Source organism: the organism of the source record quoted next, unplaced genomic scaffold (assembly GCF_019419815.1).
Source record: "Pyrus x bretschneideri cultivar Hongxiangsu unplaced genomic scaffold, Pyrus_bretschneideri_v1 Contig9, whole genome shotgun sequence".
Lineage (NCBI taxonomy): Eukaryota > Viridiplantae > Streptophyta > Magnoliopsida > Rosales > Rosaceae > Pyrus > Pyrus x bretschneideri.
The window spans coordinates 6,539,786-6,611,874 of record NW_025999831.1 but is presented as its reverse complement, the minus strand read 5'-3'; the positions used below and the strand labels follow the sequence as shown (position 1 = coordinate 6,611,874).

Here is a 72,089-nt window from a genome sequence, read left to right as displayed (position 1 = left end):
AGCAGAAAAATTTCCAGATTACGGCGTCTTCACGTACGCCCGCCTAGCCTCCTCCTAACCACAACCAGCCCAGCCTAGTTTTGCCTAATCCCTCCTAATTCCACCCAGCGTTTGCCTAATCTGTTATTCGATTTCGTGACCGATTAGGAGTAAATCGGGCGGTCGATTATCGTCTAGCACGTAGGGCTTGAGATTGATTCAAGGAGCTCTGAGTGATGAGATCTTCCCAAGGATTGAAAATCAAGAAACTACAAAAGCTACTTGGAATGTATTGCAGCAAGAACACAAAGGTGATCCTCAGGTAATGGCTGTTTAATTTCAAGGCATTTGTCGTGATTTTGAGCATGCTAGAATGAAATATGGTGGAGCATTATCTGATCACTTAACTAAGGTGTTTGGATTGATAAATCAAATGAAAATCAGTATGATATTATTGTTGTTGTGATTGAGGGAACTAATAAGAAGATAAGTGAAATTGAACCAAATGAAGTTGTTGCAACTCTGAAAGAATTTGAACAAAGACTAATGAAGGACTCAGAGGACAATGATGTCATTGAGAGAGCCTTTAGTAGCCTGAGTTTATAGGGAAGAAACAACAATTAATCTGGTGGTTTTAAAGGCAAGAAGTCCTGGAAGAACAAAGATAAGAAACCATTTGTGAGAAATATTGTAGTCAAGGGTAATACTAGCAAAGATAGGTGCAAGATATTTGGAAACCTTCATTTTGGTGAGTGTTGGTTCAAGAGAAAACCTAAGTGTCACAAGTTTGATAAGCTTGGGCACATTGCCAGGTATTGTAGATGTAAAATGGTAAAACAAGTGCACTATACTAAAGATGTAGGTGAAGAGACTTCCATGTTCTTTTCTGCAATTAAGCATCAGTGATCAAGGATGAGCATTTCTCATTTATTGACAGTGGTTGCAACAACCACATGACTTCTCATGAGTTATTACTCAGCAATGTTGACAAAAACATACTAAATCAAAATAGGAAATGGTTAACTTGTTCAAGCAGTTGGAAAGGGTACATTTTGCAGTTGAAACAAAAATGGAACCAAATATATCAAAGAAATGATGTTGGTGCCACGATTGGATGAAAATTTGCCAAGTGTTGGGCAAATGGTGCAGCATGGATATTTCTTCTGTTTGGAGATGATGAGGCTGCAATCTTTGAAGATAGTATGCTTGTTGTTACAGTACAAATGACAAGGAATAGATGTTTTCCCCTAATAATGGAAGATATGAAGCTCAATGTGCTAAAAGCTGTTGTGGAAGACAATGCTTAAGATTGGCATAGAAGGCTCGAACATTTGAATTTCAAAGTCTGCAGTTGCTTGTCGGTAAAGAAATGGTACTAGGATTAATGCCAAAGTTAAAGCAAACATAAGGAATGTGTGAAGGTTGTGCAGTTGGAAAACCAGGAATCAAGCACCTCAAGGTGTTTGGATGCATCTATTACTCTCACATTTCCAGTTCAGTTGAGACAAAGAATAGATGAGAACTCTGTTAAGGGTATTTTTGTGGGATATGGAAAAGCTGAAAAGGGATACAAAATATTCAATCTTGAAGCTCAGAAGATAATTCTTTCCAGAAGCATAATATTTGATGAAAATTAAACTTCGAATTGGCACTCTGTGAAGAATGCTGCATTGAGCTTTCCTATGAATTTGAATGTCTAAGATTAATGGCGATGCAGAAAGGTTACGAGAGATCACTGAGGAAGATCATCAGTTGGAATGACGTTGAACAATACCATGTCAATAGTATACCATGTCGAATGTCAATAGTATACCATGTTGAATGAAGTTGATTAATACCATGAAAAAATAAATGAGCTTTTATCACATCAAAAGTATATATGTAAAGCACAATTCTTTTAAGGAATGTAGAACCTGAAATCCCCAAACCAAATCAAAATATAGAGATGTAGAGCAATCAAATTTCAAAAGCACATATTTATAATATACTCACTCAGATCTATGTATCATCCCATTAAAAGAGATCGGACCGCTTGGTGCATCATCCCTATTTTTTTTTTAGCTAAAATGGAGATCCCTCTCTTTAATGGGGCTTGATACACATGCACACACACACACACACACACACATATGTATAGGAATCCTTTAAGGGAATGGATACCCATTTTTCAAAAAAAAACGGGGACATCCTCTTAACCTTTAGATTTGGCTTTAATGAAATCCTGTGGTTGAGATTCTGTGGCCTATGATTTAATCTCAGCCACAGAATTTCATTAAAGTCAAATCTAATGGTCAATAGGGTGTCTCCTTTTTTTTTTTGAAAAATGGGGATCCCTTCCCTTAAAAGGCTTGGTATAGTTTTCATGTGCATCATCACAACTATTTCTTTAACTTTTTACCAAACTGCAATAAAAGCAGTTTGGCATTGTCCAAGTCATAGACGTGATAAAATGGTAATATGAAAGAATCTTTAATTGTGATGAGCATACGAAATGTTAGATAAAACAATAGAATAATTAAGAATTTCTAAATCCACAAGGATTTCTCTACCCTAGTTAGTCCATGGAGCTCAACTGGGATATCCTTGCATCAGTTGGCAGCCAAACCCCACAAAAAAATCATTGTACGTGATTGTAACATGGAGTGGGGTTTTGACATTGTGACCATCACTACGTAGAATATCAACATTGTGTTAAGAATTTACTTAAATTATAACAAGTTTGACTCACACAGAAGAATTTTGTATGATTCAACTACTAGTAGTAACTTTTCAAATGTTTTTTTGAAGCTCTCAACCTCACGCCATGTATTGTCTGACCATATATATTCAAAAGCATGCCAATCATGACATTCTAGCCGAGCAACCAAATAGACCTTACTATAAGGAACTTCAACCAAATAGTAACATAATTGGGAGTTATCGTGGTGGTGAATCCAACTGCATTCCCTACGCATGCACCTGATCTTATTTGCAAAGACAGAGCAATTCTTCACGTGCCAAGCTTTAAGTGCAACATTAAAGACTCCCAATAAAGTGGTGTTCGATGAGTTTGAATGAAAAGTACAAAAATAAGTTTCATCCATGTAGGCCAACTCTTTTGCCTTCACCTCAAGAACATCATCAGCAAGAAGAATACAGTTAGTTATATAGATAACTCTCCATGTTCTATCCACGAGTTTATATGTTCTCAGGACATAAACATGATTATATCTTTTAAAGATCACAAAAATAGCACAATCACCGTGTTAGAATACCTAATATCTAAGTATGGGTTAACATGGGTTATAGTAGTTAGGGTCATGATGTAAAGTAGCTAGGACTTAAATTGTGCAAAGCATGGATCTAAGCATGGTGTGTGATGTCTTCCATGTGACTCACAACACATGTTCTCTTGTATATATTTCATGTCCTTGTAATTTCTTACACACAATCAATTTACAAATCTTCCAAATTATCACATGGTATCACAGCAAGCTTTCTAAAGAACATGTTCTTTGAAATCTTTTGAAATGGAAGAACAAAATATCTTTGCTGCTTCATCCGAGAACACCCTTGTTCCATCATCAGCCTCCTCAAATGAAGCTAATGGAAATCCCAATCAATGCCTTTTCTCCGTACTTCTAACTGAGTTTAATTATCTTCCTTGATCAAGAATTGTTACTTTAGCTCTTAGAGGAAGATCTAAGCTTAGTTTCATCAATGAAACTGTCGCAGCTTCCAAGGTTTGTGATCCCAATTATGAAAAGTGGTTGTGCAAGGATCAGCTCGTCATGTCCTAGTTGCTCAACTTGTTGGGCTCAATGGTATCAGAAATCTTCAGCTTCTTAGAATCAACCCTTGATTTATGGAAGGCTATCAAAGAGATGTATGGAAATCAAAACAATGCAACCAGGATATTTCAGCTGCAAAAGAGTCTTTTTGTTCTAAATCAAGATGGAAAGTCTTTTATTGAGCACTTAGGAAGACTGAAGTCTATGTCGAATGAGTTGAATCTTTATCGTCTTCAAACCACAGATCTAGCAGTCTTCCTTAAGCGAGCTGAAGAAGACAAGATCTTTCAGCTCCTGTCCAGTCTTGACTCTAACTATAAAGACATGCAAAGCCATATATTGATGAATGTTGAATTCAATCTCTCAATATTGTATACACTATTATCCAGTGAGAAGAAGTAAGAAGAAAAGTTATGAGTACTAAGGTTAGTAACCCTGAGTCCAAAGCCTTCGTTGCAAGTGATAGAAGGTTCAAAGGAAAAAACTTAAAAGGAAAGAAATGAGAGATGCAATGAAACCATTGTGGGCAGAATAATTATCCCAAAAACACTTGGGTTTTGTATCCACATCTTAAACCTAACTTTGCCAAGCAAACCAAGTCTAGTCGCAATGCAAGTCAAGTCTCTCGCTCACAGACTGCCTCAACTACTGAGACCTTCACATCTAATCCCTTGGCTCTCTTGAGTGAGTTCATTTCCTTCATTCAGGAGAAGGATGGAAGCAATCCTTATAAAGGAAACAGTGAAGTTAGCACTGCTGATTTATTTGGATAGTTCACAAAATTTCTTTGGACAAATGCATTATCTTCCGTTGATATGTCAAGTATTCTAAACTCATTTAGTACTGCACTTGCATCCAGAAATCTTGCAAATGTTTGGATAGTAGACTCTAGAGCAACTGACCACATGACAAATATAAAAAGAGATATGCATAAGTTTAAAGATGCAGTTATTCCACAGTTTGTTTTTGTTGCTAATGGAACTAGTGTGTTATGGGTGAAGGGAAAGTTAAGATATTTGATATAAATGTAGAATCAATTACTCTATATGTGCCCTCTTTTCCATTCCAGCTTCTGTCAGTTGGAAAGCTGACCAATTCTTTAAACAGTGTTGTTATATTCTCGCCATTCAATGTGGTTTTCCAGGATCGTATCACGAAGAAGAAGATTGGTGAAGGCATTTATAAAGATAGCCTCTATATGCTCTCATTGCAACCGATTGAAGCTAGAGGTATTCAAGTTGGATTTTTGCAAAATCATCTATTATGGCATAGATGATTAAGGTATCTTTCTAATTTTGTGCAATCATATCACTTCGGAACTTCAGGGAATGTGATGACTTAAGATTGTGAAGTTTGCCATTTTTCAAAACAGACGAAGTTACCTTTTGGTTCCTCATCAACCAAGTCATGTAAACCTTTTAAGATTATGCACTCTGATGTTTAGAGGCCTGCACCCTTGGATTCTTTTGATGGTTTTAAATATTTTGTCACTTTTGTTGATGATTTCTCAAGATGTACTTGGTTGTATTTGTTGAAATCCAAAAAATGAAGTTATTTTTGTGTTCCAAGAATTTCATAGTCTTGTTACAAATTAATTCTCAACCCAACTTAAAGTCTTAAGGTCAGACAATGGACAATGCTACTGAGTATATGCCCAATGCCTTTACTCAATATCTTACTTGCCATGGAATAATTCATCAAACAAGCTGTGTTGGTACTCCATAACAAAATGGAGTGGCAGAAAGGAAGAACTTTGATCTTCTGGAAAAAAAAAAACTCAGTCACTTATGCTTCAAATGGGTGTACCCAAGAAATTCTGGTCCCATGGGATTCTTACTGTTGCATATGTGATTAATAGACTTCCAAGTAAAGTTCTCAAGTTCAAGTCACCTCTTGAAATACTTAAGTGTAGGAAAATCAACTTGTCTCATCTTCAAGTGTTTGGATATGTTTGTTTTGTTCATATTCAAAGCTTGCATCGAGATAAATTGGATCCTAGAGCTGCAAAGTATGTGTTCTTAGGGTATACTCATCTATTCAAAAGGGATACAAGTGCTATGATATAAAACGCAGAAGACTCATTATGTCTACAGATGTGAATTTTGTTTCTTTATAGGTACCAGGGATGAAGATCTTCTGGATGAGGATTATTTTGGCCAAATTTCCATGCCAATTGTGGAAACCAACATGCAACTTCATCACCGTTTAGAGTCAGACCTACCAAGCAACAATGAAACTTCAATTGCTTCACTAGAGTGTGATCAACCATCTGACATACTCGTTGATAAGGAATTAGTTGAAGGCACTGACCAGAATCACATTTCATCCGAAGAGAATCTTGCTATACTCCTAAAGTGAACATTCCAAGGAGAAACCTTAGTAGAAATTGAGGTAAGCCAGCTTGGTTTAAAGATTATGTAAGCTACACTTCAAGATATCATATAGAAAAGTATCTTGAATAATCAAGTGTATCTCCCTCTCATGCTGCTTTCCTAAGCAAAATCTCAGCCTCATCTGAACCAAGCTTATTCCAAGAAGCTAATTCCCAATTGATCTGGCAAACAACGATGAATGAGGAACTTAATGCTCTAAATGAAAGCAAAACTTGGAGCATCACTAAGCTGCCTAAAGGGATAAAGTTGTTGGGTATAAATGGGTGTACAAGACCAATTTCAAGAGTAATGGTTCAGTGGAAAGACACAAAGCTAGATTGGTGAAGAGGTTTTACTCAAACCTATGGTGTAGGGGAAACCTTTGCTCATGTGGCAAAGATGAACTCTGTGAGAGTACTTCTCTCAGTTGCTGTCAACCATAATTGGCCTTTATTCCAAATGGATGTTAAGAATGCCTTCTTGCATGGAGAACTTAAAGAAAATGTGTACATGTATTTACCTCCGCGACATCCACAAGAAGGAAATAGCATGGTTTGCAAATTACACAAGGCTATATATGGCCTCAAGTAATCTCTTCGAGCTTGGTATGCCAATCTAAGTTCTATGTTAGAGGGCATTGGGTTTAAAATGAGCAATGCAGATTCCTCACTATTTGTGAGAGATAGTTCAGCAAGTAAAGTTGTCATTCTCATCTATGTTGATGATCTCATTGTGACTGGTGATAGTTTGACAGAAATTCAGAGGCTTAAGGGTCTTCTCCACAGAAAGTTTGCAATCAAGGATCTAGGAACTCTGAAGTACTTTCTAGGAATTGAAATTGCTTCATCTAGTAAAGGCTTGCTCTTGAATCAACGCAAGTACATACTAGATTTACTCCAAGAATTAAAAATGCTTGAAGCAAAACCAGTGGCAACTCCAATTGCTTGCAAAGAGAAACTAGGATTAGATGGAGATTTGTTAACAAATGTTGGTTTACATCAGAGATTGGTAGGGAATCTTATTTACCTTACCATTACTCGTCCTGATATTATGCATGATGTGAGCCTAGTTAGTTAATTCATGCATTCTCCTCAATCAGTTCATTTACAAGCTGTTTGAAGGATCTTGCGTTACTTGAAGGGTACCATTAGGATTGGGATTGTGATGAAAAAGGTTGGAAATGCTCACATCGTTGCCTATACAAATGCATATTGGGATGGCTCCAAAATTGATCAAAGATCTACTACTGGATATTGTACATTTGCTGGGGGGAAATTTGGTGACATAGAAAAGAAAAAAAATATGGTAGCTTGATCAAGTGCAGAAGTTGAATATGGTGCCATGGCCTCTACTACCTGTGAGTTGATTTGGCTGCAAGGTTTGCTCAACAACTTAGGTTTCAAGACAACACAGTCTGTGCCTCTTTTCTGTGATAATCAAGCTGCTATTGACATTGCATCAAATCCTGTTTTCCATGAAATAACCAAACACATTGAAATGGACTATCATTTTGTTCAAGAAAAAACCAATCCAATGTCATTCAACCTATGTTTGTTCGAAGCAAAGATCAACTAGCAGACATCTTCACCAAAGAATTGTCTCGTGTTCAGTTTAATACTCTTTTTGGTCCAGCTTGGCTTGATGAATATCCTAGCCTTCGTTTGAGGGGGGGGGTGTTAAAATACCTCTAAGTATAGGTTAGCATGAGTTATAACAGTTAGGGTCATGATGTAAAGTAGCTAGGACTTAGACTGTGCAAAGCATGGGTCTAAGCATGGTGTGTGATGTCTTCCGTGTGACTCACAACACCTCTTCTCTTGTATATATTTCATGTCCTTGTAATTTCTTACACACAATAATATATATAAATCTTCCAAATTATCACACACCGAAAAAAGTAGTTAGAGAAGCTGTGAATGTTGCTTTATGTTGGGCGATTTTATTGCTAAAAACTAATGGAGATGATAGTTCAATAACCTTATTCTGAAAAGGATTATAGAAAAAGAAAGCAGTCGAACTACCATCTTCTACTTTTACCTTTATTGAAAGAATCAGCTAGCCAAATCTTGAAGCGCAAGGTTCCGCGTCGACGAATAATTCTCTTACTTTTTGCGTTATGATATGTACGAGGTGGTAACTTAGGTTGGTCCAAAGATCAAAGAGCTCCAGTATGCTGAAGATTTCTCCTCGAATGTTGAAGTAGGCATACTTCATTAGCCATGTACTATTGTTTTCACGACAAACTTAAACCCCATCGAGAAAAGCATGCTGCCAAGTCTTGCATACTGCACTAAAGCAAACATAATCACGGTAAGAAAGACGTTCGCCGATTAGGTTTAAGATTGATAACATTGCTAAGAAATGTAGAAAAAACTTAGATATGAAGAAAGAGAGCATAGAGATTTAGAGAAAGAAAAAGAATCTTTTTCAACTGATTTTCTACTTCTGTTAAACTAATCAATACAATGCAGTATTGCTATTTATACTCATACAAATCATAACAAAACTCAACAGCCACTAATACAAGGACAAGTGGCATTCTCTACATAACTCAAATGACTTATATTCTAACATTCCCCCTCAATCTTATGTTGGGAAGCCCCAAGCATAAGATTGGAACAATGATGGCCAAACAAAGGCGAACATAACCCTTTGGTAAGTATATCTACAGATTGATCAGTAAAGGATACAAATTGCAGAGAAATAACTCCTTGTTAAACCCGTTCTCTAACAAAGTGACAGTCTACTTCGATATGTTTAGCTTTGGAATGAAGAACTGGATTGGTTGCCAATGCCATAGTTGATATATTATCACAATGCAGCATAAGAGGCACTGAATTTGGAATATGCAAGTCTTTGAGAAGTTCTTGTAGCCAAACAATCTCAGTTGTAGTAGTGGCCATGGCTCAAAATTCTACTTCAGTTGAAGAATGGCTCATTGTATGTTGCTTCTTGGAACTCCAAGAAATCAGATTTGAACCAAGAAATACCATAAAACTAGTGATAGATCTTCGATCATTAGGATCACCAGCCCAATCCACATATGTGTAGGCTCAAATATCTAATAATCCAGGTCTAAAACAAACCCCCCCCCCAGTCCATAATCCCTTTGATATATCTCAATATCCGTTTGACAGCAACAAAATAAGATTCCAATGGGGGTGTGCATGAACTGACAAACCTGATTAACTGAATAAGCAATGTCAGGTCTTGTAAATGTTAAGTATTGAAAAGCCCCAACAATACTTCTTTAATTTGTAGGATTAGAATATAGGGGACTGTCTTGATTGAGTAATTTATGATTCGGGTGCATGGAGTAGTGCAAGGTTTGCAATGAACCATATATATTTCTGCTTTAAATCCCAGAGAAAGCATAAAAGAGGTAAACTTGTCATTCCAAGCTTTTGGAGCTTATTTAAGACCATATAGAGATCTTTGTACTTGCAAACATATTCAGGGTGATCATTATCAACAAATCCCTGAGGTTGAGACATATACACTTCCTCCTTGAGAAAGCCATGTAAAAAAGCATTCTTGACATCAAGTTGCTTCAATTTCCAACCTTTAGTTGCTGCCAAAGATAACATCAGTCTCACTGTGGTTGGCTTAACCACAGGACTGAATGTTTCATAATAATCGAGTCCTGCTTCTTGAGAAAACCCATTGGCCACCAATCTAGCCTTGTGCCTTGCAACAGACCCATCTGGATGTCTCTTAATCTTATAGATCCACTTGCAGCCTACACGATTTTTATTTGAAGGTAGAGGAACAAGGGATCAAGTCTTCTGTTGAATTAATGCATCTATTTCCTCTTGCATGGCATGTTTCCACTCAACAGATTTGGAAGCTGCAGCAAAAATTTTTGGGTTTGTGTTAACATAAGATTGAATTGTAGCATTGAAACCTTGTTTCTTCTTAAAAATGCTAGACTTGGATCTGGTCTGCATAGGATAACCATTTGGGCAGAAAAAATCACAAGTTGTAAATCTGAAACCTGAGACGTGGTAGTGTCTGGATGTAATGTTAATATAAAAGGAGAATCAGAGTTACCATTGACTATTGTAGGAGGACTAGCGGAGACAAGATCACGAGGTGAAAGAGAACTGGACTGAGTAACATGAGGTGATTCAGCAGTTGTCTGAAACACAGTTGGTAATGGGATAAGGATAATGGGGTATTGTTGAAAAGTATTGGGATGAACAATATGTGGTGGTGAGGGACAAAATTTTGATGAAGAAGGTGGCTTGGCAAAATTAGGAAACAATATGGGATACTGAGTTTCATCGAATAGCACATGTCTGGAAACTATCAATTTGTGTTTGGAAACATCAAAACAAATGTAACCTTTATACTGTGCACCGTAACCTAAGAAAATGTAGTGTGTGGTCTTCAGATCAAGCTTATTAGTCCTATAAGGTTTTAAAGAAGGATAACAAGCACATCCAAAAACCCTTAAATGGTCTAGCCTATGTGGAGAGTGAAACAAGAATTCAAATGGAGATTTCATGGTAAGACTAGGTGTAGGCATTCTATTGATAAGATAGGTTGCAGTAGCACATGCATGATACCAAAACTGAGTTGGTAAGGAAACTTGCTGAAGAAGAGTAATAGCTATTTCAACAACATGCCTATTCTTTCTTTCAACTAAGCCATTTTGCTCAGGTGTGTATGGGTAGGAAATCTAATGAAGTATGCCTTTGGATTAAAGAAAAGATTGAAAATGAGTACTAAGATACTCTCCACCACCATCACTTTGCAGAATTTTAATAGTTTTAGCAAAGAAATTGACCACATAAGCTTGAAAACTAAACAAATAGACCAAACACAACATCTTTATTGATAAGAGGAGATATCCATGTATACCTAATACATTCATCTATGAATGATACATAGTACTTAAAACGTTCTAGAGACATTTCAAAAGCAGGGCCCCATACATCTGTGTGTATCACTTCAAAATGAATGGAAGACTTAGAAACATGTATAGGAAATGGCAGCTTGGTGAATTTTCCTTTTAAACAAGAAATACTAGTCTGAGGGTTTAAGGTACTATGATATGGAATGGAAGACTTACTAAGGGTAGTTTGTACAATATTATTGGTAGGGTGTCCCAATCTACAATGCCATAGGGTAAAACTAACTTTTTGTCCAAGAAATGTTGTTAGAGGACCTATTGAAGGTTTAAGCATAGGAATAGGGTAAACTTCATTTTTACTCAGTCCGTGGAACAATGTTCTCTTGGTAACATTGTCCTATACATAGACAGAAAATTCATCAACAATACATCTGCAGTTATTATCTTTACATAAGTGATGTATAAACAAGAAATGTTGAGACAATTAAGGAATATGCAAGACAGAATTCAATCTGAAATTGTGAGACTTAATGTGAAGATTAGAACTACCAAAATTAGCAATGGTTAAACCTTCACCATTTGCATCAGTGTCAGTATTAGTAGCAGGATAAGGAGCTGCAACTTGAAGATTTGACAAATCACTGGTCATATGATTGGTTTCCCCCGAGTCTATAAGCCAATACTCCTGTTATGGTGCAGAAGGTGATACTTGAGTCCGAGTATTCATGGCAACAGAAGGGTTGTGATGTGAACTTCTAGGATGAGGAAAGAACTGAGAAGACATTGGAGAAACTGAATTGTATGAAATATGAGTTGATCCAGGATTTGGAGCTTGAGACTGCACTGAATGTTAATGTTGCTGTGGATAGGCATTGAAGAATTGTGAGGAATTAATTGATGGATTTGGAGCTTGATTCCCGTCAAAACATGTAGCTGCAGTGTGCCCGACACGATGACAAATTTGACAGCCATTTTGGAAACGAGTGCAAAGTGACCTTTCCTATCACATATCTGACACACTTGTTGAGAACTCTGAGAAGACTATGTGACTTGAGGCTAAAATGAGGACTGTGAGAAAGGATTGGCACCATAAGAAGACTATTGATTATGTGAAGACTGAACTTCAGAGAAGAATTTCTTTCCTTTCCCTTTGGATTTGAAGTTGTTCCCCCTAAAATTATTGTAAGCACCGGAGCCATATTAAGAAACAAAAGCCTATGGTCCAAGAAATGGAAATTGTGAAAACTGAGGCATGAATGGCATTGGAGCAAATTGTTGTGGAAATGGCATTAAAGCAAACTGCTGTAGAAATGGCAACACAAATCCAGATGATTGGCCAAGATCAGAACGTGAAAAATAAGGTTTTATGCCCAAAGAACCACAAACATCAAATGTAGCACCAGTGGTTTGAGCATTCATGGCAGACATGAGAGGAATCTGTATAGTGGTCTCATCTAATGTAGATTCTTTAGCCCTCGGTTGGGATCTAAGTTCTTTAAGAGACACCAAATTCTCACCACCACGAACCATTGCTTTAATGGTATTATACTCAGGGGGTAGGCCTCTCAATACAACAATAACAATGTCCTCATCAGATATGAACACCCTAACTACAGCCAATTGATCCCTAGCATCTTTGATTCTTTGCAAGTATGCATCAATATTCTCATAACCCTTCTTAATATTTTGAAGATCAATTTTCATTTGGACAATGCTAGTCCTAGTCATATTGGTAAATCATTCACGAAGACAAGTCCACATGAAACTTCCAAACCGTTCATATTGGCAAACCATTCACGAAGACAACCAATCACACAAGACAATGCAGCAGTGGACAAAGTAGCAATGATGAGTGTCATCAAAGCCTTATCATGAATCTTCCAAACTTTATATGCATCAGTTAAAGTTTGTTCATTCGCCACGATGTCATTATCAAAATCAGAATCATCAAAACATACAGGACAGAGAATTGATCCATCAAGAAAGCCTCTAATTCCATTACCATCCAACAATAATTCCAGTTGAAAATTCCAAGTAATATAATTGGAATCATCAAGTTTAACCGTAACAATATTGCTAACACTAGGAATCAGTGAGGAAATTGGAGATTGTGTAAGGGCCAATTGCACAGTGGTAAACATGTTTGGACAAATCACACTCAACAAATCTTGAATCACAAGAAATTATACCACAGATATTCTCAAAGTACCAAGAATCAAGTAGTAATAATGTCACAACAGAAGGAGGATGAACAAAAAAAATCAACAATCCTCAACAACAATTCCAAAAATTAGGGTTTCAATAGAGAAAACAGAGATCTTCCACAATTAACAACGATACAACTTTAACATAGAAGAGATATCACCTCAGCAACTGACGACGATGAACAACAACTCAAGAACACCAAAAATTCCCCTAATTCTAGGGTTTTGCAGAGCACCGACTTCAAACAATAACGATAGAAATCGGAAACCACCGACTTTGAACAGCAGCAACTGAGATTGGAAACCGCAACTTGAACACCGACGACGATCGACAAATCACAGCAACAATCCGAGAAAGAGAAAGTGAGAGCGGAAGCAAGAAGGATTGTCAACCGAAGGTTTTAACTATATCGACTAAGATACCATGATAACATTGCTAAGAAATGCAGAAAAACTTAGCTATGAAGAAAGAGAGAGAATATCACAGAGATTTAGAGAGAGAAGAAGAATCTTTTTCAACTGATTTTCTATTTCTGTTAACTTAATCAATACAATGCAATCTTGCTATTTATACTCATACAAATCATAACAAAACTCAACAGCCACTAATACAAGGACAAGTGGCATTCTCTACATAACTCAAATGACTTATATTCTAACAAAGATTGGAATTGAAAGATTGGACAATGAATCATTTTTCATGATGTTTGAGAAGGGATTCACGATGATCAATCAAATAAAAAAAGACTATAATATATAGGAAAACTAATGAAATGAGCTTGAAAACTTTGAGTTTTAATGATAAGGACAAAATAAAAGGTAAAGTGAATAGTACCATGATTGACTTTTTAGTGTAAAAATATGGTTTTTCATTAAAATAAACAGTAACTTTTCGTTAAAGTTCTCATTATATAAAGACAGCTACTTAACCCTAATCTTTATTGTATTGCCAAAAACCCCCTAACCTAACCCTAATTCTTTCATTTGGTAATGTTGGGCTTCCATAGGACTCCCCCGAATCCCAAAAGAGCACACGGCCCATTAAAAGAAGAGAATTGACTCAACCAAAACCAAATGAGATTACGTCAAGGAGGATAATTTATGCACACATGTTCTGTTAGAATATGTAATAACTGTAACTAGCGATTCCCTTCATCATTAGGTTTCCCAGATTTCCTATAATTGATTGTAAATAGAGTTCTAATCGTATGCATATAGACGGATCGTTGAAATACTGAGCCTCGCAAAAACATGTACAAAAAATTGTGTAAAAAAAATGGTCACACAGATTCATCCTCTATATATATATATATATATATATATATATATATATATAAGTGTATATATACCTCTTCATAAGAATAATACAATTAAACGAAGTATTTCAACATGCTTTCCTTATGTACAACCAATTATGGAGTTCAAGCATTGGATTTGTTGGCGGTGTTTCAATAATTTTTAACCATCCTTTTCATTTTATTTAATTTCAAACGTTTATAACAGTGTTCCTTTTATATCTTCTTATCAGTTTCATACAATTAATTAGCCTAGGGATCCAAATTGGTGATGGAACTTCCAATTCTGTAATTAAAAAATTTCGGCCCGTTTCCCTTTTATTTTTTTTGAATAATATTGGAAAGCATTTAGAAATTGCGAAGGTCCAAATTTTTTATTCGAATTTTCTGAAATATTCCAATTTCAAGTCATTGTTTAACTGTATTTAAGAAAAATTGCAGTGGGTGCTTTTTCATCTTCAATCGCCATCTGATGGTCGGATACAATTCATATTAGTAGACCATATTTGATTGTCGAAATGATGATTGTATTAAATATATGTTAAGTATTGTAGTCAATTTCTAAAAGTAGAGAACTTATGAGAAAGTCCGCTTTACATATTTTTTAGGGTAAATTACATTTTACCCCTTCAGGTTTGGGATCGATTTCAATTCCATACAACATCTTTAAAACATTTCAATCTCATACATTTACTTATCATTTTATTTCAATTTCATACATCTGTTAGAAAATCTGTTAAGTAAACTGGTAAGTGATGACTTGGCAAATAAGGGATCCCCATTTGTATTGATGTAGTTGCCACATTTATGCTATGTGGCTAAACACTTAATAAAAAATTTTAAAATTTAAAATAATTAATTAAAAAAAGCGAAAGAAAAAAAAAAAAAAAAAAGCCAAAACCCAGTTCGTCTTCACCACCCCTTCTCCCCACGCACAACCCCAAACAACCCTCCCTCCTTTCTCTCTCCACGACCGATGCCCCCGCAACCCCCCACACCATCTCGAACCTAGCGGACAAGATCTGGGTGATCGTCTTGCGGTTCAACGAGATTTGGGTTTCCTTGTAGACCCGCGGAGTGCCCAAGATCTTCTTGGAGAATGTGATCCGTGATGCCTTGACCTATACTGAGCACACCAGGAGGAAGACCGTGACGATGATGGATAGGGAAGATAGGTGAGGATATCATATGAGGAAGGTGGACGGAGAAGATGGTTTAGGTGGAGAAGGGAGAAAGGGTGATGGGTGTGTAGGAGGGGGAGGGGGGAGGGGGGAGGGGGAGGGGGAGGGGGAGGGGGAGGAGCACCATAGGAGGGAGGGGGAGATGGAGGAAGAGAGGAAGGAGTTGCAGAGAGGTGAGGGGGAAAGAAGAGGATCTGGGCATGCATTTGGGTTTTGTTTTTTTTTTTTTTTTTTTTTTTTTAATAGGGTAAATTATTATAATATTTTAAATGCATATAAAAATTATTTTTTTGCCACGTGGCACAAATTTGGTAGGTACATCAACACAAACATGATAACCACGTCAACTCTTAACGGATCAATAGATAGAAAATGTAACGGATATATTATATTGAAATAAAATAATACTTGAGGTATGAAAGTGAAATGTTTTGAAGATGTATGAAATTTTAATAGACCTCAAACTTGAGATGGTAAAATGTAATTAATTCTATTTTTAATAGTCGATGTTGCCCAATGACATTGACATTGAAAAGTTTGATCCGCTAGTTGCCAAAAAAAGTTGCCCGGCCGCAAAACGTTGTATGATTGAGTGTCAATCATATAATTATTTTGAATTATAGTAGCATCTATATAAAAAATAATAATAATAATTGTTGAATTTTTCATTGCCACCTATACTAAAAATAAGGTATTTTAGATCACCAAAAATAATTATATTTATACACAACCATATACCAAATAGTACCCCCAAAAAAACTCTAAATTACATATATAAAAAAGTTCAAAATTTTCCAAATAGGAACTGTTATTAGTACTACAAAAATCTCATTCTACACTCCTCACAAGTATATTTTTCTTTCTAATTATAAAATGTTCAGAATGCAAAATGTGATTTTTGGAGTGCCAATAACAATTCCTTTCCAAAAAACTTGTAAAATATATGACTCTTCGAATTATTTTTCAAAATTCCAAGATTATTCCGATCTCAAAAATTCTGAATGTGAAATTTTGATTCGATTAGAAATTTTTGAAATGGAAATTGGAAACCTTGTTTCCGATCCTATCCATCTAAAAAAATCAACCCTAAATTTGACGTTTAGCACATGCGTGATAGTTCACCAAAAAAATAAAATAAAATAAAATCTTAACAGTACAACAATAAAAACTAGCCCAATACATTGTTGGACTTTCTACGATGAACTCATTTGTTGAGTTCCAATAGAACCACCTCTTAGTTTAGGCAGCGAGATACACATTAAGGAAGTAATTTATATGCACGTGTAAGTAACAGGTTTTAGGTTCGATTCTCGTCAAAGGTAACGTTGAACCACATTATTATGGCAAGCCCATTGTAAGGCTTAGCCCACTCCCCCACCCTTTTAGTGTAAATAATATCGTTTGTTATAAAAATAAATAAATCAATAAAAGGTTCTTACGTGTAGAAAAAAGTAAATTGTTAGAGCAATTGCAAGAACAATAGCTATAATTTTGTTAATTCCTTTCGATTTAGCATCTCCAACTACACCATGTAAATATCCGTGAGTTTTAATATTATTTGATGTTTAATTTTGGGTTAATATCAGTACTACCGTTTAGTATTTATCTCCACTTGTAAATGGAAAATTTTAGGCTCAAATATCATGGATGGCGAGCTCAAAAGCCCATTGTGTGGTTTAATCCAAATCCCACCATCCATAGTGTGAATCTAAAAACAAACGGGTTAAATTCGCTCTCAGCTAAATTTTACTAGGCCTCTAATTAGAGCATTAATTTTCACGCACCATAAGTTCTTTTTACTCACACAATAATGCATTCTTGAACTAAAATGTTAAGGTGACGGTGAATTCATTCTATGTAAGTTACTCTCCTGCATGTGAGCCCTATTGTATGGAAGGCTATTGTTATCTCATATAAAACATGACAAATTTCAGAATCAAGTGTTTAACAGTCCTACTGCACAGAGTTTAGAAACAAGTTATCTGAAGTGCAACATCGGTTACTAGTTGGATCACTGGAAACTTGCACAAACACAGATCATGTCATAGAAGTTTATTTTATATATCCTAGGATCAACATGTTTACTCTGTCATAACACGAAAAACCGAAATTGAGAGCACATGGGAGCAGATATGATCCCAAGTTCATACAACGTGCATTAAGGATTCTAAAGTTCTGGATTCACAAGCAACAGAATATTCACGGTAGATTAAGAGCTTGAGCATGGTGACGGATGTGATCATCGATGAAGGTGGAAATGAAAAAGTATGAGTGATCATAACCGGGCTGCAGTCGCAAAAGGAGTGGAACTTTAGCACTCCGACATGCCTCTTCAAACTTGTGTGGCATCAACTGATCATGCAAGAATTTATCATCTTCCCCCTACACAACAGCAGCAGTAATTAACTACCGAATGCAAACAAAGGCAGTTAAAGTGTACGTGAGAGAACATGTTATAAATATTCACTGATGGGGACACTGGACTAAAATTATTGAAAAAATGCATGTTTAAAGATTAACATGCAACCCCTATTACAGTTCATTCTCCACAAGTTTCTTCATACCAAATCAACAAGGATTTTCTGCACACCCCTGTTCATTTTTGTCCCTTGATTCTTCCTTTGATTTATTCTAAACAAAGGCCATAAATAAACAGGGGCGGGGGGAGTTCGCAGAAATCATTTCCAATCAACAATGATGCTGAAACCTCTCAATTTATGATGAACTCCATGTGTCAGGCCATCCAGTCATGGAGAGTGGACCACAAAGAGAGTGGCCTATTAAAAAATAAAATAGTTGGGCCACATCTGATTCCTAACAAGTCAAGCTTTCCAAAACAGTGGTTAACAACAAAACCTTAACAATTGTTACAACAACAAAGATATAGATTAGATGACATCAAATCTTACCTGATCAATTAAAATGGTAGTTGCTGACACATCATTAAACTTCACAATTAGGGAAGTGGCATCATATTCCTGCATTTTTGCATTCAATTTGTTACAAACTAGGAACCAAAAGAGTATGGATAAGAACTGAAACAATTAGATTTCTGATCTTACTTCCCAATCGGTTTTATTGCCACCTAGATAATTTGAGAAAGCTTTCTGGCCCCATGGACAGTTAGTAGGATTCACAATGGGTGCAAAGGCAGATACTGACTGGAAAATGAGTGAAAACATTACATAAAAGGAGTTAGATTCAACATAATTTCTCCTAAGAAGATCTAATCCAATAATTGCATAAAGCTCCCCCTGCAACCCAGTAACTTTTATAGAAAAACCGAACTTTCCATAGTTGTTAAATAAAAGTCAACTTCTTAAAAAAAAGCTAAAGTGTGGTTGAATATTTATATACCTTATATTTATCCAGGTTTTTCAGGTAGATTGTCAAAGCACCGTGCCCACCCATAGAATGACCAGATATAGATGCCCGTGATGTATCAAGCTGTGAAAAGTTTTCATTCAGAAGTTGTGGCAGCTCCTTGACAACATAATCATACATGCGCCAGTTCTTCCATTTCTCTTCAGTAGCATTGAGATAAAACCCAGCACCTGTTTGAGGAGATAAATAGCAATATTTAGTTAGACTTGTGAACCCACATATGTAACACATCAGAACATAACAATTTTTTTTACGAAGCTCTGACGGCAGACCACATTGATTTGCTGCTCCCTATTCACGGACTATGTTGATTGACTTTCAATTTCAGATACCATTCTGCTGGGGGGGGATCAACTTCAAAGACCATTTTGTAATAAAAACCCACACACACACACACACACACACACACACACACATATATATATATATATAACCTTTTGCACGGAAACTCTCAAGAAATCAGAAAATTTGCAGGAACAGAACTCGAAGTTCTCCCCCTTCAGAACCTATAATTTTTATATCCACCTTGTACATGAACAAACCATCTTAAAGATCCTACCCAATCTTATCCTCTAATATTTTTTAAGAAAAACTAATGAAAAGGGCTTGAAAACTTTGAGTTTTAACGATAAGGACAAAATAAAGGGTAAAGTGAATAGTATCAGGATTGACTTTTTAGTGTAAAAATGTGGTTTTTCATTAAAGTGAACAGTACCGGAAGCTTTTCGTTAAAGTTCCCAATTTTTTATTGTTTTGATAAAACCTATCTTATCCTCAATTGAGAATACTCTATCTTGTAACGACTACCACATACTTTTCCAATATTACTGCTTATGCACCTAAAAGGGATCCCTGTTTACTCTCCCTCCACCTTTAAAATACAGTTGACCATTCTATTTTCCCTTTCCGAATTATAATACTATTAGCGACTCTGTCTTAACAATTTAAAATACAATTGCAAGGTTAGGGTTATCTGTCTTGAATAAAGTGATAGATTCGCAAATTCCATACAATGTAAGGCAAATTTTGCAGAAATACTTCATAAAATGAAATATAAAAGTCCAATGTTGCATACCTACACCAAAATCCCAGCTATCCGCCTCTCCTTCTATAGACAAGCCTCCTATTAAGAGTTTACATGAACAAGTAGTGAGCACAATAAGAGCATAATAACACAAGATATATGGTGGTATAGAATGGAACATATAATTAAAAGGACAGCCTATCATAAGAAAATGCATGAGTAACCATAAAGAAATAATGGGTTAGCTACTAACGGCAGATGTAGATGTTACTCCTTACTGAATTTTTTTATATTTACAAATAACCTACAATATCACCCCCAGTTTTTTGCATTTCACTGGTAGTGACAGTTGTCGATGTCATTTTTTATTTTGTTTATCCCTTGTGTTTCTGTGTCTGTGGGAAGTGGCTGTAATTAACTTATAGTGATTAGACAAAGTTGGATGACGTTTGGAGGAACTTTGGCTACTTGTCAGAACACACAACATGAAACAAGGTCCAGCCCTACTATATCTGCAACAAAAGGTGAACATTTATAATATAAAAAAGTTTAACGGTCGTTACTATCCATGGAAAACTAACAACAAAAAGTGCCATTAAACTCACAGCTCCAATCAATTCACATTATAAGCTAACAACTCATGTTATTTTTGGACGTCAACCGGTAAGAATGGCAAAATGCCATAGATATTAGATAGATTACTTGGTTATGCCACATTCTACAATATTTGAATACATGACCCAAACAGCTGCCGACATTGGTCACCGGACAAGTTGTTGGAAAGGTTACCAACTAACATCAGTCCTACTTCACAAAAAGCAATTAAAGCTAGCATCGGAGACACAATAATCACTTCAAAGTTAAAAGCAACAAGGGCGGCCCACTAACTTGGAGAAGTATCAGGGGCGATCAGAGCAACACCCTCACTTGAGGCAACACGTTGAGCTCCTGACTTGGTTATAAAATTTTCATCTGTGCAGGTCAGGCCAGAGAGCCAGTAAAGTACCTTCTCATCAAAAAAATTGATTATCACACATTGCAAAATACAAACTTTCATAGCATCGTATGGACAAAAGAAAATTGGAAAATCAAACTCAACAAGAAGAAGAAGCACGGGAAAGTAGTTTCAAAATGCTTAATAAACAATGCCACGAGAAAAGTTATGCGAATCGTTTCAACTATACAAGGTTCCAGCCAAAATGTTATGAAAACTTCTGAGCTGACAATTATTTGCGCCCAGGGCGAATGATGATGTAAAACTAACTCAAGTACTACTGCAAACATCAACCATTGTACCTACTTTTAATTCTCAGCAAGGCAAAAATCTCCTCATTCTTTCTGTTCATAGATTTTAAGACATTTATGCAAGACAATCGGTTCAAAAAATAAATCGAGGAAGCTTCCTTTTCCCCAACTTAAATTCTTTGTCTATGATAGTACTAGGAGATGACTGACTTTGCAACTATAATGGTGTATGTGAGTACCATATAACTAATTCTATCAAGATCCGGGCTGTCAGGCGGATCAGCACACTGAATTGAGGGAAACTAAATTCCAAATTTCTCAAGCAACTATAGCAAAACCCTTATCAATTAACGCCATATATTCACAAAAAGCAACAGATTTCAGCCACATATCCCTAGGATGTCCAAAATCAGATAAAACCCAGATAGCAATTTCACTGGGAAATGAAATTTCAAAAGAAAGCTGCAAATAGGTAAGAGAGAGAGAGAGGAGTTACAGGGAATCGGTGGGAAGGGGAAGGAGAAGGAGGGAAGTAGATGTGGAAGGTCATGGAGCAGCCGAGCGTAGGGCTGAAATGCTTGTACCTCTTGTTGTACCCTCCGAACATCTTCGAGCTGCTCACCTCACTTGGCTTCGTCTCCATCTCTCTCACTTCTCTCTTCTCTCTCTCTCTCTCTCTCTCTCTAGCTTCTTTGCTCCTCAGCTGTGAGTGAAGTTTTTGTTAGGTCTCGAAGCTCCGAGGGTCAATTTTGTTGTTTTGATAATTGCATTTTACACCCTTGTCTTTTTGTCTATGTAACTATTGGGTCCGTGTCTTTTAAAAATTTGTATTTTAGTACCTAAAGTCACAAAGTATTATGGCATAAACTTTGATATTGCTTTCTTCACCTAAAGTTTTCACTTTAAAGTTAAGCAGTAAAAAAGCATATAATAAAAATAAAATATTCTACTTATTTTAAAATAATGACCTCAAAATAGCAACTTTTAAAAATAACCACTTAGTTACTAGTATTGTTGTATAGTGGTAGCAAGGAGGCATTAACTTTGCCAAAAATGTGAATCCATTTACCAAGTCGATGACACAAAAACATTCTCCGTCGACACCTAGTACGGTATGGGTTTAAGTCAATATAATCATTAATTGACTTTAGTGAAAAATTATTGGAATTATACCCTAGAAACTCAACAACTACACATATTCTACGTCATTCTATTTATGTTTTTCACGTATTAGGTTTGAAAATTGTCACAGAACATATTGAGAATAAGTATCACATTAATGAAGAGGGACATTACATGAGCTTATAAGAGCATCTCCAATGAGAGTCCCTAGTTAGGGACTCCCACCACTAACTTTGATGACTCATTTAAGGGCTTTAAATTAATATTCGAGTCTCTAAAAAAATTATTGATTGTAAAAGAAAATCCTTAATTATAATCCATAAATATAGGGACTAAAAAAATTAAAAATTATTATTCATTTCGTTGGTGTTATGGTCTATTTTATCTGACAAGGTTAAAAGGGGTCAGCTGGTAGAGGGGAGAGAGGTTGAGAGAGATGTGCTTGTAGAATTGTATGGGAATGTGTGTTGTTATCCGTACTACATTGTGCCTTTATTTATAATAGTAAAAGGAGATAAGATATTCCTTCTTCCCCAAGTAATACAAATTGTAATAGGAAAGGATAATTAAAATCTAATCTAATCTAGGATTTACACAATCACACGTAAACGAGGAATGTTTACAACACTCCCCCTTGAGTGTGTAAATACTCAAGGTAGATTTAGCATCATGCAGAAGTTGAGGAAGCTGACTCGTCGGCACTGATTCTAAGGAACAACACTTATTCTCAATAAGGTAGGAACTCGCATAAGTAAATGAGTCTCACTAAAAAACCCTAAGACTATGGCAAAAATTCGAGTAAGGACAAAATTCATAGTCTAAGGAAAAATACGTGAGAAATGCAAAGTCAAAAGAAACGTTTACGAGATGTCATCAGAGATATGACCAGCCTAAGGTGGGTGCCTCATTAAAACCCAATTAGGTAGCAAAAACCCAATGGAAAAAATGCTCCTAATCGTAGGGAAAAAGAGTACATTAAGATCAAGCAAATATCTTCAGGATACTCCCCCTAAGTTTGACACAGTTCCAAAGAGAAATAGCAAAGTTACGATTCATAAAGTTTACGCATACCAATTCCATGAACAAGTTTCTGAAACGTCGTCTTCGACAATGATTTGGTGAAGGTCGGCTAGATTGTCTTGTGAACAGATTTGCATGACTTCAATCTTCTGATGCTCTTATTGTTGATGTGAAAAGAAGAACTTCGGTGCAATGTGCTTGGTGTTGTGTCGTTTAATGTAACCCTTTCTTGAGTTGTTCGATGCATGTTGCGTTGTTTTCAAAGATTGTCGTCAACGCATCAACTGCGGTATAAAGATCGTAGGAGTTTCGAATATGGCCCACTACTGCTCTCAACCAAAAGCATTCCCGAGTTGCTTCATGTAAGGTAAGAATTTCAACATGGTTAGACGAAGTGGTAACAAAGGACTATGTAGTTGACCTTCAAGAGATTACGATGCCTTCAACATTAAAGACATAACCCGTTTAAGAATGCTCATTGTGCAGATCATATAAGTATCCTGCGTTGGCATAACCAACAAGGCGAGAATCGACTCGAGAAGTGAAGGGTGCAGCATCACTCAAGGATCCGTAAGGATAGAACAAGCCCAAATCCGTAGTACCCTTAAGGTAACGGAAGATGTATTTCACGTCAGTCCAGTGTCTGTGTGTAGGTGCATTACTGTATCTTGCCAAAAGATTAACAGTGAAGGAGATGTCAGGTTTAATGCATTGAGCTAAGTACAATAAAGCGTGTATCACACTTAGATAAGGAACTTCAGGCTCCAAAATCTCTTCATCATCCTCCTTTGGATGGAAGGAAGTTTTGCATTTAGCGATTGAATGACCATAGGAGTACTCGAAGGTTTCGCTTTATCCTCATTAAAGCGGTGCAACACCTTCTGGGTGTAGTTCTTTTGATGTACTTGGATTCCATCCAAACAATGCTCTATCTCGAGACCGAGACAGCGTCGAGTCTCATCTAGATCTTTCATCTCAAATTTTGACTTCAGGTGTGCGGTAATTCTCACGAGCTCTTTAGGAGTTCCGATAAGGTTCATGTCATCGACATATACTGCAACAATCACAAATCCGGAATGTGACTTCTTAATGAACACACAAGGGCATAGTTCGTGGTTCACATATCCTTGACTAGTCAAATACTCACTCAGACGGTTATACCACATTCTTCCAGATTGCTTCAAACCGTAGAGTGAACGTCACTGCCTAATTAAGAGCATGTTCTGGGTTTGGAAATATTTGAACCAGTTAATGTAAGTCCTTCAGGAACTTTCATATAGATTTCCATATCAAGATCCCCATAGATATATGCAATTACTACGTCCATCAACTACATACTCAGTTTTTCGAAAACTACCAAACTGATAAGGTAGCGAAAAGTAATCATATTCATAACGGGTGAATAAGTTTTGTCATAGTCAATCCCGGGGCGTTGTGAGAAGCCTTATGCAATAAGACGAGCTTTGTAACACACAATTTCATTTTGTCATTACGATTCAAAACGAAAACCCATTTGTAGCCAACGGGCTTCACATGTGGAGGAGTAGGAGCTACAGGTCCAATCACCTTACATTTTGCAAGTGAATCGAGTTCGACTTGGATTGCTTGTTTCCAGTTTAACCAATCAATTCTACATCGACATTCATCAATGGAACGCGATTCAATGTCATCGCTCAACATAATTGAACACCACAGCCTAATTGAGAGTAAGTCTTTCAGGAACTTCCATATAGATTTCCATATCAAAATCCCCATAGATATACGTAATTACTATGTCCATCAGCTGCATACTCAGTTTTTCGGAAACTACCAAACTGATAAGGTAGCAAAAAGTAATCACATTCATATGGGTGAATAAGTTTCGTCATAGTCAATCCCGGGGCGTTGTGAGAAAACTTGTGCAATAAGACGAACTTTGTAACACATAATTTCATTCTTCTCATTACAATTCTGAACGAAAACTCATTTGTAGCCAACAGGCTTCACATGTGGAGGATTAGGAACTACAGGTCCAAACACCTTAAGTTTTGCAAGTGAATCGAGTTCAACTTGGATTGCTTGTTTCCAGTTTAACCAATCAGTTCTACATCGACATTCATCAATAGAACGCGGTTCAATGTCATCGCTCAACATAATCTCAGTAGCTACTGCATATGCTAATGCATCGTCGACAATCATTTCATTTCTATGCCACACATCTAAGCTAGCATAATAGACCGAAGTCTCATGATTCTCAGGAGGAGGATTTATCTCTTTAAGGACGTTTCCATATCTAGAATTTCCTCATGAGTTGGATAGAATGAGTAAGCGATAGTCAAATTCATGGTAGGTTCTTCAGGACCTTGTGTCGTGGGTTTCTTCTTCCGGGGGTGTGAATCCTTTGAACCAAGAAGTCTGCCACACTTTTGTGTAGAAGCAGGATTGGCTAGCCACTAATGTACATAGATCACCAATATTGGCGTCTTGGGCCTCTAGGAGGGAAGTCCGTCGTACATTTGGTATATCCATCTTTACAGGCGTATTCGCATCTAGAATATGTGATCTTGTCACGCACGCTAGATTGGTGAAAGCATCTAGCATACTCTGAGCTATCCTCTGAAGATCTAATATGTGCTACACTTCAGTTTCAAACTGAGCAGTGCGGGGATCTACATGAGTTAAAGTGGGAGTTGTCCACGATAATTTGTGTCATTCTTCAGGAACGATGATGTTCTTATCTCCCCCTAACGATTTGAAGATTGTCTTGTAGAAGTGACAATCTGCTAAACGAGCGATAAACAGATTGTCTGTCAAAGGTTCTAAGGAACGAATAATCGAAGGAGAATCATATCCGACATAGATTCCCATCCTTCCCTGAGGCCCTATTTTTGTACATAAGGGTGACGAGATTGGCACATATACCGCACAACAAAAAACACGCAGATGCGATATGTCAGGTTCGTATCCGGTAACCAATTGAAAAGCACTAAATGGTTGTGTCACAACATGCCTCAGACATACCAACTTTATTGCGTGCAATATTGCATGGCCCTAAGCAGGGATTGGGAGGTTAGTACGTATGACCAACGATCGAGCAATCATTTGTAAGTGCTTAATGAAAGCCTCTGCCTAGCCGTTCTGGGCGTGAACATGGGTATAGGATGTTCAACTTCAACCCCAACCGACATGCAATAGTCATCAAAAGTTTTAGATGTGAATTCGCCAGCATTATCTAATCAAATAGATTTGATTGGATAATCAAGGTGGTGAGCCTTGAGCTTGATAACCTGAGCCAACAATTTGGAGAATTTAACATTCCTTGTGGACAACAAGCACACGTGTGACTAATATGTGGAAATGTTAAGCAAAGCCATAAAGTATCTAAAGGGTCCGCAGGGAGAGTGAATTGGTCGACAAATGTCCTCTTGAATCTGTTGTAGACAAATGGGAGGATTTGAACGAATCTTGTCATTAGAAGGCTTAGTAATAAGTTTTCCCATTGAACATGTTTGACATGCGATTCCTTGGATCAAACCTAAACTTCGGGTTAGTGGATACCCATGTGAAGATTTGAGGATATAGCGCATTGCTATTCGTCCAGGATGCCCCAAACAATTATGCCAAACTGTAATTTCGTGCGCGGTCCCAGTAGTAGGGTCGACCATATATTGGCATTCTATGAGGCATATGGTCGTAGTATACAGACCTCTTAAGATACGCTCCATCTTTTCTAGAATATGCTTCTTGCTATATTCGTAGGAAGTTATGCACAAAAATTCAACTTTGTTTTCTATATGGGTTTCAACATGGTAATTGTTATCTTTAATGTCCTTGAAACTCAACAACATTCTTCCGGAATGTGGAGAATAGAATGCCTTAGCAATGGTTAAGATTGTACCATTGAACAACATTATACGTGCCGTACCATATCCTTCTATCGGTTGGATGGGCCTGAGAAGGTTGTCAGAGGTGCATTCTTAGGTATAAAGTTAGTGAAATAGATACGTTCATGCAAAATTTTGTGCGTGGTTGCACTATCTGCCAGACAACTAACTTTTCTACTAGTCATACCTAGAACGAAAAATTAATTTGAACTGGTCACATGCATAAAAGTTCTAAAAACAAATATCAATTCAAAATAATTTCATTTATTCAAGGATGGTAACGAATTAAAACTTAATATCCAAAAACAAATCACCAACAAATAATCCAAACATAAAGGAAAATTGTTCAAAAATCAACCAAAAACAAAGGAGGGGTTCGGCCACTAGGTGGAATTTAGCCTCATTGTCTTATTTCATCTAAAAAATAAGTCTGTCTAAGATTCTAATCTTCTATAAGGGTGGTATCTTTTTGAAAGTCAAAAACCTCCATCTTTGTAGTCTCCAGTTCATCCACTTGCACGAAGTTTGATTTAAACTTCTTACGACAAGAATGATATTCATCTACAACCTTCTTAAGAGCTCAGCAAACATGGGACCAATAGTCCTTTGAACCACTAATGATAGCACATGTCCACATCTATGGTTTTAGGTGCTTTGCCCTTATTCTTGAAGTTTGGGGCCTTGAGAGCGAGGTTTGGGCGCTTCTGGGCTTTGTTTCCTCCCTTGGATGGCCCTTGACTCTGTTGACCTTGGTGGGATGGCTTCTGACCGCCCCTACCATGCATCTTTTAGCGTTTTAGGCATTGGTTTATCCTATAATGTGCTTCAAGCACAGTAATCGCCCCAGTAGGTCGAGCTTGATGACTCTTCATCAACATCTAGTTCTATTTTTCATCAAGAAGTAAAACAGAGATCAAATCCGAGAACTTAGTGAACTTCTGAGCTCTATATTGTTGATACATGACAATATTAAAAGCAGAGAAGGTCGAATAGGCCTTCTCTAGGAGATCCTCTTCGGTCAAAGTTTCGTTACAAAACTTGAGAAGTGATCGGATTCGACAAACTTCATAATTATATTCATTCACAAACTTAAATTCTTGGAAATGCAAATGATGCCAGTCATGTCTTGCTTCAGGCAAGAATATGTCCTTTTGGTGATCAAAATGATCAGCCAAAACGACCCATAGTGCACGTGGATCCTCCTCATCAAGATACTTAGTTTGCAAATCGTCATGGATATGCCTTCGGATGAAGATCATAGTAGGATGCAAGTTCTTTGCAGTGAGGTGAAGCTTCACATCTTGGACCCACTTAAGGTAGTTCTTTCCAGAGACCTCTAAAGTGGTGAAGTCGAGTTTGTTCAAATTCGACATGTTCCTATCACAAAATAGATGGACAAGATGTGGTTAGTGTAATGGAGAAAAATCAATCCATTCACATATGAATAGAACATACAGGTTCTAATAGACATCTATTGGTTTAATTTTGCCTGAAAAACTTCAGGTTTTCAAACAAGGCATGTTTATAAGAAACTTTAAGTTTCAAAATAATTATAAACTTCAAGTTCATATATTCTTGCACGCAAACACAAATATATACAGAAATATGCAACAAGAATATGCAAAATATAATTTTAGGTCTATAATTATAAATGAATTAATTATTTGGACTTCTGGCCAAGTTAAAGTGTGGGTGAAAAAATATAAAACCCATTGGGCCTAAAATAATTAGGCAAATAAAACTTGGGCCCGAAAATGTTGTCGTGGATCCTAGGCCCTAGGGTGGGCTGGGTTGGGTCTCGGGGTGGGGCTGCAAGCCCAAACAACGAGGAAAAGGGGATTGGGCTGTTGAAAGCGAGCCCTCCAAAAAATTGCACATGGCCCACTTCAGGCGAGCCAAAAAAATTTCTTTTTTTTTTTTTGCATGGGCCGCTTCAGGCGTGCTGGGTGTGCTTTACCAGGGAAGAACGCCAGAATTAGTTGATGGCGCCGTGTCAGACGACGTTTCCAAATCAGGGCAAGCCATGGTTCCTCAGAGAACCGAGTGTTTGTCAACGAAGATGAGATCTCAACGTCGGGGGAGAGAGAACCAATGGAATTCAATCCAATTCGAACAAAAAACCCATGAAATTCTTCTAGAATTTCTAGAAGTCGTTGGTGAAAACGATGGGTTTTGTCCAATTTACACGACTATCTGTTGTGTTTCGTCAGAAAAGTCGACGGGATGACCTGGGCTTTCAGGCCGTGGGTCGGGACAGGGTGCTTCAACCCCATCGTTTTGGTTCAAACGTGCAGCTTGGGATTCGATTTTTGGGCTGGGCTTGCCAAGTCGTTGCAGGCTACTAGCCTGGTGCTGATGGCTTGCACAATATGGCCCATTGCCTTGGAGCAGTGTAGGGCGATGGTTTGAAGAGCCCTAGTTTTCTCAATTCCAATTTTTTCTCTTTTTTTTTTTCGATTCATTTATTTAATTGCATATTCAACTCAGTAATATTTTAATGCATGTACATATATTTGATGCAATTAATGGCAAATATCAAATTCACATAATTCAAACGAGAAGTTAAAAAAAAAAAAAATCAAACGAGAAGTTGTCTCATGTGGGTGGGTTCAAAAAACAAAGAAAAAGCCGGCACCATTCCCACTCAAAAATAAAAATTAATATGGAGTCCACTCTTTGAGTTCCTATATATAGTCTCTATATTTGAGAATTTCTTTAAAGTATCCGGCAAGTCTCTATATATAGAGATACTTTGAGGACCTCAATTTCGGCTCATTGGAATCCTTCTGTCCCTATATTTAGGAATTATATGGTTGTATGAACTTCATTTATGGTCTCTATTGGAGATGCTCTAAGTAATTGAGCTACTTTTTATATTGCCAAATAGTTGTATGGTGGAACTTCAACCATTTTTCCAAATAAACCCCCTTTAAGATCTTTAATCCTAGGGTCATTGTACTTATTTGTTTCAAGGATCAAAGTAGAAGAAATCCGAATGTTACTTATCCTTGGAGTGTGCTTTAAATCCAATGTAACAACACCAACTCCTTTCAAAGCTTGAAACCACCTTGGATAGCTCCTCCTCTTAGGCTCAATGAAAATGCCCTCGAAGTTTTGACACATGCTTGGCTTTGGGTGAGTGTAGGAAGAGAGCAAGTGTGAGTGCCTACGATAAGGGTAGTGGTTGTAATGTTTTTTTTTTCTCTTTTATGAAAAGAAGGACAAGTGGTGGTAAATCATGGTTATTCATTTTTTCTTGACTCGAAGAAGGCTAGTAAGAATAACACCTTACCCATGATCGCCATCAAGCAGATTCATGGTTACAACTGGTGGTTGTAGCGTTTTGTTTTCTCTATCTTGAATGTATAACTATTTTCTTTCCAAGAAAAAAAACTTCTCTCTACTAAGATGAGTCATGAGTACTATTTCTTTTCTCTAAATTTTCTCTCTATCAGAGGTCTTTGACGATAAATTCCCAAATATTTCTCTTCATTTGTAAGTAAGGTCATAAGTCCAATTCTCGTAAAAGGCGAATTTGAACCATATTATTACTAGCACATTGTGAGGCTTAGCCCACTCTCCACTTTCCACTCTCCTAGTGTAGATTATATCGTTTGTTCAAAAGAAAAAAAAACAAGAAAAAAGAAAAAAGAAAAAAGAGAAAAAAAAAGGGAAGTGTCAGCATGTGGATTTTATGTGTATTGGCTAAATAATCTAGACTCTTATTTTCACACTTGAGTTTAGTTCATCTTTTGCTACAAATATTATGGAATTATTATTAACACTTCAAAAATTTTATTCTACTTTCCTCATAAATGTAGTTTTCTTATTAATTATAAAAAATTTAAAGTTCAAAAATAAAATTTTTGAAATGGTAATAACAATTCATAATATTACATGTTACAAAGGGGTTTTAGCACCTGTGATCGAACACCGACCAAAATTATCCAATATTAATGCCCGTTGGGGAAGTTGGCAGAATCTAAAACCCATTAATGACTTTGGCACCCAACTCAACCTCAACTGCACCCATTAATGCCTTTTATGGCTTTTTTGGTTCCTCCTCAGCCTTCCTTCTCTGTTGTCACGCTTTCTCCCTTCAATGATTCAGAGCTTCTTCATGTTAGTTACATTTTTGTCACCTCCATCGCACTTTTTGGTGTCTTTCCGTCCGGCTTCAATTTTCCAGCATTATATCCACCGCCAGTGTGGGCGGGTCTCTGAGCTGACAGGAATTTGAGTGAACAACCCAACACAACTTTGACCAAGAAAGCTTTGTAATTTCCGACAAGGTTGGTATTTTTTTGTTGACTTTTTCTTTTTCTTGTTGTTTAATTTCTGAGCTTTCACAAAGTGTTTTTCAAGTTTATAGTTGGTAGATGAACAACTTCAGGCGGAGATAACAATATAATTTGAATAGTTGGGTTTTATTTTTTTGGCATACTCTTTGGAACTCCTAAATAAAAAGGAAGAGACTTGCATTGCATGCATAGGAAAAAATCCTGTCCTTTTTCTTGTTTGTATCGGTTTCTGCCGATTTGTTTACCAACAAATCTTGATTGCTGGGTCGTAAAATCTGATTAAAAATATCATACATTTCAATATTGTGTATTGGGAGAGCGATCATATAAATATAAAAGGTGAATTGTTCTTAAATTCTGACTTGGTTAGAAACTTTCAAGATCAATTGGAATTATTGAAAAACCTGCATAAGCAAGTAGTTTGCGATTTTTTTCAGTTTTGTGTGTTATTGTTGATGGTCTTATTTTGCTTGGATTTAGATGGTGGGGAGCATTGAAGCTATGGATCGTAATTTGTACTCGAACGGGTCTGTTCACAACTTTAATGCATTGGAGGAGAAGCTTGACGAGCTCCGGAGCCGCCTTGGAAAGGCTAATGGTGACCCTTTGAGAATTGTTGGTGTCGGGGCGGGTGCTTGGGGCAGTGTTTTTGCTGCTGTGTTGCAAGATAGCTATGGTCAATTTCGAGACAAGGTTCAAATAAGGATATGGAGAAGACCGGAAGAGCTGTTGATAGAGCCACCGCTGAACATATTTTTGAGGTGATCAATTCGAGGGAAGATGTGTTGAGGAGGTTGATCAGGCGATGTGCATATTTGAAATATGTGGAGGCAAGGCTTGGGGATCGAACACTTTATGCCGATGAGATTTTGAAAGATGGGTTTTGTTTGAACATGGTTGAGACGCCGCTGTGCCCTTTGAAGGTTGTGACTAGTTTGCAGGAGGCTGTTTGGGATGCTGATATTGTGGTGAATGGCTTGCCATCAACGGAAACAAAAGACGTGTTTGAAGAGATTAGTAATTATTGGAATGAAAGAATCACAGATCCTATTATCATCTCTTTGGCAAAAGGTATCGAGGCCGCACTTGAGCCTCTCCCGCATATCATAACTCCCACGCAAATGATTCATCAAGCAAGTATGTTTCTCTTCTTTTAATTTGACTGTGAACCTTCAGTATGTTGGGTTTTAACTTTAAAGTTCAATTAGAAATATGCTACTGAAGTGAGTAAAGCTAAAGCAACCGTAGTATATTGTTATTGCCACTTCTCAATTTCTGTTCATTCTTTTCTGTTTGACTCGCAGCCGGTGTACCTATAGAGAACATACTTTATCTGGGTGGCCCAAACATTGCCTCAGAAATCTACAACAAAGAATATGCTAATGCTCGAATATGCGGAGCTGAAAGGTGGAGAAAACCTCTCGCGAAGTTCTTAAGGCAACCCCATTTTACTGTCTGGGACAATAGCGATCTTGTTACACATGAAGTCATGGGTGGCTTAAAGAATGTCTATGCCATTGGAGCAGGTAAATCTGAAATTCATTCTGACAGACATATCTCATACAATAAGGGTGGACTCCAGTTAAAAGAAATGAACTTTTAGGTGTTCAAGAATTTAATTACAAGGAACAACTTTGGATACCAATCATCTTGATTTCCGATGTCCTTTTTCATAAACATGAAAAAGGAATACAGTGAATGAGAAATCAAGTTTTCTGCTTGGTTATTGTTGTTCACCTTCATTTAAGTAATAGTAATTTTTGTTCCGCTTCATTAAATTTCTAAGCTACGTACACCTGATACCGTGTTAATGAGGACAGATTTGAAGAGAAGTATTTGATGCTTTTATATGATTTAGAGTCCTGTTTTTACGAAAACACTACTCTTCAATTCTGTCCTCAAGGTATCAGATGTATGAAGCTCTGAACCATGATAAGAGGGATATGTTTTCAGTTAAAATCAGAGGCTATCCTGTTCCCTTATTTACGAGCTGACATTACTGTTTCAAATGGAATAATTCACAACTGACTGTTCAAGAACTGTCAGAAAATTCCTGCCCAGACAAACTTGAAATTTGTTGTATACGAACTGTAGTTTCCCGGCATTGCTTAGGGAAGCTTCTCAGAAGAATGGAAAACCAATTCAGTTCTATAGCTATAAATATTGGATGATGTAATGGCCATTTTTCCTTTTAATTTTCTCAGGGATGGTAGCAGCCCTCACAAAGGAGAGTGCTACCAGCAAATCTGTATACTTTGCACATTGTACCTCAGAGATGATATTTATCACTCATTTGTTGACGGAAGAGCCCGAGAAACTTGCAGGGCCTTTGTTGGCCGACACATATGTAACCCTGTTGAAAGGTCGCAATGCGTGGTATGGGCAAATGTTAGCCAAGGGGGAATTAAACCGGGATATGGGTGAAAACATCAGTGGCAAAGGAATGATTCAGGTATTAGTTGTTATTTACTTTCGTTTTCAATCCCTTACAAGATATATTCATTTCAATTCACAATTATACCTCAGTAATTAATTTAAAAGAGAAATGATTGACCTGTAAAAGTATGTGCAATCAAGTAAACATTTTAGTTATCCAATCATCAGACAAGGCACATCTAAATAAAGATTGAAGATGTGTGACATTGTATAAGTGTAAGAAGAATGTGTGAAGAATATGATTACTCCTCCATAACAGCACTAGCAAAGATCTGGTCCGGCTAAAATGTGCCCTTGTCATTCCATTGAGGAATTTTTTTTGCTTCTAGGGGTGTCCAGCTAAAGCGTGCCCTTGTAATCCATTTCTTCTAACTTGTTACCGATCTATGTATAATGCTCTGACCCCTTTGCTTCTAGGGTGTCTCTGCAGTCAAAGCATTTTATGAACTTCTCAGTCAGTCGAGCCTAAATGTGTTGCATCCTGAAGAAAACAAGCCTGTTGCTCCTGTAGAGCTCTGCCCCATCTTGAAGACGCTATATAAAATACTGATAACACGGTACTTTCCCGTAAACTTATAATTCGAAAGATCATATTTAGTACGACCGGATCATGTTTGGCATTACTTTGTATAACATCTTTGGAATGTATATCAATTCTTTGCCATGTGTATTGTTTTATCCCCAGGAAGCAATCATCGCAAGCTATTCTTCAAGCGTTGAGGGATGAAAACTTGAACGATCCCAGGGAACGCATTGAGATTGCACAGAGCCATGTCTTCTATAGGCCTTCCCTCCTCGGACAGCCTTTGACTAGTTTCCGACTGCAAGATAAAGTGGTGATATAGGGGTTTAAAACTATTTGTGATTTGTGTGAAATGTGCATTATCTTTGGATCGAGAAATTGGTCATTAAAGGAAATATGTACCCATCTGGCACTGCTTGTATTTGGTTAATCTTATTAATAAAACACCCTATCGATTCTGTTCAAACAATCATTTGTCCTGTTTCACAATTTTTAGGTGATCTGATCTAGCAATTTAATTCAATTTCCATGATTCCGGAATGGCTGGAGACCAATTGGGTTTAATAATTCCTGGGTTTTATTTCGATAATTTGTTTACTTGGTTAAAAACAAGTTGCTTTTGCTGCAGTTCGGTGAAAAGTTAAGGAAATTGTTGTGATGGTTTTGCATGTGAAAACATGATAAGTGTTTGATGAATTGTGTATGTGCAACTCTGTATATCTTGCCACTCTTACTGCATCGGCTTAGCCTGAAATGAAATGCTGCTTTGGGATCTGCATGTAGGTTTCTTCATTCTTTATATATGATGTAGAAATTCACTGTCAGGCAAACAAATGCATGTTGAATCCGGTGTCCTCTATCGTTTCCTTTCTTTCGTTTCTCAATCAGATTTCCCTTTTCCCTCGCAATATTAGCGGTTAGAAGACAATCTATGTAATCTATATGTGAATTCTGTTAATCATGGTGTTCTATGCTTACTACATTGTCATTTCTTGGGCTTCATCTGCTTTGTGTGTGTGAGAAATAGAGAGAATCTTCAGGAACAACTGTTTGTTAAGAGTATGCTTATGGTGAGTTGAGAAAAAGGGATTTGCTTGCTTGTAGTAACTTTTCAAATGTCTCATACAGCGTTCTTCTGTGTAAGTGGGTTGGTTGCGGGCTATGCAGAGAAAGAATGAGAGCCAAACCACGCATGGAAAGATTGGTTTGTGTGGAACAAGGATGCCACCATATTCATTTGTTTCACAAAGAAATAAAACTTAAAATACTTTTTTCACTGTTGGAGTAATTACTTGCTTATATGATCCTAATACATTTGAACTTGTTGCAAATTCTAAATTTTAATCTCCAGCAGTGATGGATGGCTTATCTCAGGTGACGGGAATCCTGCCACAGGGTTAGAATTTAACAACTTGCAAAGCAGGATGGCGAATGATGATCAGAGCTTTCTCTTGTACTTCATTATTGGTACCTACTTTGGGCCCGATCTTAAAGGTGAGCAGCCGCCAAAGTCAGTGTTGCAGAGAAGAGCTGAGCGACTTCTACCATATACTATTGAGCAACTAGGTGTCTCCCACCTGGAAGTGGCGGAGGTAGAGCAGGTGTACTATTATGTTCTTCAAAAGGCTGGCCAATTACCCTCAGTTTCCCAATCTCTTTCCTCTCCTACTCTGTCTCCATTTACAGTTCAATAACAAAGATGATATCTTTGAGAACATTGTATTTATTCATAACCCAGAAATATATTATGTTAAGCCAAAGGATATTGAACAATTTAAGAGGCTTACTGGGCTGGAGGATTTTCTTCTGGACAGAGATGCTGCAAGGCTGCATACTGTTCATGATGGAAGTGTTTAACATAATGTGTCGGAGCAGGAGCCAAAGTCGTGAGTCACCTCCCGCTAGTTCTTGCCAATCCATTTAGAGGATCTCATGGAATTGAAGGATCCTTTGAAAGTTGAAACCTATGCATGTTGAGGCACCTATCAGTACTGTTCCAGATAGTTGTACTCCTATGCTGCATTGTTGTAGGTCCCTGCAGATGAATAAAAATGACTCTGGTCCTGTGGGGAAACTTGATCGTGCTATGATTTTTCTTCCTTCTCTTCCAACTAAAAAAAGAGTTGTCCAGTACTGTAGCTTCCACCAGAGATGGATTTGCATTGACTGGGAGTGTGGCAATGGCGAAGGTGAGACCAACAATAGGGCTCATTGACATTGGAGAATGTGACGACTCCTACCTGTTTCGTGTATCGCTTCCTGGAGTGAGAAGAGATGAAAGTAAGTTTCTCTATACAACCACCTGTATTGCCCCTTGATACTACCCCTTTTATAAGAATCAAATGATGCAGACTGATGATTTCGTTTTCCACCGCAGGGGGATTCAGCTGTGAATACACTCAGATGTTTGAAATGCAAACACAGAATCTTTGCCCTTCAGGGCAGTTTTCTATCTCATTTCAGCTACCTGGTCCAGTTAATCCTCAGCAGTTTTCTGGTAATTTTGGGACGGATGGAATTCTGGAGGTAATTGTGATGAAACGAAATGATGTCAAGTAGTAAGTAGGCTTAGCTAAAATTTAGTCAGCCAATGTGTATTTGTTAGGAACACTGACATAAGTTCTGTTCTTGCCAAATTCCACTGCGTGGTATTGTCGTTGAATTGAAATACAAGATGAAAGTTTCACATGCATGCCTGGAAAATGTTACTGTTGGAGGGAAAATGTTACTTTTGATACTGATTTGCTGCAGAAAAAGCTTGCAGCTGCTGCTACTGGTGGTGGATATGCATACTACTAAGCAAAGTCTGTGATGTGCAATCGACTGATGTGGTAATCAATCTAAACCCAACATGTTATAATTGAGTGAACTAGTAATAATACCATATCGGTATCTGAGCGTTGGTCACTATAGGTTCCTTGCCGTGTTACCATCACGCACAATAATTTTTCGTGGCATATGGCTGCCAACGACCAGTACGCTTATGGTGGGTCTATGCCAATTGAGCTCCATACACGACCTACTGTCCCATCGGTTGAGCTATCTTCATACTTGTTTTCATATGTATGATTATGTCACTTACTACTACAGTTTAGTGTTATTCCTCCTCACTTGTAAGTAAGAGATTTTAGGTTCGATTCTCATCAAAAGTAAATTTGAACCACATTATTGCTAGCTATTGTGAGATTAAACTCATCTTCTCTCCTTTTAGTGTAGACAATATCATTTATTAAAAAAAAAAGTATGATTATTCGTAAAATCTTTAACCCTATAATATGGTAACAGAGGATCTAACGATGTTTTAATTTAATACTACAAAGTTCTTTTTGGTAATTATAATATTGTTACATATTAATTACCGATTTTGTGGTTAACATACACTATACTAAATGATAGTGAGCAAAAATGCTCCTCCGATTTTTTAGGGTACTGTGGATATCCTGTGCATCAAAATTCAGAAAGCCATTTTCAACGGGTCAATTAGATATTTAACCCGAATCGGCATTCATTCCCTAGTTACCGTTGGGAACTAATTAGCTTGAAGCCCAAGCTCTCTCTCTCTCTCGCGCTCAGACAGAGAAGGAAAAGGGTTCCAAATCCCTGAAACCCCTCTTCAGATCTCTGTCAATTCGTTCAAATTCATCCCTTTCTAGCCAAACCCTAACGACCCTTTTCAGTTCTTGGTCATTTTGTTACGTCGATGGCTTCTCCACTCGCTTCTTTTAATCTCTCAAGAAAAAGAGCAGAAGAAGAGAAGGTGATTGTGGGGTTTCTGACGATGGAGGACTTCAAAGGCATGGACTTTAATGACGATTTTCATCGTTCTTTGTCCTCCATCGATCGTCTGTGCGAGGTTCTTTGCGTTCGTATTCGAAAAAACGAGCAAGAGAAACAACTGAAGGATGGCTTTGCCGGAAAAAGGATCAAACCCTCAAGTTCAACACCAACCGATTTTGCTTCTTCTTCTTGTTCAAACGCTGCCCCTTTTCAGCTCCCTGGCATACTGCCGCAGGGCAAATATTTCAATCTGGGTTTTGATCATAAGAAGCAACTGAAGAACGAGATCCGACAGCCCAGTTTCAATTCCAATTGGGCGCTGCAGGGTAACCCTAAGAAACCAAGGTCAAAATCTAGTTTTGGGAAAAACCCTGCTACCGCTACTGCTACTCATGAATATGTTGATCTGAAGAGTAATATTGATTCGAAGTTGAAAAGAAAATATGATGGTGATGAAGATTGGTCTGCTTCCGAGAAGAAGACAAAGACGAAGAAGAGGGTGTACACCAAGAACAACAAGACTAGTTATGTCTGTCCTCCGCCTGATTTGCCGGAAGAATACAAGAAATTGATCATCGGCAAGATGAACGGGACAGAGTTGACACTGCTCATACAGAAGAAGTTGTACCCCACTGACGTCAACCCCAACCATAACAGGTTGTCTTTGCCTCCGCTTCAAGTCTTGTCCGGCAGTTTCCTCACATCTAATGAGATTGAAACCCTTAATCCGAAGCACAGTCGGAAAAGTCGTGATCTGGGTTTCCTTAATATTCCATTTATCGATCCAAGTCTCAAGCTTAAAGAAAAGAAAGGGATCAACTTGAGTCTGTGGACGCTGTCGAACTCAAACAGAAAATCCTACGTGTTGAAAACTGGTTGGGGTAAGGTTGTTAAGAAGAACAAGCTGGTTGCTGGTGATGTAATCCAGGTTTGGTCATTCAGGGCTAATGGCAATCAACTTCACTTGGCAATTGTTTTGGTTCAAAGAGCGAAGGAATGCAGCAATCAGAGTGGAGGGAGCAGCCATGTTTTTTGTGGTGATCATGGAATTGAGTGGGGTGGAATGTAGCACAAGTGCAAGTACTGATGAAGTTGTGGACACCCACAGTGATCGTTCATTTGTCACACGAGTGAAGATGATGTTTTAAGGCTCGACTGTAATTATGGTCGTTCCACAATTTCGGTTTGTAGAGTTTATATTTTTACGAGCTTTGTTTATAGTTCAGGCTTGATTTGTTTGCAATTGTAAATGCTTAATCAGCCTTAGCCATGTTTGTTGTCGATGAGTCAACTGTTCAATGTTGCAAGCATGTGCATAAACTCTGTGCATGTAATTTTTTGATGAAATATAATCATATTTTTGTAAATCGTTATAAATATGATCTTTCCTTTTGTTGCTCAGTTTTTATAATATTGATTTCTAAGCTTGATTTTACGAACCGATTAAGAATAACTACATCAGTTAATACTTATTTGCAAATACTGGTCTGCAGGGTCAATGCTGCAGTTGTTGCCTGTTATTAGTTTATTTGGTTTTGGGTCATGACTGATAGTTTTATGTACTGCTCTGCTCTGCAGCTGCTAGAGATGAGAAAAATTTGTCAAAATGTTAGTTGTTCTGGCGGCGGAGGAAGGTTAAAAGTATCACTAGTTTTCTGTTTTCACATATTGGCATCCTCGTCATGTTTCATCACTTAAGCCTGTGGCGGCCCTTTGTTAATTTCTTTGTTCTATGGGTGTTGGAGGCCTACTGTATCCAATGTATGTCAATTGTCATATGAAGATCACCTTGTTCTTCTTCAGTGCAGGTGTAGGTCTTCTGTTTTCGTACAATCAAATTATTTCAAATTTTTCACCAATGCGAAAACTGGAATTCTCCTCCTGTGAATGTGATGCATAATGTTTGTTCAGATAGGTGTTATGCTCAGACACTTACACAAAAGAGACTTAACAGATGAGGTTTTGTTCAAACAAGATATACGAATGTTAGCATTGAACATTCAGCTATGCCAGTTCAGATGGCTAATATGGATGATGATTGCCGCCGAGGGTGTTACTTGTCACATAGAGAGATACAGAGGGAGATACACACACATTCCGAAATATTACTGCAGTCATGCTACATTGTAAGAAGTCACAAACAGCTTATAAGAGCTACATACTCAAAAGGCTTTAAGTAGCTTACCCTAAAGTTTTAAGCATATCCATCGAAATTTGAACAACCTATAGGTATGAGTTAAAGAACAAAGGGATAGTATAGAGCTTCCAGGACCTGTATTGATTAGTATCTGTAATTTAAACCCGATTCAAAAGCATCGCTAAAGGCAACCAGACAACCTTATGTTCTCCGAAAATGCAAAACCAAGAAGCAACATATAAGCAAAGAATGAGTTTCACCTGCTCATATTTCTTTGGGAAATATTTTTGCATAAGAGCCTTCAGTATCTCTTGTATATTCTCTGCAGGTTCTCTCCGCGTAAGTAACTGAACCGCGATATTGTTCATATCTTTACTTTTCAAACTCCTTATTGAAGTGTCGATGCAAGCAATCTTTGCTCTCAATGCACTCAACATATTTCGGACCCATATTTCGGACCATTCTTCCTGCTCAGCCCAGGCTAGTTAACTTTGAAGAGACATCAAATCTTTTTCAAGTTCATCAATTTCAGTATCTGCCTTTTTTTATCAATATCTTCAACACATGTACGCACCATTTCTCATCTTCCGCTTCTTCTAACAGATCTATGTATAACCATACGAAAAAGAAAAAAGAAAAAAAAAGGTGCGCGAATATTAAAGTACAAACAGACATGATGAGGAACAATGACTCGAATGAAGAAGAAACGAGATGTATTACACCACGACCATAACCAAAGTGGAAGTCACACTGCCATCCTGATTCGACGCCGTAACTCCCAGGTGCAACTGAAATGCAAGTATCCAATTACAGTTCAGTAGAATAAGGATAATATTTCTACAACCAAATATCTCTGATAAGATCTATAACAATGTAGTTTTGAATGTTGGTTGTAAAAACTAGCTAGCCAGCATGGTGTAAGAGAGGTTTGGTGAGCTGATGAACCCGAAACATCCCAATAAACATATGGTGAACTCCAAAAATCCCAAGAATCAGCCATGAATTGCAAGAGTATGCTCACCACCCCTTCCAATGCTTGTCACGGGTAATCCACACTAACCCTAGTTAAGTCTAATTTTTTTAATTTTTTTCTGTTCTAATTAATAGGAGAGAGAATCCTACTTTTACTCAATTACTTCCATATTTATTCTTTCTTCTTTTTATATTTCATTAGACCATCTCCAAAGGAGATGTCAAATCCTAAGTAGAATGTCATGTAATTAAATTTGAAGGTAAGAGCAAGCTCCAAACGGATTGACATATGAGTTTTCATATGTCAAATTTGACGTATGGAAAAAAAAATTAATAAAAAGGGTTTGAAAACTTTGAGTTTTAATCAAAATGACAAAAAAGTGTTGTAAGTAAATAATATCAGGAGTGACTTTTTAAAGTAAAAATGTCATTTCATTAAAAATGAACAGTATTGTTTCGTTAAAACTCCCTATAAAAAAATGTGATGTCAAATAATTTTTAATTATTTTATTGTGTGGGTTCCATTAATGTTATAGATCTTGAAAATTTATTTTAATTGATTCTTTTTTAAATAGATCCTATAAAAACACATCAGTTGGAAAAAGAGGAAATCTGACATTGTCACGTCAATCATCAAATTAACATTTGACATTTATTATCTTTTGACATCTCCTTTGGAAATACTCTTAAAACTCTGTTTTTTTTTTTAATACAAACAGACAACTCGCATGAATCTTATGAGTTTTTCATTCTTCTTGTTGAAACCTACTCTAACAGATTGGAAGAACCTGCTATTTTTCTCTGACTATCAAAAGTCATCCTAGTGAAATATCACCAACTTTGCTTGTAAAATCTCATTTTTCATCATTTTGATCCAAGACTTCAAAGGTTTCGGAATCTAAATCTAAGTAGTGTATACAATCAACTGGTTCTTTGCATCACTGGAAAATGGAGTATGAAACTCATCATGTTGGTATTCTATTTGTATAAGCATCAAATTAGTTAATATTGTATTAAATTGACATCCTATAATAATCCAAAAAAGCATGTACATGGAAACCCTAATAATCCTAAAAAGCAAAAAAAAGGGAGATGCACACCCTTTCTAGTTGGAGAAAATGAGTAGGTTCATGTCTACCGTTTCTTATGTCGATTAGGAATGTCATTTCCATGCAAGCGTTTTAGAAGCCACTAGCAAGAATGCCCGCGCTTTGCTGTGGGTTTTCAAACCATGAATAATCTTCACATCACAATAATTAACCACAATCCTCTTTTTTTCTAAGTGCAAATAGAAAAACGGAATCAAAGTATTCAACCCAAAATCTTCACATTAGCTCAAAAACTATATTGTTTCCAGAGCTTTCCAATTTTCCAGCATTGAACGACAAACATAATAGCACTAAAATATATAATTGAAAAAAAAAATAACAATTCCAAGAAACTAAATGCGAAGTTCGGCAGATCTGCACAGTAACACAAACCCATTACTTGAAATTAAGAGCATTTCAGCTCACCTTGAAAGCATCCATTTTCCGATAAGGGAGAGAAAGGCTGCTGTTCTAGCTACTGAGTGCTTCTGGCTCCAAAGCAGTTTATCTTCCAGAACTTTATAAAAGCAAGTCACCCTTTCAAAGCCACCATAAATCGCCAGTTTACATCATTTTGCTTGCCTAAAAAATGCAAACAAAAAAAGAAAAAAATAATAGAAAGTATAAGATTCAAACATGTTTACAATTACAAACACTTTACAATGCATGTAAAAATTAAACGTTCTCAAGCACCCACGTCTCCGATTCTAGTCTAAAACTCAATTCCACAAAAGAAATCAACAATTTTGATCAAAACAGAAAAGCCAACAGATCCAAAAGCCCACAATACAATTACACACATCCTTAGCTTCCATGGAAATCAACAATTCCACATAAGTACACAAAAGATTTTCTTACACCTAATTTCGCAGCTTAAAGAGCAATAGTTATACTAAAACAACAATTAATTGAAACCATTGAAGGGGAAAAATGCAAAAGTGGATAAAAACTTAGAATTCAACAAAGATTGTGTTCCCAATCTAAATACATTATAAACTCCAGCACAAAATAAAACTCAGGTCTCTTTTAAGCACTAAAGCTCAGTTCATGTGGATTTTGGGAAAAAAAAAGGTCCAAAACTTAACAATCCAGATTAGGGGAAACAATTAAACTGTAAAATTAACAACAACTAAACAAAGTAATGAACTAAAAACCCAAAAAAAAAAAAAGCAACTGACCTTAAAACAAAGAACAAATAGACAGAACAGAGAGCGAATCCCCAAAATAAGAGAAAATGAAACAAATAAGGGAATAAAGAGAGAGATGAATCCCCCAAAACTGGACCTAACGTACTAAAAATTTTGAAAATCTAATCTAATATTACAGAATCCACCTATGTATTGTATTAAACCTCAAAGACACCTCCACCTTTTAACTGAAAAGCTTAGTCAACATACCACCTCCTAATATAAACACTTGCTTATAAATATGACTCATAAATAGTTTTGATCTTAAACAAAAGAATGGATGTATCCCTTCCCCTTTTTTTTTTTGGCCTGAATGTATCCTTTCCCTTTAAAGGTTGCACTGTCCTAGAAGTAAACTCATTATGATGAAAGTAAATGATTTCACATAAAACAATTGTAGCCTCTAACAGTTCAACACAAACATAAAATTATCATGATTCATACTTCTGCACTGATATGAAATTTTATAAACTGGACAAAAGGAACCCGATTTCATTGACTTCACAGTGCAAGTGCTGTAAAAAAATAAGCAAACACTGGCAATATGATCACACACATTCCAAGTATTAATACATCCAACTGCAAAACAGATGGCAATATGATCAACCACATTCCAAGTATTAATACATCTAACAATGAAGGTAGAGATTAATTGTAGAAGAGATGATTGCAATTGAGTGAATCAGCAAAACTCAGTAGACTTAAACTGCAAAATAGATAGGGAAAAATCAAACCCAGTTAATAAAGTGGAGAGAAATTTTAAATCTTTAAACGAATTCTAGACAAAATCATGTAAAGGAATTAAATGTTGCAGATTATAAATTAAAAAAAAATAACCATTTAAATTTGTTTACTTGCCGGCTTCCTATCTGGTTGTAGAGGCTGCAGATAATGTTGTCTTCCTCTTTAGTGAAGCTTCCATGTTTGATGTCTAGCCTCTTCCCGCACCGCCTCAAACCTACAAAGTGTAGAAAAATTAATAAAGTTGAGAACTCTTGCAGAGATTGGCAAAGAAAATAAAACCCTTTTCTCATTTCTCCTAGAACAGCATGGAGTACGTCCCATGATTACTTATTGTGTGCCCTCACTCACTCCCTAAGGAGCAACCAGACACAGACACAGATAGCAACTAAATTGCAATTTCAAAACAAAGGTAACTTTTGTTCTTCAAACCAAGAACCACATATGCATACCAAAATGATGACGCTGCGTGGGAGTCCAACTAAACAACCAAAAAATAAAGAGAATAAGAGTAAGAATTCGAACAGAGTTCATGCATTTATATTGTATAAATGACTCTTAGCTTGTTTTGCTTCTTGTAGGCTTATGAGTTTCAGGAAAATGTGTTAATTAGTTCCTCTCATAGAACTAAAGAGGTGTTTTCTAGAGACCTAGAATATATGGAATCTCTACCCAGCAATAAAAATAGAGAACATCACATAGGCAACATAAGCCGAACAGAAATCCCACATTTCACAACCAAATCATCATATCAGTTTGAAACATTAAACTATAAGAACTAAAAATAATAATAACAGTACCTTGAACTGAATCCTTAGGTCAAAACCTCTTGCTTTGCAACCTGAAACGAACGAAAGAAATTATTGAAGGAAGATTTGTGAAAAACAAGTTTATTTGAGCAACATCAACAACATGCAATTAACAATTAAAAGGCGGAATCATGTTTATATGCACTCAAAAACAAAACTTAACCCATGAACTTCAAAGCCTAGTAGATAGGTAAACCAAGACTCAACTCAAAACAAAGTGAGTTGAGAAATCGATACCTTTGTAGATTCCTCTTTGCATAAGCAAAGGCTAATTACCCAAAGAGAGGGCCTTCATTCCTTGCATCTTAGATCCATGGATTTGGATGGATGAAAAGGTTTCTCCAAGTTCCCAAAATTGAGAACCTCTAAGTCTCCACACCAAGGCATATTGTAGAAGAAATGAGTGACATTGAGGAAGTAAGATTGCTAGATGTTTTCCTCAAGGGTGGCCGGCCATTTCTAGAGAGAAAGGAGAGTTTGTGTTCTCATCTTTACTCCTTAGAAAACCCTTAGGATGAAATGGCTATAAAGATGTCTTTATACCACCTCACAATGGAGTGGCAAACTTGGAATTAAGCCAAGTTCACTACCCTCCTCTAAATGGCCGGCCATATGGGATTTATTGGGCTATTTGGACCTTTGTGAATCATTATTTATTAAGTTGTCATACAACTTAAGTCAATGGACTTGACGTTCGAAGCCCATTGGGCCTTAAGGTCCAAAACTATCTCGAGGTCTTTTAACGAACTTATTCGTTTGATTAATAATCATATTAATTAATCCTTGCCATAAAAAATTAAACCATTTAATTATTCTTACTCATCTCCGTTGAATCTTCAATTTCTACCTTACACGGTGTACGATCCATTAGGTTCCTTTTAGCGAGACAGTGGGCGATTCAAACTCTTTCAAATCGATTGTGAATTGAAACTTACTTTCAATTCTCCCGTTAGTGATAATACACTTTTAGGGCTTCCACAAACCATGGTTGACGCCTAGCAGTATGTCATGGTTACCCAAGCTAATCAGAAGAGGTGGAGAACCTATTCAGTTTTAGGATTACAAATGCAATACGGTCTTTCTCTAATATAATACTCTTGACCACATTGTTTGGTTTGATAGTTTATTCATGTCTACTATCCAATGTGAGTCTTGTGCTTATATGATTACCTTGAATGTGATTTGGAACACATTCCTAAATCTCATTCATACTTTGGCCAAAGATTCTTAATCATATCATAGAGTATTCTCCCTCAAACAGTTTGAAGGTTAGAGATCCCTTGTTGCGCATTCACTTGCCTCCATGGCTAAGTGGCTTAACCCCAACGATGCCGTGGACACTCTCCTAATGGAGTGACTTTGACATAATCAAAGATTAAGGACCTAACCACAAGACAACTGTGATGCCTCAGGTCAAAAGACTAATTTGCATTATCCCAACCATGAGTTCTCATGTGACATGAATATGAGAACTCTTCGTTGATCGTGTTCAGTGAACTCATTCTCTATTGAGCACCTACGTATTTGTCTTGATGTCACACACACCAATGACTCGAGACTAGTCACTCTCCCTGAGAGAAGACATAGCACGCACTGATCTTAACGGACTGTCAATGCCCAATTGACAATCCTATGATTAGGAACGTTTAGGATGTGTCAACGAAAGAATGGTCTCATGAATCTAACTTCTTTAGATCGCATTCTTCGAATCACATATTCCTTAGACTTATCGTTTAAGCATATAACATTTATATGAGACGGCTCAAACAATAATCTTTGCCCTTTACATTTAAACTACATTAGTTTGAAATGTCCGTAAAGTATCATCATATGATTGGTTTTAGGGCACATTTCCAACAATTATAACCCACGAACCCACAATCAGATAAAAACAATTTTCTAGGAAAAACAAAACCAAGATTGGTATACAAAAAACCATCAGATCTATAACCTGAAAAAAGAAATAAAAAGCCACACAAAAAAACCCATTAAAAAAAAAAAGCAACCGACCTTAAAACAGAGAACAAACAGACAGAAAGAGAGATGAATGTCTAAAATGAGAGAAAACAAAACAAATAAGGGAAATTAATATCTCTGATGAATCCCCCAAAACCTGACCCAACACACTAAAAAAATCGAAAATAATCCACAATAAAAAGGCAGAAACGATAACAATCTAAGCTGACAGTAAAAAAATGAACTTATCTTTGGAAATCCAGGCATGCAGCGGCAAATCCGGACGACCTGTATGGTTTTCTCTGACCATCCCCACTCTCCCACTTCTGAAAATCATCACCCATACCCCTCCCCTTCGCTTTCTTTCCATCGCCATCTATCTCTCTCTCTCTCTCTCTCTCTCTCTCTCTCTCCCCCCTCTCTCTGTCAGAGCTTCCATCCCCCCAAAGCCCTCATTAAAGGACAACAAATAAAAACCTACACGGCAACCCCCAAATTCGCTCAAAACCGAGAGGACAAAATTGCCCTTCCAACCCAACCCAAATCTGATGGGTTTCTTGCAAATAAGGTGAAATCAAGGGGTAATCCGTCCTAAACCCTCCGGACAAAATTACCCTTCTGAGTTCAAATAAATACCCTTCAAACCCAGCCCAAATCTCATGGTTTTATTATAAATGAGATGAAATCAAGGGGCAAACAATTGACTGTAGCTGAATGAACAGTCAATTCCTCCTCAATTTTAGAATAGATAATGTCATCATGTGTAGGCCCAAGAGTAAACGACATGACAAATACCCTTTCATGTGTCTACATTCTTGCCACGTTATTTCCATGCGCAACCTAAACGAATTTCATCATTCCCAATATTGAAATTACAAACAATTCATTAAGAGAATTATTATTAGTACTTCAAAAATCTCATTCTATACTCCAAATTTTCTATATTTGAAAAGAAAAATACATTTGTGAGAAGTGTAGAATGAGATTTTTGGAGTGCTAATAACACTTCCCTTCATTAATGGGCAAATAAATGAACATGTAGTTCAAACTTCAAAAATTATTCTTGAGTGTACGTACTGAAGTAAATGAAGTCACTAATATGACGTGTGACTTTTCAATAAAGATATGACATGTGTATTATTGTTTATTACATTATTAAACTACAATGTCACGCTAACATCGTAATCAAGAAAATTTGCCTCTATAAAGAACAAGACTCCAGGAGATCAAATATATACATGCTGAAAGGCAACAAATGTCCTGAATAATATTATTTGATCGCCTAGGCGTCTGACACTTGTTTACGATGGTCTCCGGATCCCCATATTGGGGATGCCAGGGATCAATGCATCATAACCGTTCATTAAAACTTGTGTGGCCACAATTAAATACTTTTTATATTTTTAAAAATAAAGTAGTCTCGTTTTGCATAAAATATATATAAAAAAAATTATGACTGCACAATCTTTGATGAGGTTATTATGCATTGATTTCCGGACTTCCTGGTGAAGGGATCTAGAGAGGATCTAAATCCTTAAATCAAGGAATAAGATTCTCTCTCTTTTTTTTCCCTCCTCTCATACGTTCGAATTTGTCTTTTTCTTTCTATAAAAAAAATTAATATAAGATATTGACATGATTTAATTATAATCGTTTAAATAGAAGGAGAGAAGGGAGGGAAAAAAAAGAGGAAAGAAAATCATACTTCTTAAAAAGAAAATCATACTTCTTAAAAAGAAAATCATACTTCTTAAATCAATGGATAATTATTTAAATAAAATGATTTCTTTTGTGGATCACAAATTGTCAGCCCAACCTTGTTGTTTCGACTAAGCGGTTATATTTTTGCTCACTAGTCTCAAGTGGTGGTAATGCTTACCACCTTACTTATTATCGTTGAATACACTTAATTTGAAAATTTATGTCTATTCACTATAAAAATCTTGAAATTTAAATATTTCAACTATATTTAATAAAATGATAAGCATCACTAAGGTGGAGATCAAAATTATTCTCAAACAAAATACCAAAAAACAAAAAAAAAAAAAAAAGAAAAACAAAACACTGGGTGTGGATTTTGTTTCTTGCCACGATTGCATGTTCCTTCCACCTACGCGTCGACACAATAATTGTTCCCTACACAAACCCACGTACACAAATTATAAAGAAATAAAAAAATAAAAAAAAACAAAAACCCAAGGAGCAAGAGTTGCAGAAATAATAATAATTTTCCATTGAAGCTCAGACGAGAGCTTCTCCAAACAAATCCAAGCACCTGTTCCACCAAAAATCAGTCCTCCTCCTCCAACCCATTTGAACAATGTCGTCAAAGAAGCAAGCCATTTTCATATCATCCCTCATAATCCTCTGGTACTCATCCAACATCGGGGTCCTCCTACTCAACAAGTTCTTACTCTCCAACTATGGCTTTCGTTTCCCAATCTTCCTCACAATGTGCCACATGGCCGCCTGCGCAATTCTCAGCTACTTCTCCATCGTCTTCCTCAAGATTGTGCCTCTCCAGACCATCAAATCTAAGTCCCAGTTCGTCAAGATTGCCACTTTGAGCGTTGTCTTTTGTGGGTCGGTTGTGGGGGGCAACATTTCTCTCAGGTACCTTGCTGTGTCTTTCAATCAGGCTGTGGGTGCGACGACGCCGTTTTTCACCGCCCTGTTTGCGTATCTGGCGACCTTGAAGAGGGAGGCCTGGGTTACCTATGCTGCTCTTGTTCCTGTTGTTGCTGGGGTGGTGATTGCTAGTGGGGTAATGCTTGTTTTTGTTCATTGGATCATGGATTTTAATCGCAATTTAATTGTTTAACATTGTTTTTTATCTGCTTCTGAGGAGTTTAGTTTTTCGGATAATTTTGATTTGGTATCTGTACAATGCTGTTAATTTCCGGGTTTATATTGCTGTGAATTTGCTGAATTTGGTACGAGATTTATTGATTTACCTGGTTTCAATAGTTTTCGGTCGAAAATATATTTAAGATATGGTACTTACTGATCCAGATCTTTAATCAGCTACAAGGGTTAACCAGTGATGGCTTGTTCTAGATATTCTATCTGGTTTATACTTGAAATCAGAAATGCATTTGGCTCGAGATTTGATACAGACGATTACAATTACCGGAGAAGCATCGTTCTTTTAAAACAGTGTAACTTGTAATTGGTAATGGATAATGCTACCTCTTTCATGGCTGAAGTAAACAGTTTGAGAAACAACAAATCAATACCACGTATGGATATATAGTGTAGTTATGTGCAAAGCTGGCGTTTAAGTTCGTGTTGGCATATGATATATGTTTCTGAAGAATTTTAAGAATGCAACAGCCTGTTTTTCTAGTTTACTGCTATACATTGTATTCTGTGTTTTCATTTTTATTATAAGCAATTTGCTTTCATTCCAATCTTAGTGGAATGACGGAAATTTCTCGGTTGGTGGCAGGGCGAGCCAAGTTTTCACTTCTTTGGATTTGTTATGTGCATTAGTGCAACTGCTGCAAGGGCCTTTAAGTCTGTTGTTCAGGGTATTCTACTTTCTTCCGAAGGGTAAAACTTTAAAGCTTTTCACTGTATAGTCTGTCATCTGAACGCTTTTAAAATTAGGACTGAGGACTAACCACTTCAAGCATGATTTTTTCTTCTTAGGTAGAGAAAGCAGTGGGTGTTTGAATATCGACCGTTAAGTGTTGTATTCCTAATTGCTTATTTAGTTTCGTTACTTACTAGTTACTAGAGCCTACACACACGTGTTACATACATTCTCTTTAAGTTTGAAGGCAGTTCTTCTAGTTCTTGTTTCTTAACTTTTTCTTTGATATGCATTTAGATATGCTCCCCTTGCTTTATTTGATTGGCAAACAATGGACATTCTGCAGTCAAACCTATAATTTTTGAATAGTTGTGATATATGTTCAATTTGTACGTCCTCTCCAGTCTCAATGCCATCTTTATCTCAAGCCAAATTAAATTACTCTGTTCTGGCTCTGGTGTTTTCTTACTACTTCTGTTTCTCTGTCTGCTGCTTAACAGGGAGAAGTTGAACTCAATGAATTTGCTGCTGTACATGTCTCCGATTGCTATTCTAGTGTTGTTGCCTGCTGCACTGATAATGGAACCCAATGTCGTAGATGTCGCTCTGTCACTTGGACGGGAGCATAAATTCATGTGGTTACTTCTTTTGGTTAATTCAGTAATGGCATATTCTGCTAATTTGTCAAATTTTTTGGTTACCAAACATACAAGTGCGCTAACGCTTCAGGTTTGGACTTCTTTCACCTTGATTTTCCTAATTCATATTGCCTTAGCTAATTCTTTCTCGAATTACTGTGTTGATTGCTCTAATTTAGTGGATAAAAACCCAACACACACACACACCCCATTGATCAGGTTGGTTTTTCGTTTCTTTTGAATGTGCGGTCCAGATTGACAATCTTGCAGCATAAGAACATTGCTTGATATATGAATTGTGACCAGATTACTCGTTTTAGAAAAGAATGCAAACATTCACCCTAGAAGTTACTCCACAATTCAGAACGGTCTATATCATAGGTCCTTCAAGGGACAGTCTTCACAAAAATCCGCTAATTTAGAAATTATATATTTCATCTTATAGGAAAACACTCTCTACCCCAAACCCCAGTAATCAGAACCCCAAATCCAACTCGTAGTGTGATTGTACACCGCTAAAGTATCAACTCTATTGGGAATAGTATCAAAACATTGATTAAACTGCTGTCGGTCGAAGCTAGTTATGACTCTTAAGCCTAAAGTATAAAGGGCCAGTCGAATGGCAATTGTGTCTGCACATAATCATTGAACTATTCAAGCCTTAATGCAGTCCAAACACACTCCAAATGCAGTTGAATCAATTTTTTGTAGGTGAACATGTTTATTTATTTTTAGCTCTTGTTCTTGGACTTTCATATAATTTCTTTGATGGAAATTATGTTACAACCAGGTATTAGGCAATGCAAAAGGCGCTGTGGCTGTTGTTATCTCAATTCTTTTGTTCAAGAACCCTGTGACTGTTGTCGGCATCGGCGGTTACATGGTAACTGTTATGGGGGTCGTTGCTTATGGAGAAGCAAAACGGAGGTTCCGATAAGTGATCCTTGGCATTTACCAAATTCTTTGTCTTTGAAGGCTCAAGTAGTTAGTGAGATTATGTGCGCATAGATTCTTAGTGAATATTGTTATTGTTTTAGGGGGGAGAGAGAGAGGGAGAGAGAGAAAGAGAATTCATTGTGGTGTTGTATTAGAGAAAGAAAGAGAATCCATTGTGGTGGTGTATTATTATGTATACAAGCACCTTCTTTGTACCAGAATCTATCCTAATTGTTCATAGAACCAATGTATTTCCGGTCTACCCGGTTCGTTCGAAGTAAAACTCTTCGAACCGCGGTGGTTATTACCGGTTTAGTCCAGATATTGTCGATTGAAAGTGAAGTTTATTTGAGGTTTGATGAAATCAGGTTAACCGTACTGTGGAAAGTGCTTTGCAAGATTTGCATTTTTATACAAACTTCTCCGTGACAGCCAATGTGAAATTTGATAAATGAGAAATGTCTACCTTCCCCCTTTACTTATTTTTTTACCTTACGTTTTTGTTATAATTAGATGATTAAACGATTTTTATTTTCACGTTTATATTTTGCTTGAAGGATCATGGACGAGAGCTTTTAAAGGTTGATACAAATTATGGTACGACGTTGCTAATTCACGTGTTTATTTTAGTGTTACTAATTCATGCGTTATAATATCAGTTGGTGCCGAATATATGCTTTTAGGTGTAGGGGTGTGATATCTACACACCCCATTTTACTTTTCACACACCTTTTTAATGTTCGGTCGTCAGATCGGATGAATTGAAGAAGATCAACGAACAAAAATTATCAAGGGGTGTGTGAATAGCACACCTCTTGATGTAATATCAATAAGGGGCTTTAAGATATCATGATGTAGATAAGATTATGTTTAGAATATAACCTGAAAGATTTTCCAAATCTAGAAAAATTCTTTATTTTCATATACTATGACATGTCATTTGTAACAATAACACATATTTTATCACTATTTATAAGAAACGTCATCTTTATTTTCTACAATGTAACCTCTATCATCAAAATTTTAAAAACGTAAAGATAAATTTATTCTCACCCATAATTCAAAACACGCGAAAGTAAAAGCGGGAATTCAATTATGTGATTGTACCTTATACAACTTCCCCTTTTTTCTTTTTCAAATTTTAGCAGTTTCTGGAAAATTCTTTTTTTTTTTTTCTTTTCAGTTGATTAATTCCTAAAAATAATTTTCATATTTTCGTTCCTTGAGTAATCCTCTTATTAAATAATAGGGTGTGCTTTTTATACATTTATTTTTACTTCTCAATCGTACTTTGTTAATTTTATCTTTAGACATTCTTTAATTCAGTTGATCTGACGATTACAAATTAAGAAAGTGTGTCTAAAATAAAAAAGATGTGTAAATAGCACACCTCTAAATAATAATAATCATTCTTGAGATCTCTAGGCACCTTTCACTTTCTGCATCATAATAGATGTTGGTGAACCACTTTTGAATTTTAGGTACGGTCGGTTAGGCTCGGTTGATTCAATACGTTTGGTTATGTGTTGTAAATAACAATTAGGTATCCTGTATTAGTTTAGGTCCGCCAATTTTAATACGGTAAATTAGGCTTCAATTAAGTATGTTAGTTTTGTACGTTCAATTAGGCTCTAATTTCAATTAAGTATGTATTCAATTAGGTATGTTAGTTTCGTACGATTAATTAGACTGTGATTTCTATTAGATACGTTATATAGTTTAGGTCGATAAATTCGGTATGAGTTGATAATATACTTTTGTAGGTACAATTCAATAGGTTTAGATGACCAAAACGAAACACCATTTCATTGAAAACTAAATCTTTATTCAAAACTCTTTTATATAACCAAAGGAAAACATAGTTCTAGGAGTAACAAAACTAAGCACTCTTTTAGAAAGCAGGGGTAAACTTGCTTTTGCATTTTGCTATTTTGACCCATAATTTTGAAAAAAAAAAAGCTTTTTATTTTATTTATTGAACACATTTTATGGTCCAACTTTTTAAAAAGCTGCTTTTAAAAAAATTTAACCAATCTCAAACTAGTCCTAAGATTACACAAAAAAAAAAAAAAATGCTAGCGTCAATATGAATTAAAAAGATAAACTCTCAAATTTGGATTTCACACATGAGGGAATTATGCCGACCAAGTTGATGACACCTTCCAAATGTTATCGACCTTGATTGTTGGCCAAGTGATTTCATCCTCTTAGGCTTTGGCCTCCTAGATTGTTTTTTGGCCAATAGCGATTCCACAACAATCTCTTCAACTCCAATTTCTTTAGCTCCATCAATATCAGGCCTGCCAATATTTGGAATTGGCCGAAACGATATTAAGGTGTTCGTCCATCCCTAATAAAGAATTAACATTTTTACAATTTTGCATAACTTACCTCAGAATGGATGGATTGGTTTACTGAAGACCCGAAGGACAAAAAGATTGTATGAACTAATCGCCAGTTAATGAAAAAGCTTCATTAATGCCGGAATGGAGAAACTTGTATTGTAACCGATAAATTTGATAAGTGAATATTAAATAATGCCGAAACATTAAAATAATTGTACCTAAGGGTATATAGGCAAACAAAACATATAATAAATTCATAAAAATAAATAAATCTGACTTGGAATATATAAGTTGACGTGGATACGAGTCAAATGACTATTTTTAGTTTTTCATCTTACATACAATATTATTAAAAAAGTGATTTTTTAGGGATTAAAATAGAGTTTGTATACACGTGTTATAATATAAAGTCAACTGATAATACTACGTGACTATGTTACAGTTGCACAAATGAATGTTTTTTTTTTTTTTTTTTAATAAAATTTTTTTTTAAAAGGGACAACTGGTGGCAAACCACAGTTATCCATCCCTTCCAGGCTTGGAGAGGCTATGAGAATTTCACCCTGCTCGTGACCACAATTAAACAGACTCACCAGCTAGGAACATCAAACTCGGTACCTTCTACATTTTCAGTCTGGACCCTTACCACCAGGGCACTTGTTGTGGTTGCACAAATGAATGTTGGGAATATTAGTTTGTGCTTAAAACTTGGATGATGGTGTCTCACTTAGTATTACAGTCTAATGATATTGTTCTTTACTTGTAGGTGAGAGTCTTCGGCTTGATTCTCGCTAAAGATAAATTTGAATCACATTATTATTTACACATTGTGAAGCTAAGCTCACGTCCTCTCCTTAATGTAGATAACATAATTTGTTTTGAAAAAAAAAAATTGGATGATGGTATTAATGTATTCCCTTGTTGAGAGGGACCCCTTTTAAAAAGAGTGGAAGGATCACATTGTTGGGGCCACTCCGAGGGGGCCACTTCGGCCACTCCGAAATGTCGTAGTGTGGAGGATCACGTTGTTGGGGCCACTCCGAAATGTCGTAGTGTGGGGGGTTCGTGCCTAGGATTGCCCACTTAAGATCATTTACAAACAATAAAGGTTTACATCTCTATTTAAGATCATTAAGATCATTTGGTTATCATTAAGAACATCTTCAACGCAAAATGCTTTGACATGGACATTTTATAGTTTTGGTTGGCCGGAAGCCATTCAAATGAAAAGATGTAAAATATTCATTCTCCTGGAAATGTAAATAAAAATGTAAAATATACTCTTTTTTTTTCTTTTTCATTTTTTTAATAGGAGTATGATTTTCTCATCTCTAACTTAGGCAGTCTAAATTCCCCTCCTCCTTCCTCTTCTCCTATTTGGATTATCATAATTAAACCACGTCAACATCTTGTGTTGACTTCTTTACACACAAAGAGAGTCAAGGAGGAAAGTAAGAGAGAAGGGGAGACAATGTGAGGGGAAAGAATCCTACTACTTTTTAAGGGTGGAGATGCACTAGAGCTGTGACATCCCGTCCCGAAACTATCGAAACGTACATGTGAAATGACCCTTTTACCCCTAGTTGTTACGTTTTGTTATTGGTTGTTTTGTGTGGTGTTGGCCAGTGTTGGACCACACACACACACACTGTCCCTTTCCCTTTTCCCTCTGTCTTTTCCCTGTCTCTCTCTCTCTCCCGAGTTCCCTTTCTCCTTCCTCTTCCTTTGAACTGGTACGGACACACACACAACTACACCATTTCACCACAGATCGAAGAATCTAAGCTCACAGTCGTGATCGTCAGGTCGAGGGGATCACGATCATATCATTTTCAGGTGAGAAACCAGTCGTTTTCACGTTGATTTCACGAACTCCGATTTGAGCACTATTCATGCAAACTTATTTTAGCATGTTTTTGGACTTTTGAAGCACATAGATGTCTTAGTGAGGTTCCCAGGAACCTCGGAGTGCTTCGTTGGACGATTTTGGACGTCGGGATTGCCCTGTTCAAACTTGGCCGGTTTTGGAGGTTAGTGACAGGTATGATTTAGAAGTTTTTAGGCCTTAAAACTTGTTTGGACGTGTTCTACTCGTTCTAAGGTTTAATTTGGTGCAAGAAACGTGAAAAATGGTGGAAAAATGAGCGAGAAAACCCAAGTTGCAGGTTTTCCGGCGACGGTGCCGGCGACGGCGCTGGAGTCTCGCCGGAGAAGGTGACGGAATATTCCGTCAAGATTCTGACGGAATATTCCTGACGCCGTTAACGGAATCTGTCAGTTTTGACGGAATATTCCTAACAGCGTCAGTTGACGCCGTCCGTGTGCGCCACACGTGCCTGCGTGTGGCCCGCGCTACCGGCGCGTGCGGCGGAGGAAAATTTTTCTAAAAATATGGTTGTGATCCTGAGGTTGTGTAGAGCACGTTGGTATATTCAATTGTCCATTTTGAGCAATGTATGAGAAGTTATTTTGAACGGAAGGTTATGTGCTTTAAAATTAACGTTTTTATAGTATTTTTGCATATAGGTGACACGTATCCCGAGGACGAGCGTGCTCACGCGAGGCAGGGGGGCTACGACCCTTCCACATACCAGTGAGTGGGCTTTTGTTTTCCGTATATACCTATATACTTATAATTCCAAGAAATTTATAGAAATGTTTATTAATTATGCCATTTCCTTTACATTATTGGTTGATATGCATGATTAGTGGCATTTCCGTTGATTTATATATTCATTCATATGTCATATATATATATATGTTGGTGCTGTGGAGGCATAGGTAAGTGCTAGGTAAGCGTTGTTTAACATTTGCATTAAATAGTGATTCGAGGTGCTTAGAGAGCTCATAACCTGCACCCCCGGTGTTAGTGCTCCCGCCCTGAGTAGGGCACAGTCCTTCACGTGTCGTTCACCTCCCGCACCACACGCTCAGCTTGGATCCAAGTTAGGTGCACAGTCTTGTCGTACAGACCACTTTAGGTGGTTCCGACTCGTAGGTGACCCGCGATTATTCGCACAGTCTTCACGTGATCGTAGCATTAGAGCGTTTATATGTATTACACCCAAGCCTGTCGTACAGACCACTATAGGTGGTTCCGACTCGTGGGCAGGTTTAGTGCTTGAGTTTGAGATTTGAGCTCTAGATTCAACCGTACAGGTCACTTAGGGGACTCCGGCTGCCAGATTATATGCTATTGACGTGATTGATACCTGAGCACCTGCATTTCATTATGAGGCTTTGACATGGCATATTCTTGAGCATGATTGGCATATTTATACATACTTATATATGTTTATTTTCTGGGAAGTATACAGGTTTTACGGCGAGGGGTTAGAACTTACTTTGCTAAATGATTTTGAAAAGCTTTATTTTTGCCCACTCACGCTTTTGTTTTGCGCCCCTCCAGGTTCTAGTAGTAGCGGGTTCGGTGGTTTTCCCAGAGGGCGTCACGGCGTTTCTGACAGACACTCACCAGTGTAGGGTCACCTTCGGGTGTACTATTGTCGTATCATTTTCTTTGGACTGCTGTAGTCCTTATGCTCTGAATTCAGTCTCACTTACGCTAGCACTTATCTTATCACATTATGTATGCTAGTTTTTAAATTATTCGTACTTTTTTTTATTACTTCCTTTAGCTTCCGCACTGTGCACTTGGCTACGTCACTTCCACGTGACGGCCAGCATGCCCTAATCTCGGTCGGGGTGTGTCAGTTTGGTATCAGAGCTTAGGTTTGGCAGTCCTGTGTCTTTTGTGAGTATTCTAATGGTTTTGGTGCCTTCTGTCAGAATTATGCCGCCTCGTCGGGAACCACGTCGCTCCGATGAGTCTAGTTTCCCCGATATTACGCAACTGGGGGAAGCTATTACTACCGCTATCCAGGCAGTTATTCGCCCTCCCCAGAGGACTCCTCTGGAGACTATGTACAATCTGAAATTGGATAAGTTCCACGGTCATGAGGGGCACGAGGAAGCAGAGCGTTGGTTAGAGCATATTGAGAAGACTTTCCGAGTATTGAATAATCAGGGGAATCTTCATGTTGAGAGATGGGTCGAGACGACCTCATGGTTTCTGGGTACGGAGTCTGCATCCTGGTGGGAGCAGGAGCTTCGTCGTTTGACTCCAGCCGAGAAGACTGACTGGAATGTTTTCATTAGGTTATTCAAGAGGAGGTTTGTGCCCCCTGAGTACATTGATCGTAAAAAGTAGGAATTCACTGAGTTGAAACAGCGAAAGATGACAGCGAACGAGTACTATCGGAAGTTCACCGACCTGTCTCGCTACCACCCTGAGATTGCTGGTAATCCAGCAGAGATGCTTCGTCGTTTTCGCATAGGCACTAAGAAGAAGTGGCGTTCGATGGCGACCTCTACTCATTGTGATACTTTTCAGGAGTTCTACGAGGTTTTGCTGAGAGTTGAGGACTCTGAGAACATGACGAGCAAGAGTGATGACGATGAGAAGAATGGTAATCAGAAGAAAGATGTCAAGGGTAAAGGTCAAGTGTCGCTCGGGCCTCGTCAGACTCAGAACTTCAAGCGGGGTGGTAATAGTTCTAGCTCTTCTAGTGGTGGTTTCAGTGCCACTGGTCAGGGATGAGGAGGTAGATTTACTGGTGGCGCTCGAGGCCAGAGACAGGGTGATGGTGGCCGAGGTAGGGCCCCATTTTGCCGAAGGTGTAATAATCGGCACACTAGCGAGTGTAGGCGGGGCAGTAGTGGTTGTTTTACTTGTGGACAGATGGGACATCGAGCCGCGCAATGCCCCCAGAGTCAGCAGCAGAAGCCGCAGCAGACTTTCTTGCCACCACCTGCACCTATTCAGCAGATTCAGGGTCCGAGTAGTTATGGGCAGGCAGGTCGAGGTGGTGCCTATCATTATCAGGGTGATGCTGTTCCTTATGCCCCGGGACAGTATCAGTATCCCCAGGACCCCTATTCCCAGGGTGGTTACCCTCAGTATTCTGGCGGCTATATGCCGTATCCTCCAGCTCCAGCCGGCGGTTCTCAGTGGTATCAGGAAGGACAGTTTCAACCAGGAGAGATCGCTACTAGTAGTGCAGGGTCTTCGAGATAGACCGGTCAGCCCAGTCAGGGGCGTGGTACACAGGGTCACGATACTCAGGCGAGCAGAGGTCGTGGCGGAGGACAGCAGGGCCAAGGGCGTATTCACAACATTTCTCTGTAGGATGCTCAGAACAACCCGGATATGATCATGGGTACGTTAAACATTCTTGGTTATTTTGCTAGAGTCTTAATTGATTGCGGAGCTACACATTCTGTGATTTCTCATACATTTGCTCAAGTGACGCAACCTTGCCCCACACCTCTAGGGTTCGATTTAGAGTTCGCTATGCCTAGAGGAGAGAGATGTGTTGTAGATTGTGTGTACCCAGGGTGTCCAGTGATAGTTGAGGGTGTGGTTATGCCAGCTGACCTTATCCCGTTAGATATTGTTGACTTTGATGTGATTTTGGGCGCATATTGGTTGCACCCCAACCGTGCCAATATTGATTTCTACAGGAAAATAGTTATGTTTCATCGTCCTGGACTACCTATGGTTACTTTTGTGGGTGAGCAGAGTGGGGTGAGACATGGCGTTATCTCTGCTGTGAGAGCGAAAAAGTTGTTGTCTAAAGGTTGCCAGGGGTACTTAGCCCATGTGGTGTTGGATGAGGCTCCTCCTAGTAGAGTTGAGGATGTGAGAGTGGTCAGACACTTTCCTGATGTTTTCCCTGAGGATTTGCCTGGGTTACCGCCAGATCGAGATCTGGAGTTTTCTATTGAGTTGCTTCCAGGTACTAATCCTATTTCTTTAACTCCTTATCGTATGGCACCTGCTGAGTTAAGAGAATTAAAGGTTCAGTTGCAGGAATTAGTGGACAAGGGTTTCATTCAGCCTAGTACTTCTCCGTGGGGGGCCCCAGTATTGTTTATGAGGAAGAAAGACGAAACTTTGAGGCTATGTATTGATTACAGGCAATTGAATCGGGTAACGATTAAAAACCGTTATCCGTTGCCACGTATCGATGATTTGTTCGATCAGCTTAGAGGTGCTTGTGTGTTCTCTAAGATTGACTTGAGGTCTGGATACTATCAGTTGAAGATTAATAGGGATGACGTTCCTAAGACGGCGTTCAGGACTCGTTATGGTCATTATGAGTTTCTGGTTATGCCATTTGGGTTAACGAATGCACCAGCAGCTTTTATGGACTTAATGAATCGGGTGTTCCAGCCTTATTTGGATAGATTTGTCATTGTTTTTATCGACGATATTCTGGTGTATTCTAAGTCGAAGGCGGAGCATGTTCGACATCTTACTTTGGTGCTGAAAAGGTTGAGGGAACATCAATTATATGCTAAGTTTAGCAAGTGCCAGTTTTGGCTAAACCAAGTAGCGTTTCTGGGGCACGTTATTTCTGCTTAGGGTATTCTGGTTGACCCTCAGAAGGTCGCAGCGGTGGAGAATTGGGAGCAACCGCGAACCGTCACCGAGGTGAGAAGTTTCCTTGGATTGGCGGGGTATTATCGGAGATTTGTTAAGGATTTCTCTGTGATTGCCTTACCTTTGACGAGACTAACGAGGAAAGACGTTAAATTTGAGTGGGATGATAAGTGTGAGCAGAGTTTTCAGCAGTTGAAGCATTGTCTCACTCATGCACCTGTTTTGGCACTCCCAGACGATAGTGGTGATTTCGAGGTTTATAGCTTATGCTTCCCATCAGTTGAAACCTCATGAGTTGAATTACCCTGCTCATGATCTGGAGTTGGCTGCTATCATTTTTGCGTTGAAGTTGTGGAGACATTACCTTTATGGTGAGAAGTGTAGGATCTTTACTGATCATAAGAGTCTTCAGTATCTTTTTACTCAGAAGGAACTTAATCTTCGTCAGCGGAGGTGGATGGAGTTGCTCAGCGATTACGACTGCACGATTGATTATCACCCGGGTCGTGCGAATGTAGTTGCTGATGCACTTAGTCGGAAGTCTCAAGGCCGCATTAATGCGTTGTACGCAAGACGCATTCCTCTTTTGGCGAACTTGCGTGCTACGGGAGTGAGGTTAGAAGCAGAAGATCGAGATGTGGCTTTACTTGCTAATTTTCAAGTTAGGCCAATCTTAGTTGATCGGGTGCTTGCAGCTCAGGTGGCTGATGAACAGACTCAATAATTAATCCAAGCTCGAGAACAAGGAAGAAGGAGAGACCTCAGAGTGCGTGAATCGGATGGCATGTTGATGCAAGAGGGAAGAATGTTCGTGCCAAATAACCTGGATTTAAAGAAAGAAATTTTCGATGAAGCACATATTTCGGCTTACGCCATGCATCCATGAGCTACAAAAATGTATCATACCATTTAACCATTCTATTATTGGCCGGGCATGAAGAGGGAAATAGCTGAGTACGTGAGTAGATGTGCTTTTTGTCAGCAGGTTAAAGCAGAAAGGAAGAAGCCGTTTGGGTTGTTGCAGCCGCTTCCCGTTCCCGAGTGGAAATGGGAAAATATTACTATGGATTTTGTGTACAAGCTTCCGCGTACACATAACGGTTTTGATGGCATTTGGGTGATCGTTGATCGACTCACTAAGTCCGCACATTTTATTCCAGTAAGGGAGAAGTATTCTTTGAGTCGTTTAGCGGAGTTGTTTATTTCGAAGATTATGAAATATCATGGTGTCCCGGTGAGTATTGTCTCGGATCGTGATCCACGGTTCACGTCTAAGTTTTGGGTAGCTTTTCAAGAAGCTTTGGGTACGAGACTACTCTACAGTACGGCGTATCATCCTCAGACAGACGGGCAGTCAGAGAGGACTATTCAGACTTTGGAGGATATGTTGCGAACTTCGGTGTTGCAGTTCGGTGATGCTTGGCACCAGCGGTTGGACTTGATGGAATTTGCCTATAATAATAGTTTTCACTCGAGCATTGGCATGGCGCCATTTGAGGCATTGTATGGTAGAGCTTGTCGCACACCGTTATGTTGGTCAGAGGTTGGAGAAAGAGTCTTAGTGGGTCCGGAGATTGTTGGGGAGACTACTCAGAATGTTTAAGTAATCAAGTCTAACCTAAAAGCAGCCCAGGACAGACAAAAGAGTTTAGCGGATCGGCATGCTACGGACAGAACGTACGAGGTCGGAGATTGGGTATTTTTGAAACTTTCACCGTGGAGAGGTGTAGTGAGATTTGGGAAGAAAGGCAAGTTGAGTCCCCGGTACATCGGACCCTACATGGTCACTGAGCGAGTGGGTGAGGTAGCTTACAGGTTGGAGTTGCCTCCGGAGCTAGCCAGAGTGCATAATGTGTTTCACGTGTCTATGCTTCGACACTATGTTGCTGATCCGTCTCATGTGATACCTCCTCAACCGTTAGAGATTAACCCAGATTTGACGTATGACGAGGAACCGGTGACAATATTAGATTGGAAGGAAAAGGTTATAAGGAACAAGACGGTGAATTTAGTGAAAGTTTTATGGAGGAATCATTCAGTCGAGGAAGCTACGTGGGAGACAGAAGATCGAATGAGGGATTTGTATCCTAGATTGTTCTTTGGTCACTAGGGGTTGTTATTTGGTTGTTTTGAATTTCGGGACGAAATTCTATTAAGGTGGGTGGGTTGTGACATCCCGTCCCGAAACTATCGAAACGTACATGTGAAATGACCCTTTTACCCCTAGTTGTTACGTTTTGTTATTGGTTGTTTTGTGTGGTGTTGGCCAGTGTTGGACCACACACACACTGTCACTTTCCCTTTTCCCTCTGTCTTTTCCCTGTCTCTCTCTCTTTCTCCCGAGTTCCCTTTCTCCTTCCTCTTCCTTTGAACTGGTACGGACACACACACAACTACACCATTTCACCATAGATCGAAGAATCTAAGCTCACAGTCGTGATCGTGAGGTCGAGGGGATCACGATCATATCATTTTCAGGTGAGAAACCAGTCGTTTTCACGTTGATTTCACGAACTCCGATTTGAGCACTATTCATGCAAACTTATTTTAGCATGTTTGTGGACTTTGAAGCACATAGATGTCTTAGTGAGGTTCCCAAGAACCTCGGAGTGCTTCGTTGGACGATTTTGGACGTCGGGATTGCCCTGTTCAAACTTGGCCGGTTTTGGAGGTTAGTGACAGGTATGATTTAGAAGTTTTTAGGCCTTAAAACTTGTTTGGACGTGTTCTACTCGTTCTAAGGTTTAATTTGGTGCAAGAAACGTGAAAAATGGTGAAAAACTGAGTGAGAAAACCCAAGTTGCAGGTTTTCCGGCGACGGCGCCGGAGTCTCGCCGGAGAAGGTGACGGAATATTCCGTCAGGATTCTGACGGAATATTCCTGACGCCGTTAACAGAATATGTCAGTTTTGACGGAATATTCCTAACGGCGTCAGTTGACGCCGTCCGTGTGCGCCACACGTGCCTGCGCGTGGCGGCGGAGGAAATTTTTTCTAAAAATATGGTTGTGATCCTGAGGTTGTGTAGAGCACGTTGGTATATTCAATTGTCCATTTTGAGCAATGTATGAGAAGTTATTTTGAACGGAAGGTTATGTGCTTTAAAATTAACGTTTTTATAGTGATGCGAGAATTATACGCACACAAATTAAACCCTCTTTTTGACAATTGTAGTATAAGTATAAGTAGGGATCGTTCTGGACCGGGGATTAGGAGGGATTGTTAACCACTTGGATTTGACTTCAAAAACGTAAAAACAAGTTTAAAACACTATACTAAACTCGAAGAATGCAAAACTAAAAGCAAGAAAGATTAAGACTAAAACTTAAACAAAATAAAGGGGGATTGGATTTGGACGAAAATTGAAATAAAATGGATACTTGGAAACAAAATAGATTGTAAAGATGAATGTGACGGAAATGAATGGATGGGAAGCTAGCTAAGGGGTTCATCTCCACACATGTTATACTTGCATACAAAACGATTTCTAATTGCTTTTCAATAAACCATGAATTCTCAACGCCCCGAGTTAATTAGGTCCGCTTAAATTAACCGTCAAGTTTTCCTTAAGTTAATGAATTGGATGATTGCATACGACAACCCAAAGCATTCCTCACAAGTTCCCTACATGAATTGCATAATAGAGATACAAGCAAGAATCATTAAGCATCATGAAAACTATAAGTGTTGACGAGGCATTCGTTACTATGATTGCATGAAACTTATGCCAAGAATTTGTTTAACGCGATTGTTTATAAGCAACCTCCACTACTTGTGAATATAAGTTCATAACTATTACGTGAAACTCACTTATATTCTAGCGTCAAATTCATGCATGAAAATTAAGCGTCGACTCTCAATAAACATACATAAATAGGTTATCAATCAAATAGTTAAACAAATTGAATTCACAACTTATGAAACGTAATTAGAAGTACTCAAATCATAATGCAAGCATAAACATATATTTCGAATCACCCCCTAGCTAAGGGGGGTTTAGTTCCTCATAACTTTGAAATCAAAGAAACACCTAAACATTCCAACAACTCAAAACTTTGAATTGTATGAACGTTTAAGCACTCTTTTCTTCCATTTCTCATACGTACAAAACAAAGAGAATTAAAATGAAACTTTGAAATCAAAGAAACACCTAAACATTCCAACAACTCAAAACTTGAATTGTATGAACGTTTAGGCACTCTTCTCTTCCTCGTTGTTGTAGCACAAGGTTTAAGGATTGGTTGGTTGGGGGGATGGAAGTGTTGGGGAATTATGGAAATGGATGAGGATTGGTGGAAATGGAAGATGGTTTTTGGATTCTAAGGGAGAAAGGAATGTGTTTGTGGTGTGTTGTTGTGTTGTGAATGAGATGATATTTGAATGAATGAATGCAAGGGTATTTATAGGAGGAGTGGAGATGTATATGGCTATTTGTTTAAGGTGTTTGTGGTTGCAATGATGAAGAATAGCATGTGGAAATAAAAGGGAAAATGTGGTGAAATGATGAAGTAGGAAGGTGGAAATGCATGTGACTTGTTTGTGGAATAAAGAATGAATGGTGGAATGATGAAGAGTTGCATAAAGAATGCATGTAGGGTTAGCTAGGTTGGCTTTGTTTGGGTGCATGTGTGTTAATGGTGGTTTTGCATGTGAATTGATGGATTGTTTTTGATGGAATGGATGGTTCTTTACATGGCTTTTGAAGTGATTGTGGGCTTTGGAATTGGAAGGAAATGCATGGCCTTGGGGTTGGTTTAAGAGAGAATGGGCTAGGCCCTTTGTTTTATGTCCAAAATGAATACAAGGCCTTCAAATTCGTCCAACACTTTGGCTCCAATCATATGCTATCCATTCCAAGCCCAATTTTGCTCCAAAATGCTCCAAAATGCATCTTTTTGCTTCCTTAGCCATATGAACCTAAAAACACACGAAAATGGCTTAAACTACTAAAACAACTATGAATTAACAACATAGATGCACGAAAACAAGCTAAGTAAGTCGCCTAAATATGCTCCTATCAAACTCCCCCACACTTATCTTTTGCTAGTCCTCGAGCAAAACAGAATAAAAACAAATAAACAAAATGACACTAAACACGTAAAACACAACCTACACCTTCCAACAATCGTTTCAGGGATTTCCAATGCACATGACAAGTTAAAAATTATTATTCCCACAGAATTTAGCCATCTTTACCCTTAAGTACATTCTTAATCATAGTCACCACATACTAGTTCACAATTAAGCATTTAAAACCATGTTTTGAATGTAGTAACATGCCTTAGAGAATTTGCTCAATTCCTTACAAGATATGCACTCAATTTTCACTCAGAATTTCTAACTACACACCCAAATCTAGTCATATGTGAGAAGATTGATGTAAACATGAAAACGAACACTCACATATATGTATCACAAAGAACGCAATTTCTGGAGTTAATAAGCATGTTTAGATATGATCTCATGAATGGAATGCTACTACTTAGACGCGAGAACCAGTGACACCATATGCTCATACCAAATTCAAACTCCACAATTGAAATACATAACACTCAAGATTGAAGTCACGGGTTGTAATGGGGCTTGGGGCGTGTGGATAACAAAGAAGGGATATGGAAAACAACGGTTCTTAAAGAAATAGTGAGCAAGGCAATTGAATCAACTTAGAATTCACTTTTGAATGAAAACTCAACTTTGGAACAAAAAGGGAGACAATTTAGGGCCAGAATTGGTGTTTTGAGCCCTTACTTCAATCACTCATTCTTTCATTTTTTTCAAGCTCTTTTTTTCTTTCTTACTTTTCTTTTCTGTTTTTCTTTTCTTTTGAAACTCAAAACATACTTAAGAACAAGCATTCCTTCTCCCACACTCATTTTCTTGCATAATGTAACTCAAAAGGAATTCATTTAAGTCATGCTCACTATCTTCTAAGAACAAAGGTGTGGATTGTCCTAAACTAGGCTAGGTGAGGATAATGTGGGTTGACAAAGAATAAAGGCTAAACAAAGCTCAACGGGGGTAAAACTTACAACATATACGAAATATGGGAAGTGAGGTTATTTGGCTATGGTGGCAATTACACAACTTCATCTTGAATATGTTATGTAAATCAATAACATGCTTTGAATGAAATGGGCATGAGTTCTAGCATTTGGAACTATATGATGAAACGCCTTCTAAGTAGTAACCAAGCAAAGAATAATGAGATCATGCAACGACTTTAGAAAACAAGAAATCACAAATTATACTCTCCAAAGAACGTTATAGGCTCAAGTCTCTCAGGGTTGTAGCGTTTGTTTGAGTTCCTTCCTTCAAGCATGTTACAAAAACGAATTTTTCTTTTATGATTGCATGTGAAGTCATACATTATAACCATAACCAAGCATATACCAAGAGTAAATCAAACTTTTCTCCATGTTTATAACTCTTTTTAACAGTCATGCAATTAGAAACCAAATCCTTATCATTGTGTTGGAAGGTGACCTACGACACAAAAATGACTCAAAACACTCTTTTTAGGCTTTTCAAAACATGTTTTTCAAATTTTTATGTGATTTTCGAATTTTTAAGTCAAAACACACTAAACACGCTTAAAAACAGCAAGAAACAACATTTGAAGTTATGGTGGATAAAACCCTACGAATTTGCATCAAAACACTTTAGAAACTCCCCCACACTTAAATCAAACATTGTCCTCAATGTTAAAAACCACACTAAACACAAACAAACATATAAACAGCAATTAAACATACTAATCATGGCAGAATGTATCTAACAAAGAGATGAGTTTAGAGATGCAAATCTGGTTATGGAGTGTTCGTTCCATCTTCTCCTTGGTGATTGCAGTGAGGCTTGGATCTTTGTGATTCCACAGGCTTACTCTTGAACTGCGCTGCTCTCATCGTTGATTTTCCTTTGTGCTACTCTTGAACTGGGCAGCAGGATTCTTTTGGTCTCCCCCGAAGGTCTGAGCTTCCTCCTCTTATCTGTTTCTTTGTTCAATCTCTCCAATTCGTATTGAAGAGGGTTAGAGGATAGCTTAGCAAAGCTAGGTAAGCAACCAGGGAATAGAGTCCAGATAGACTCCAAGTGCCGGCTGATTGCTTCTTTCACTTTGCCATGCAAGTAATATCAAGGACAAAGGAAAAGACAGGGAAAGAGCATGATATGAGATACCTTTGCTTTCGCCCTTGATGATATGAGATACCTTTGCTTTCGAAGAGGCAGCGAATGAATCCATATGTTTCGATCCACCGTTTCCTCTTCCTCATTCGTACTGCAGGTATTTGGTATCTTCTTTGGGGGATGCATCCATGTTTGAAAGTGTGTTCTCAAGAGAAGGAGAAATCTGAGCATGTTTGAGAGGGTTGGTTGCAGCTTACATTTTCGGCCGAGAAGGAAAGTTATGCGCTTCTGGGTGTATGCCTTGCCATGAATGTTGATGTATATAGGAATTATAATGGCAAATGGCAGTGCGGATGCGGCAATGTCCTCCACGCGTCTTCTGAAAAGCCGGGAGCTTTTGACAAATTTGCACACGCTTTCTGAAAAGCCGGGAGCTTTCGACAAATTTGCACACGCTTTCTGAAAAGCCGGGAACTTTCGGCTTTGTCACCCACGTTTGTCGGCTAAAGTGTGCAGCTGATTTCTCGCCTTCCACGCGTCTTCTGAAAAGCTGGGAGCTTTTGACAAATTTGCACACGCTTTCTGAAAAGCCTGGATTGCGTCTGAAGAGCTGGCGATCTTTACGCCGGGAAATCCGGTTTTGAAGAGTGGTGTCTCTTCATTTCTGAATCGGTGAACGCCTCTCCTTTAATAGAGGTGATTGATCACCTCTATCTGCACACTTTGAAGACTTCCCAAAAATCATCTTCGGCCTGTCGAGATTTTCCTCTATCCAACCCTTCTCTTTTAACTTCTTGAACAATGGCTAGCTCATCCAACCCATCGAACATTTGCTTAGATTTGAGTCTAAGCAGTGATCCTGTTGCGCCGCGTCAGGATAAGGTATGGTGCCCGTCTTTCTTATCTTCTCATGGTCCTCTTACAGATGAGGACTCTGTGATGACGGATCCCACAACGGCTACGATAGTGGCTCGGAACCTCCTCACTCCCAAAGACAGTCAGCTGCTTTCCGGACGGTCCGATGAGTTGGCCGTTCAAGAATCCCTGGCTCTGAGTGTTCAATGCGCTGGCTCTGTGTCCAACATGGGCCAACGCCTTCTTGCTCGCTCCCGTCAGGTTGAATCCTTGATGGCGGAGGTGGAGAGTCTTAAGCAGGAGATCAAACAGCTTAAGTACGAGAACCGAAGTTTGCACGTGCTTGCCAACAATTATTCAACAGGCATGAAGAGGAAGCTTGATGAGCTTGATGACCGTCAACGGTTTGCAGCTTTCTTCCAGAGGCACCTCTTTCCTGGGTCATCCAGTGTTCCACCAAGGATTGGGGCTTTGAATGATCTATCTTCGGTGCCTCCCGCTCCTATGCCTCTTGCTCCGATGCCTTCTACTCCGATGCCTCCTGCTCCGATGCCTCCCGCTCCGAGAGTGTTGCCACGTAGTGGGGCCTCACGTACACAACCCTTGTGAAGGCTCCATCTTTCTGCCATGTTTAGATACAATTGTAATTTCTCGAAAAATTAATGACAAACTTTGTTTTATTCACTGTATTGGGTTGCCTCCCAAGTAGCGCTTTCTTTTATGTCTTGCAGCTGGACGAAACCTTTTTAGGCTCATTTAGGACCCATGACATGGAATTTATCTCTGAATGGCGGGTGATACTTGAGATGATCCGGTAATGGTTTAAATTCTAGAGTGGGTGCCTGGATCATTAACAACATATCAATATAAAAGAAAATTGAAATTCGGGGAGGCGGCTTACCTGTGTGCTCCGACAAGAACTCAATGACAAACACCACTCCCTTGAAAGTTTCAGGGATATTGGACTTGGCCAGATTGCATGTGATGGTTGGTCCTTGTCTTGTGTCATAAAGTTCAACTTCTTTGGGGTTGTTTGCCTCAAGTATATCCTCTTTAATGAATTCTAGACATTCCCCAGTCACATCTTGCTCTTGATTCTTTGGAAAGGATTCGAAGATGCCTTTCTCACCCTCTTCTTCCTTGGATTGCATGATCCTGCAAGGAATAGGGACATTCAGTGGAATGGGGTTAGAACTAATTAAATTTGGAACAACCTCACTTGAATTAGATGGCGTGGGAGCAATAGGTGCCTCCAGCAACGGTGTTTCCACTCTTGCCGTGGGTTGGGTGTATTCCTCTTCCTTGTGATTTGATTTTGATGGTTGAGGGTCCGTTCCAACCTCCTTGTCACTTCTCAACATGATTTCCTTGGCAGTTTCAAATTCTCCCTTCGGATTTGCAATGGTTGAAATAGGGATTTTGCCTTGGTCTTGAAATTGTCCTACGAACTCCGCTATCTGCCCAATTTGCTTCTCCAAGTTATCCACCCTCTTATCTTGGATTTGCCTTTCTTTGTTTTGGGTTTGAACTTCCTGCGTCAAAGTAGTAAGTAATTGAAAAATCTTATCATTATCACTTGAATTACTTACATTGCTTTGGGCAGGTTGTGGTGGCTGCATAGGCGTTGTATAGAACTCCTCATATGGTTGCCAATATTCTTCTTGTTGAATATGTTGAGGTTCCCACCACATAGAGTTTGAATGATCACTCCAATCCGAATTGTAAGTATTGGAAAACACGTCGTTCCTTGATTGATTATGATCAAATGTACCAACTCTTTGCATTTGGTACTCTTCCATAAGCTGTGACAAAAGAGAAGCACTATCAAGTGCCATGTCTTGCTTCTAAAAACAAAATAAAACTAAAAATATATACACACAAACAAAACTAAAACAATCCAAGAGATTAGCAAAGTTGCTAATCCCCGGCAACGGCGCCAAAATTTGATGCGAGAATTATACGCACACAAATTAAACCCTCTTTTTGACAATTGTAGTATAAGTATAAGTAGGGATCGTTCTGGACCGGGGATTAGGAGGGATTGTTAACCACTTGGATTTGACTTCAAAAACGTAAAAACAAGTTTAAAACACTATACTAAACTCGAAGAATGCAAAACTAAAAGCAAGAAAGATTAAGACTAAAACTTAAACAAAATAAAGGGGGATTGGATTTGGACGAAAATTGAAATAAAATGGATACTTGGAAACAAAATAGATTGTAAAGATGAATGTGACGGAAATGAATGGATGGGAAGCTAGCTAAGGGGTTCATCTCCACACATGTTATACTTGCATACAAAACGATTTCTAATTGCTTTTCAATAAACCATGAATTCTCAACGCCCCGAGTTAATTAGGTCCGCTTAAATTAACCGTCAAGTTTTCCTTAAGTTAATGAATTGGATGATTGCATACGACAACCCAAAGCATTCCTCACAAGTTCCCTACATGAATTGCATAATAGAGATACAAGCAAGAATCATTAAGCATCATGAAAACTATAAGTGTTGACGAGGCATTCGTTACTATGATTGCATGAAACTTATGCCAAGAATTTGTTTAACGCGATTGTTTATAAGCAACCTCCACTACTTGTGAATATAAGTTCATAACTATTACGTGAAACTCACTTATATTCTAGCGTCAAATTCATGCATGAAAATTAAGCGTCGACTCTCAATAAACATACATAAATAGGTTATCAATCAAATAGTTAAACAAATTGAATTCACAACTTATGAAACGTAATTAGAAGTACTCAAATCATAATGCAAGCATAAACATATATTTCGAATCACCCCCTAGCTAAGGGGGGTTTAGTTCCTCATAACTTTGAAATCAAAGAAACACCTAAACATTCCAACAACTCAAAACTTTGAATTGTATGAACGTTTAAGCACTCTTTTCTTCCATTTCTCATACGTACAAAACAAAGAGAATTAAAATGAAACTTTGAAATCAAAGAAAC

The 72,089-nt window shown here is 37.9% G+C and overlaps 4 protein-coding genes, 1 long non-coding RNA gene and 1 pseudogene across 7 annotated transcripts; 4 read left to right on the top strand and 2 right to left on the bottom strand.

Annotated features, from left to right (window-relative positions):
- Window positions 1-17,696: 17,696 nt before the first annotated feature.
- On the bottom strand, window positions 17,697-22,030 carry LOC103953211 (S-formylglutathione hydrolase). The gene is made up of 7 exons (XM_009364948.3): window positions 21,806-22,030; window positions 20,953-21,070; window positions 20,116-20,163; window positions 19,014-19,210; window positions 18,719-18,817; window positions 18,566-18,634; window positions 17,697-18,038 (listed from the first exon to the last, which is right to left on the bottom strand). The coding sequence occupies exons 1-7, from the start codon at window positions 21,950-21,952 to the stop codon at window positions 17,856-17,858; spliced, it is 861 nt and encodes a 286-aa protein (XP_009363223.1). The 5' UTR covers window positions 21,953-22,030; the 3' UTR covers window positions 17,697-17,855.
- A 9,338-nt stretch (window positions 22,031-31,368) lies between these two features.
- Window positions 31,369-35,043, top strand: LOC103953210 (glycerol-3-phosphate dehydrogenase [NAD(+)] GPDHC1, cytosolic). Its single transcript, XM_009364947.3, is given in 7 exon segments — window positions 31,369-31,606; window positions 32,096-32,330; window positions 32,333-32,752; window positions 32,920-33,141; window positions 33,820-34,067; window positions 34,469-34,608; window positions 34,737-35,043. Coding segments are annotated over 6 exon segments (1,425 nt in total). The 5' UTR covers window positions 31,369-31,606; the 3' UTR covers window positions 34,897-35,043.
- Window positions 35,044-35,197: 154 nt separating this feature from the next.
- LOC108867654 lies at window positions 35,198-37,313 on the top strand (annotated as a pseudogene).
- Window positions 37,314-37,466: 153 nt separating this feature from the next.
- Window positions 37,467-39,752, top strand: LOC103953206 (B3 domain-containing protein At2g24670-like). Its single transcript, XM_009364945.3, has one exon. The coding sequence runs from the start codon at window positions 38,275-38,277 to the stop codon at window positions 39,418-39,420; it is 1,146 nt and encodes a 381-aa protein (XP_009363220.2). The 5' UTR covers window positions 37,467-38,274; the 3' UTR covers window positions 39,421-39,752.
- A 670-nt stretch (window positions 39,753-40,422) lies between these two features.
- LOC103953208 lies at window positions 40,423-45,342 on the bottom strand. 3 transcript variants are annotated; one of them, XR_007255453.1, is made up of 4 exons: window positions 45,277-45,342; window positions 44,573-44,693; window positions 42,561-43,130; window positions 40,423-41,276 (listed from the first exon to the last, which is right to left on the bottom strand). It is a non-coding gene; the product is annotated as an uncharacterized LOC103953208 (long non-coding RNA). The 3 variants fall into 3 exon arrangements; XR_007255454.1 differs by having other exon boundaries at window positions 44,590-44,693; XR_007255452.1 differs by lacking the exons at window positions 44,573-44,693; window positions 45,277-45,342 and having other exon boundaries at window positions 42,561-44,360.
- A 3,768-nt stretch (window positions 45,343-49,110) lies between these two features.
- LOC103953209 (UDP-URONIC ACID TRANSPORTER 1-like) lies at window positions 49,111-52,728 on the top strand. Its single transcript, XM_009364946.3, has 4 exons — window positions 49,111-50,005; window positions 50,690-50,793; window positions 51,277-51,505; window positions 52,205-52,728. The coding sequence occupies exons 1-4, from the start codon at window positions 49,562-49,564 to the stop codon at window positions 52,349-52,351; spliced, it is 924 nt and encodes a 307-aa protein (XP_009363221.2). The 5' UTR covers window positions 49,111-49,561; the 3' UTR covers window positions 52,352-52,728.
- Window positions 52,729-72,089: the final 19,361 nt, after the last annotated feature.

Bases quoted from the DNA above. Each gene is read 5' to 3' on its own strand.
- LOC103953211 (XM_009364948.3), bottom strand. From the start codon at position 21,952: ATGGAGACGAAGCCAAGTGAGGTGAGCAGCTCGAAGATGTTCGGAGGG. The intron at 20,164-20,952 runs GTTAGTGGGCCG...AACTCTTAATAG, and splicing joins CGCCCCTGATACTTCTCCAA to GAGGCTTGTCTATAGAAGGA. The intron at 18,039-18,565 runs GTAAGATTTGAT...GCTGTTGTGTAG, and splicing joins CTACCATTTTAATTGATCAG to GGGGAAGATGATAAATTCTT.
- LOC103953209 (XM_009364946.3), top strand. From the start codon at position 49,562: ATGTCGTCAAAGAAGCAAGCCATTTTCATATCATCCCTCATAATCCTC. The intron at 50,794-51,276 runs GTAAAACTTTAA...GCTGCTTAACAG, and splicing joins ATTCTACTTTCTTCCGAAGG to GGAGAAGTTGAACTCAATGA. The intron at 51,506-52,204 runs GTTTGGACTTCT...TGTTACAACCAG, and splicing joins CAAGTGCGCTAACGCTTCAG to GTATTAGGCAATGCAAAAGG.
- LOC103953206 (XM_009364945.3), top strand. From the start codon at position 38,275: ATGGCTTCTCCACTCGCTTCTTTTAATCTCTCAAGAAAAAGAGCAGAA.